The sequence below is a fragment of the Plectrocnemia conspersa genome, unplaced genomic scaffold (assembly GCF_051122295.1).
Source record: "Plectrocnemia conspersa isolate PC_06_02 unplaced genomic scaffold, ASM5112229v1 ptg000010l, whole genome shotgun sequence".
NCBI lineage: Eukaryota > Metazoa > Arthropoda > Insecta > Trichoptera > Polycentropodidae > Plectrocnemia > Plectrocnemia conspersa.
Genome location: NW_028277174.1, coordinates 6,592,071 through 6,664,159, shown reverse-complemented (window position 1 = coordinate 6,664,159; position 72,089 = coordinate 6,592,071). Strand labels below are relative to the sequence as shown.

Below are 72,089 nucleotides of genomic sequence, written 5' to 3'. Positions count from 1 at the left end.
GTGGCAATTAAATCGGTCCAGTCTCGCTGGCACACCCTCGCCATAAAACAACCATAACGCTCCGGGGCACAAATTAAATATTTTATTGAATATATTCAAATTTATAATCTTAAAAAGTCCGGACGAGTCCTTATGGCCGGACGTGTGTGTGAAACGCTCGCGTGTGTGAGTGCCTTTACTTTCGACCAACAAAGATGCTGATAAGGCCGAGACGCATGTCGTAAATGTTTATGTTTATTAAAAATATATTTTTTAGGCGCGTTTATTGTTATTTTTGTGTTATCGTAAAGTGTGTATACACACGTATTTCAATGTAATTATTTGTCGAAAATGAGTACGTGTTTATCTGAAGAAATCTTGCGTTTAGAATCAAGCACGTGTAGGTGACTTACAGACACTAAAAAATGGATTAAAACGGAACGGTTTTATTTTATCTACTGCGTTGATTGGAACGAAGTCTATGGAAATTACGGATAGTAAAATCTAAAGTGAAATATTTCAATGCGTTTACTAATACAATATTTACTATATTGATACAGGTCTTGTGGCAACCGTTTGCCAAGAAAAACAACGTTTCTCGGAAGCACTTCAAAAATGCTTTTTAAGAGATACCAGAAAAGGTAATAAAACCTTTCTTAAAAATATAAATCGTTGGATTATCACAAATTTCTAAGTGCTTCTGAAATGCCAGAGACATCGGATTTTAGGTCGTCTAGCAGAATCATACTAAACGCCATGATAAACAATAACAATGAAAAATCGGATTATTAATTTAAATGGTAATAATATTATATAAATTATATTAACATCTTTACTGAGAAAACGAGAGATTACACGTCTTCTCGTTTAAAGTTGATACATCAAAATTATTCGCAAACCTTCTAAATCATCAATCTTTCAAATTTAAAAAGCAAAGATTTATATTTTTAGGCATATTGAAAAAAAATGTTCTGTGCGCTGTATATATAATATTACATAATACACGTTAAAGTTTTTAATCATATTTAATTAAAAATTACATTATTGTTACTCAAACTCAAATGAACATCATCCCATATAGTCCTATAATATTTTTTTTCTAAATTAAATTAATACATTCCAAAGAATAAGGTAATTGAATCAATTCAACTTAGGATTAGATCATTCATTTTTATTGTAGACATCTGCTGGCGGCGTTTGTAATTATTATTATAGTTTATAATTTATTTTTTATGGTTGCTCTCAATTATCTTAAGCACCGACCACACTCATTGATTTTCGAATGAGAAAATCTGGAAGAATCCAATTCAAAACAATCGGCTTTAACTATAATTAATATATGCAAGACTTTCGAGCTGCACTATATTAGAAAATGAATATTGAATCGCATCGAAATCTCAGAATGTCGCTGTAAAAGTCAACGAGGAGATTTGCCATTTTGAAAAATATATGTATATAAGACTTTTGGGGGTGGTTGCGTTTGTATCATACAAAAAAGGGCTTTTACGATCGAATATATATATCAGCTTTACACCTCTCGGCCGCAACAACAATTTTAGGCGAAATGGACCACACGACCCGCGGATGCGGGACACTAAAACTTTTAACCCCGAAACCGCACATTAAATTATATCTGAACCGTTGAAAGTAATCAATTACACCAACGTCCAATAGAAATTAGTCACAAACGATGATCTAAGATACTCATTAAGTGGATTTGCATAAATGAGATCATTGTTTCATGCATATGCGAACGATCCTTTGCTATATAAAAAATGTATATTTATATAAAAAGCGGATTGAACTAATTATAGACATTTTATAGCGTTAATATAATTCGATAAAATAAAAATAGCGTTTATACATAAATATTATTTATCAATGAGTTTTAGTATACAAATAAATGCTTTACAATTGTGTATGTATTAATTATGTTCATATATAGTTTATTTTAAGATCAAGAAAATCCGAGTCTGTTGGGTTGTTCGTATTATATCACGGCATAAAGCTCTAAATCCGACATAAATCTGATCTAAAATCAAAATATTATTGTCGTCTGACACAATCGATGAAATTTATAATTTAATGTACGGATAGGATCGCTAGTTAAGCATTTCAATATTACTATATATTAGTAGATATTTTAACCCGCATTAAATGCTTAATAAAAAAATAATCGTCGTCGTAAATTATCGGCCATAAATCTCCACTATAACGGCCGTAGTTATTCTGAATTTGCATTTTTTATGTCTAATAATTGCCATAAATTTGATATACACACCATCGAAAGAGTTACACGTAAACTGTACCGATTTGACACTTATAAGTCCGATTTATGGTCACCTTTTCGATTTTCGCAATTGCGTCAATCACTGCGACTAAATCAAACAGTTTCATAAATTTTCACAGCGACTTTTATTTTTCAATTTACGGCTCCTAATTGCTGTTATTTATTGAATTATTTGGGTGGAAAAATTAATAAAATTTATTTTCGATCCAATAAAAATCCAATGCGGGGTTTGATTGGTTGGGAAATTGGTGATGCGCGACAGCGGTGCCATCTACCGAACGCTTTTTTAATCGCACAATTAATTATTTAATTATAGTAAAGCACAAGAGAACACTGCGCGGCTTGAAAGAAAATAATTATTTAATTATTATTTAAGACTATCATTTTTGTAACTGTAAATACAATAGTAAAATTTATAATAAAAACGGTATTAGGTCCTTTAACCTTTATTTTATTTGCATAATTAAAAAATTTTGAGAGATTTTTTTTACATAAAATATATTAATTGTCTTAATATCAACTTGTTAACAACACTTTTTTTTTTTAATAAGCTTTCATCATTCCAAAACATACGCTATCGAAATTTGACATTTTAAAAATACAAAGTAGAGAAATATGTTGTTACTCAAAGCAACACTGCAAAATGTCTAAGAGCCTGGGTGAAGGGAGGACATATTCCATGTATTTTGCCATATATTTTAAATTATTAATATTATTTAATTCACATTTTATGTAATCATGTGCTCAAAGGTTGCGCGTATGTTGCTAGAATTTTGGTTGATCATAACCAAAGATAATGATTTAAAATATTTATATGTGTTGCAATGCATCTTTATACATTTTTTGTGTATAATACAAAAAAAGTATAGCATAAAACCTTTTAGTCCGTTCACACATATGGTACAAAAGATCAGTATCCTGATTTTATCTAATGAGTGCAAACGAAACAGCTATCTTGAACAAGGTTTGTCTAACCTTAATTAAACTTAAAGTTGATACATTGTGTTATTTTATCGTCAAAATTATATTTTTTGATCTGTAGTGATATTTCGGTATGTCTATATTTGTTAATATATATTTAGTTTTTTTGACAGTATAAATTATAATGAAAATGTTTCATAAATATTTAGAAAATTTGTTGAAAGATAATCATAATAATGATTAAAAGTATTGCAACAGTGATATTGATTTCAATGTATTTAATTTGTATTTGATATAAGACATAACCAAAAGCTTGGACGAAGACAACATTGCAAGTGATAGAAATATGACATTAATTTAGATCTGGATTTATATGGAATTTAAACTCTCCACCTGTTTATAAAATTAATGTTTGCAATCTAGCTTCGTCTTATACGAATATTAGTAAAGAAGCTAGAGATATATTTTTATATGATTTGTCTTCCACTTATTTATTACTTCATATATAAAAATATAAATCTAATACTTCACTGTTAACAGAATGATTTTAGTACAGAAGAAAGCAAAATACAAATATTATATGTAATTTTACATTAAAATTTGACCAAGGGAAGCGTTGATACGATAAAATTCTCAATCCTATACTTGTGTAAGAGCAACAATAAGATTGGCATTTTTAATGTTCATAAATATGATAGCAATTGTAATAAAAAATAAATAATTAAAAGATAAATGACCGTAGATGAATATAAATACTTATAAAAGAATTTGCATCAAAAACTGCAATAAAATACCAAAATTTTCTATATAGATATATGTATTATAAATATAAAAATGCGCATGCAAGGTTTTGTCATGTAATTTTTAAAAAAAAGGGTGTTAATTTGCCATTAAACAGTCCTGAAACGACTGTAATGGTGTCAGCTAAGGGTTAAGCACAAAATTAATATTCTGCGTATAACATATATCTATCTATAGACAACAATTAAATAATAGGCTATAGATTTACAACAAATATATGATACATATTTAAATCTAAATTAAAATAGTTTATGAATAATTTTCATACATTTAGGGATTTGCTATAAAAAATATATATAAAAAAGCTTTATGTATTTTCAGCATTTAAAATATTTATATTAAAAAAATAAGGTTATATAGAATTAAAGGTTTTTAACCACATATTAATTTTGTTAATAAAATTCATTGCTTATATATCACATATTTGGTGTTTTTTTTAAGATTTTTTTTAAGAAGTTTCTTATTAGAATCTTAATACAAAACTTGTACTGGTAATAATTTAACCGCATTTCATTTTATAAAAATATTTTTTTTTTTACATTTTTAACCAATCACTAGATGATCTTTACTACTAATTTTATTGCAAAATTGAGTAAGAATAATAATAAGATTCTTATATGAATCTTGGAAAATTTTTCATTATTAATTTTTTTATGCTAAAACACAATATTAAAAAAATAAAAATATTTTTGCTAACTATTTAATTATATTTTCAAGTTTTATCGAGATATAAAGTGCGATTTTACTATCCATAACAACGCCATCACTCAGCTTGTGTCGTTATAATAGACATATATACGTTTTACCGCAAAATCATAATAAATACTAATAAATCTGAATGATCGATACCATCGTCAAGGCTAATTATATGGGCGCATTCATATTAAAATCACAACGTGGCAAGCGATCCGGTGGGCGCCCAGAGCAGATTCGATTCTTATTACGAGGGCCGATCTCGCACCTTCCGAAGGCATGCAATATATTACGGTTTAAGGGCCGTAAAAAGTTGGAAACGGGGCCCCGGCGTTGCGCTGGGCCGCGCGAGTGGGCGGCCGCAGCGAGCGTGGGCCCGAACTTGTCGGAATTCACATTAAAATATTATTATTGCATTGGAATACGGGCGTAAAATACGACACATTGAACAATTTTGTGGAAGATGAAAAAATACGGGAGGTAGATGTATAAAAAAATTAAGTAGTCTTTATTTGGGCCTAATGTGGCTGTTCAAGCGACAAAGTAAGCAGTGATCTCTATACGGGCGCGCCGTAAATAATTATGTATATGTAACATAAATTACATAAACTAAGTATTTATATAAAACTGCCAATAAAAAAATATATATTATAGTAATTCAAACGTAAATATTTCATTAGCTTAATTAATATAATCTATCATGCCTTAATTCTTAAATTAGTGATACATTTATAATCGTGATCGAATTGAACACCTTCAATAAAATATATTGTAACATTATGTAAAAAAATAATTGAGCACTTTAAAAAATAGCGAAGCTTTTGCGAATCATTATAATTGAATAAGTCGATTGAATCAAATTTTTATTCAAGAGATAGTGTGAGCTACAGCGTATTAATTTTTATTTAATTGCATATGCAAACGATCCTTTAAAATTATATAAATGAGCTGGTTTTAAAAAAATATATATAAATTGTATATAATATTGAAGCAAGATTGAAATAATTATAAATAATGTGTCTTTTAATATCGTATATTGCCTGATAAAATTACAGTAACGTTTATATTTAACAATGAGCAATGAATAAATAAAAAACTACTATTTAACTAAATAATATATTTGAGCATTGATCCATAAATAAATATGTATTATTTGTAGACACGTTTTTTTAGCAACTTTCGGTGCAAAAATTTGCTATTGATGTAAATTTATATGCGAATCGATGCCAAAGTTTAAATTTGTAGGGAAAAATCTAGTATTTCGTTTTTATTCTCTTTTCCAGATTTCGTCTAAAAAATATCAAAAATTTCGGACAAAATATATTTTTGTTTTAAAGCACACTAAAATTTTTTTATGTACAATAATGCATTTCTTTTAAAAATACTAAAAAATGTGAGATAAAAAATATTTTCATATACGTATCTCTGATAATTATTAATCATATATAAAATAACTTTTGGAAATGACAGATATAATTATATACGCTATAAAAATAATAACTTTAAAATTACTATATAGAATATATATCATATTTTTAATTAAGTTAAATAAAAGGTAATTATGTATCTATTTTATTTTAAAATTTCAGTATTTAAAAAAATATTTGTTAGAAAAATAGATGCTTAAAATACATTTTAAAAACAATTTTTAAATAAATTAATGTTACAGAAACTATTTTTTTAAATACTTCAATCTTAAAATAAAATATATAATTTCACTTTATTAAAAATAAATATAATAATAATTTAATTTACATTTTTTTATAGTGATTCTAACGTAAATATTTTGATAGCTCCAATTCGTTATTTTTATATGATTTGTAATTATAACAGATACGTGTTTCAAGCATCTATTTTTATCTCACATTTTAGCATTTTTGAAAAAATATCATAATTTGTACATACAAAATAAAAATATGGTACAAAAAAATATATTTATTTCGAAATTTTTAATATTTTTAAACAAAATCTCGAAATGAGAAAAACTTGATTTTTTAAAATTAATTTTAACATCGGTTTGCATATTATATCTATCGTTATATTTCATGAAAAATCGAATTAATTTATTAAAAAAGTCATTTTCACAAATAAAATTTAGGACAAATTTTCGAAATAAATAAAAATTCATTGTCATTTACAAAAAAAAATTTCGTGTCTATTCGTTTCTAAATATATATATTTTTAAATATACAATAATTTAGATTTCAGTCTAAAATAAAATCATCTATGAATTTAAAACAATAGTTACATAGTTTACAACTTTATATGCGAGGAACATTATACTACCTGTGTCTATTTAATGAATTATTTAATTACAATAAGCAAACAGTTAATAAAAATCTACAAAATAAATAGTATTAAGAATGGAAAAATGACACGCTGTAATTTTTAGTTAAATAAATCTACAATAAATATATTTTCAATATTTAATATAGATTAAAATAAAAAATGCCAGCTATAAAAAAATGCATATTTCAGGATAAATTTATATGAAAGTTGCGTAGAGAAGAGAAAAAAAAGGGGAGGGGGACAATGAATAAGTGAAGCGAATTAGTATATATTTTCAGCCATAAAAAATAAGTTTGTTTTTATTCAAAATCGAATAAAAACTTAATATATATCATTTTTAATTTAAATCTATTTAGTTATATATATATATATATTATTTTCTCATTAAAAAATCTGAAAAAGCTGACTTTTGCCATAAATGAGAAGCTTTAATATAAAATTCATACTTGACCTTACACATTCCATTTTTTTCTAATTTACATATAAATAATATCAAATACACATGATCACGCACAAAATACACAACACTATTGTTTCGCATAAATCTACACCGTCAACACTTGATTTAAAAATTAAAAATAAACGGCGCAGTGGTATTAATTCACGCGACATTTTTAATCGGCGCGTATAGTGCGTTCGGATGCAACGTATTGTATTATTATTTGTATTTTATTATGCGGCGAATACGCAGCATTGCCGTCGTGTATGTGGTATTGAAAATAAAAACACTGATTATTAAAAATGGGCGTCTTAGATAGTGCGTTCGGATGCAATGTACAATATTTTTATTTTATTTTAAATTTGTCGTGAGTGTGTGATGTGTGTGTGGTTTTAAAAAGCGACCGTTTCGAGAGGCGATCGTCCCTCTTCTGTCGGAGGGCGCACCTCCCCGCCGTCAGATATCCGCGCATTTGCATACCCCTCGTGTCCCACCCCCGTTCAGGGGCGTCCGCGACGCCTCCTAGAAAGAGACGCCACTGGAATCCGACGGCGCAAACGTGAACGCGGAGCGAAAGAAGAGTATGCTTCGTTCGATCTTCTTCTCCTCCCCGGCGCGACAATCCCAAACAAATGGTATACGAGGAGAGCTTTCGCCCGAGCTTTCGGAGCTTTTTTGCGCGGCGCGCGAAATTAGAATTTAAAAGGTTGTGCGGGAGCGCAGAGAGAGGAGAGCGAGAGGCGAGACAGGGATAGAGCTAGTATGCAAATTAGGCGCGACGCTCGGCGCCCGAGAGGGACGGACATGAATTTGGAGGGCCGTCGTCGTTTGCGCCGCGGAGGTAAATAAGGATGCGAGCGCGACAGCCTCCAGGTGCCGGGTAGGGGGATATCGTATATAATCATAACTCAAACGCGAAGGTCGTCGCAAAATGACGGCCGAGCTCTGCGCGTCGGATGGATGTATCTGAGAGGAAATCTGATGCGTCAAAATACAATCTTATTAATCCATTCAAATTATTATTAATCGTTAATAATGAATATATATTTGTATTTATGGTGATTAAATATAATTATGATAAAATCAAGTAATTACTTAACAGTTGTCTTGACCTACAGTTAGTACGTAAGTCTTGTATTTTGCTCGTTATGTAGTACCGCAGGGATATAATTTGGACCCATTGCTATTATAAAGAAAAGACTACTTATCAATAACGCAATCAAATGAGAATATATATATTTCATGCAAATTGATAATAATCTAAAATTGTTGGAGTATTTGCACAAATGCGGATTCGATGTCTTTACAAAAATACATATAATCGCTGTGTTAAATCAACAACCAGCATGTTTTTGTCCAGAAAAATATCTTTATAGTTTGGGTGCTGAAAATGTTTTTTCTCCAGAAATATTTCAAATACCTGGGAGTCTGCGATAAAGCGTCAAAGACCTTAGCTTATTATCAAATGTAATCTTATTTTTTTTATCAAATTTAACAATTCGATAACTCAATATTTTTTATGTATTGTTTTATTTTATAAATATATTATATTTCATATGAACTGAAATAGCCCATTATTATATGTACAACCCAGCTTGATTTGAATCAATCATCACAATACTTATGCGTAAGATTAGGAAAATCTAAGAAACCCAATTTATGATGATCGATCGGAATTAGAATTATATAATACAGTTTGCTAAAATGTTTATTTTAGAAAGCGGACAATTGGAAACGTTATTTTTCAGCTTATTTCGAGATATTGTATTGAAAAATATAAAAAAATTCAGACGATTATGATCAGGAAACCCAAATTGGTATCACAAGATATTGTCTTAAATATAATAAATAAATTGTTTAGAAAACTGACGCTTTTTAGCTCATTTCCAGATATTATCTTAAATAAATGATTTTGTAAAATCTGTGATGATCGATTAGAATTTTAATTATACAATAGTAATTTCGATCTTCAAGAAAAAACTCACAAAGGCTCGTATACGATAAAGTATTAGTCCTTAGACTTTACCATTGGTCTATTTTGCTGGTTGATTAATTATTATTATATTATAATTAAATCAAAGCGGAGAGTAGCCCGCAGAAAAAGAGAAGTGTGATAAATTTTAGCATTAAAAAAAGTCCTATTTAATTATAAATATGTTATTTTTCAGCCTAATACCTTACAACATGATATAAATATTTGCGTGAATCAATGAGTCAATTATTTTATTCAAAAGATTATGTCAATTGCACCTTGTTTATTTTATGCAATAAAGAAATTACCAGTTAGCTTACCGTGTACATAAGTTTTTAGATTACCACAGCATATATTAAATTAAAAATTTATTAACCCGATCACACTGCTAAATAATTATATTACATCAAAACTTTACAATAAAACGCGGTTGGTTATGACGAATAGTGAATAATAAAGCACTCGAATATTTTTTTATATTCGTAAAGTCATGTAAAATTAAAAAAATATTTTAAATAATTAATATATATTCATGTACAAAAATTATAAATTAAACTAATAAAATTTATTTAAAATTAATAATACAATTTATTTTAATTTAAAAAAATAATAGAGCATTAAGTTATTGTAGACTTACTAAATCAAAAACAAGTTTAATTTTAATAACACCTACTCCCAAATAGGTATGCCAACAAAAATAATATCATAATAAATTACTTTAGACAGACTTATTAATAATATTAATATTGATTCACAAAAAAAATAAAAAAATCAATATCAATCGTTGAAAGAGTCCATAGCTGCACAATATTAACTTGTAAATATGGGTAATATCAGCAATTACAATTTTTTTATTTTGCTTTTCGACTATCAGCTGTTGTGGGAATAAGTGTTACAAATAACATAAAGATTAGAACATAAATTTTGCAAAAAAAAATGGGCATTATGAAATAAAGTATTGTATGCGCAATGCACAAAAAAAGTTAACAAAAAAGTCGACAGTTTTTGATGTTATTACAAATTAAAATTTTAAAGTATTTCACTACGAATATTAAAAAATGAAATTATCTTGGAATCCCGGACGATTTACGATACATATGAATTAAAACACATAAATTGATTTTCAGTATTTTTCATTTTAATTCCAAGTAATCCTTAATTTACAATGTAAGTCACAAGAACAGAACTTTACTAGATTGATTATTTATTCACGGTCATCTATATGTTTGATGAAAAAATAGCAACGAAAAGCATTTTCTATGTTTTCAAAAATAAGATATATATATATGAAAATCTGTTTGTTAGTATTAATTAAAGTTGGTTATGCTGTCAAAATTGATACCATGATCATATAGCACCTTACACATATTTCATCACTCGAAAGCCTAATAATATTTTTTAAAGATATATAAACGTGTAGATGAAATACCATTGCTCTGCATATTTTGTCACATGCTTCTAATAAAGCAACTATAAGAAACATTTTTTTTTTTTTTATTGCTGATTTATTTTAAGCGTATATGATATTCTCTATGAACTAAATAAAGTAGTTCATTACTAGACACCTAAGCACGATTGGTATTATAAGCTAAACTATCAATATTTTAAATTTATATTCATACATTGCTTTTTAACGTCATTCTCGGTTTTAAATTATAACAATTAAATATAGTTATATAAAGATTTATAGAAAATAAAATTATTGGGAATTTTAACTCTTGCCATACATATGTATATATATATATACCTTAAATTGTTATGGTATAGAAATCATAGTAAACATTTATTATATAGAAAATCATTATTTTATATAATAAAAAAATAATAATAATATTTATTATATTTAATTATATGAAAATCATATCTCCATTATGAAGATTGAAAAAATAATCATAATTACATATTAAAGCAATGACATGAACATATGTATTATTTTGATAATAAATTATATATTTTTATTAACAACATCTTAAGATTTGATCCATAATATATGTACATTTAAAACACCACCATAAAATATTTTTTTTAATTTATAGATGAAAAATTTAATTAGAACTATAATAAATAAACATTATTATATACTTGTTGATATCATAAATATATAAAATATCTTAAGCACAGCTCCATAATCGCTTGTTGCTCAAACCCTTCAGCGTCCAGTAACCAATGATCTTTCACACCCCAGTCGACCACCTTGCGTCATTTTTTTTAATATACTAAGAAAAAACAACAAAAGTTTAATCACGCTAAGTGTTACCAGCACTCCGCACACATTAACATACACGGATGCAATTACCCAAGACGCGAGGAGAGAAACTGAGAAAAGTCTAAATTATAAAAACATACAACACTCTCCATGAAAAGGTGTCTCATCTGAAATGTTCTTTGAAGCATATATAGCCCTTTGGGTTCGGATGATTTAGAGTCGAATTTGGCTTGTAGACTGTGCGACGCTTGCTTCGTTCCAGAGGAGGTCTGGGGCAACAACATTCTCTTAGTGGAAAATACCCATCCCGATAATAGGTGCGGTATGTATAAACGCGCTTAATTTTTGCGCAAAGCTCGTGGGAGCGGGACGCCGACGCTCATTTAGCTATTTCCGGACGGCGTTCGAGCGGGACGCCAACAGGCGAGCTTAATTAATGAACGTGGAAGCTTGCGCGCTTTATTGTGAAAACCGGGCGGTTCAGAAAATAAGGACGCCTCTGAAAAGTGCTTTAAAAGCTCTGTGTAATGCAATGTATCTTATCAATGAAATATTATAAATATTGTGTTCAAAATGAATACTAAAACATATGACCAAAACATTGTTCTGTGCATCTATGATGTCACTGTGTTTCCATTCCTTTAAATATGAAACTTACTTAAATATAAACGAATAATACACAGTTTTTATTTTACAATATATATTTTGCAATCTTTTATGAAAAATTTAAGCCCAATGTGCTACAACAAGATAAGCACAATAAACAACTACTGAGTTAGTAGTGAGATACCAGACTGAAATCGAGACTTTAAATTAGTGATGTATATTTTATTCATTAAAAAATATTTTTACAGCTCATAATATATTATATTTCGCTTTGATTTTATTTTAATTATTTATTACGATATTTATACATGAGATAAGAAAAATTTAAGAAAACCTAATTTGTGATGATCGATTGGAATTTATAATTAAATAAAATTCAATAATTCCGATCTACCTGATATTATACAAAGATGGGATTTCCAGCCAGGTCTTTCAGGTATTTGTCATCAACCTACTACTAATCTATTGTGCTGATCAAATAAATGTATGTTAATTAGATGTATATTTTTGTATAATGTCATAATTGGCTTTCCTTAATGACTTTAAAGCGCTCAAACTCAATCTGTTTATTTAATGATTGATTTAGTTGATTGCAAAAATAAAATAAAATTGAACGGCTATTAAAAAGATTTTAACAAATATTCGTACCCGAAACGTTATTTTGTGCATTAATGATGGCATTATGTGTTTACGTTCGTTTGAATTCAAAAGGTAATGAACTCACTCAAGTATGAATGATTAATGCATTGTTTTTTTCTATTTTATATATTGTGCATAATAAAAAAATATCAAACATAAATTTTTCGTTGAAACATGACAGGCGTTAGACTTATGCGTTCTAACGGGATAAACAAAATCAACAATTACTGAGTAAGAATTAATATATCAGACTGAAATCAAGTCTGTAAATCAGTTTATTTTTTAATTATAAACTAATATTACAGACTATATTATATGTAGCTATAATTTTATTTTAATTATTTATCTCATATTTATCCGTGAGATACCGAAAATCTAGGAAAACATAATCTGTAATTATTGATTAGAACTATAAATTATTTAATATTCACTAATTCCGATCTCTTGGAAACGATAAAAATTGCAAAACAAAATAATGCCACATTTAACTTTTATCGATGACTTTAAAAAGAGCAAAGCGATCATCTGCTTAGAGAAACCGTTTTATAATGTCTCTCAAAATCTTGAAGCTTTTATTCAAATGTTTTATTTTGAAATAAAGCTTTATAAATCATTGCATATTTATATATACATAAAAAAAAATCATGTTTCCATAAGAAATATGTATAACAATGCCAAAAAATAAAGAGAGTAAAAAACAAATCTCACTTTTTTTAAATAAAAAATTCACGTTAAAAACAATACAATAGTTGTATGAACGACAAGTTATATACACCTAAAACGATTAAAGTTTTAATAAAAAAAATAAGTTCTACACATAAATAAAAACAAAAAAAAATATTAGTTGTTTTTTTGTTGTATTTGGGTATAGCTTAATTTTAATATATATTTTTAATAAAAATCTAATGGAGGTTTGAAAAAATTATTAAATTAATTAATTTAATTTTAATAAAATTAAAGTCATGCCAAGAATATTAAATATTACACATTTGTCGAAATTGTGCGTTAGCACATGTATATCAAAAAATGCATTTATCTACACAGCTTCCTATTTATTTGTTTTTGTGAGCGTCTTAAAATAAGATGAACCACGTTGAACTTAACAAAAACCTCTATTAGCGCAAATATATAAGATTATTAAAAAATGGAAATTTTTTAATGTAATCATATATATAATATTAAAAATATCTATATATGTATTTATACACAATTTTTGAGGTAATATTAAAATTCTAAAATATTTTAATATTTTTTAAAATTACATAGACATATCACATAACCGCGAGATATTCTTCATAGCATACAGCTGCAAACTTCTCCAGCTATGTACGTATGCATATGATATGTAATCTTATCTCCGTTTTGCATGACACACGGTGCATCCGCTCGGCTCCGACCTCTTTTCCTTACCAGGAGGTGGTTAGTTAGCATCGATTTTCTAATGAGGCAGACAAGGATGGCCGCATGCTAGACACCTAAGGGGTGGCAAAAAAATACACGGACCGTGTGGGGGAGTTAAGGTATCCCGCCCGCCGGCTGCTGGATGTGAGTATTGAAAGAAGCACATCTACATTAGGCGAGAAGGGAGATGTGTCTTGGCTCTTTGGGAGGCAAACTTCGTCTTTTCCCTTTGAGCATGTAAATTTTTCCGCGGCTGTGAAAATTATCGCAGGCTAACGAGCCGGAAGTCGGATTTGAATATTTTCATATGATGTTAAATCATTTTCACAATAATGAGAGTATTTTTATTTATTTTTTAAAAATAAATTTTAAATTTCATTTTACATTAATTGTTTAATAAAAAGTATTGCAAATAGTTGACTTAATTATGTAAAACGGCTTAATATAAAAAAAAAACAATATTTTAACAATAACAATGGTCAAAAATTCATTACAAATATAAAAAATTACCCTGTGGATTTAAATGAAGATGTATCTATACTTTTGGGTACAAATTCATAAATATTTTTTTCCATTTTGCTCACACAATTCCAATACAAATTCCATTAAAATCTAGCGTTAAAATGTGTAAAAATAACGCGCATAGATAATTTATATTAAGCTGTGGCACTTAATAAATAATTAAGTATTAATTATTACATTAAAATAAATATTATACATCCACATCGTATACAATATATCTTTTTTAATTGCAAACGATTTTCTTTACATTAAGCATAATCCCGCAGTATTCTTGCGCTTAGGCATTAAGGCCGGCTGGAAAGCGCCAAGGAGGGAAAAGCGGGTGGTTGTGGGAGTTAAGAAATTAAGAAAATACCAAAGGAGGTGGGCGAGGTGTAGAAGGAAGATTTTAACACACACATACTACACAATCCCGTGTGTGTCTAGGGTTTGGGTATAGAAGACGCTGTTCGCTCTTCGACGCCCTAAAGAAGCTTAAAGTTACCAGCGTTAAACACTGCTTTCCACGAGATGTTAATTTGGGAAATGATCCACGTAAAAAAAAGAATTACAATAAAAAATATGTACGGTCTTTGTTGGCATTTTAGCAATTATATTCAGTAGTTTTCGTATTGTTTATTGATGTGTTTTAAATTAGTCTCGGCCGAGTTTTTCTTTGTATTTTTTTCAAGCCTCGATAACGTCACGTACGGGAACGCGACCGGGAACAGAATGGTAAAAAACAAATAAATACACAGAATAGAGAACTTGATCGACCCTAATGGCATTTTAATGCCGTCATTTTCCCCCAGATATAGTCAAATGTTCCCCGGCCGATAGCGCCCTTGTCGCTATAGTGGTGCCACTTGTGGAGGAAAACTTCTTGTGCTATCCCGCGTTATTAGACTGAGGCCAGGCTTGAGCTTTATTAATATAACATATGATAAATATGTACATATAGAAACGAATACAGATAAGAGAAAATTGGTTATGGAAATATCGTAACTAAGATAAAAAACCGTAGTCTTACAAATAAAATTTAATTGTGTTTGTATATTTTTTTAGATTTAAAAAATTATACTTCTAAATAGTAAGTTCTAGTACAAAAAATATTAAATTAAATTTTAAGCATTTGGTAAAAAATATAGTATAGTTGAAGAATTCTATTTAGCAGTTGGATATGAATCACAGCAATTTGAATATATCCCTTACTGTATTAAATTAAATTCAAAATAGCTTACTTAATTAAGTGGATCTCAAGATTAATTTAATCGATTGCAAAAAATTAAGTAAAATATAATTACTACAGTGTATCACAAAATACAAAATAAAATCGGTCCAATATTTTTTAATAAATTTTCCTACATCGAGACGAGTTACATATTTTGTAAAAAAAAAATTTGAATTTCAGTTAGGTCCACATTTCAGATGTATATTAATTTGTTGAATTTCAAAAGCGAATTTTTTGTGCTTTACTTATATCCGTTACTGTAAAAACACACAATTAGGAACGTCAAGAACAAATGTTACTAACAAGAAAGTATTTTTTAAGTAACTGTTTAACACTAAATAGTTTATGTAGAAGTGAGTAATCATTTCTGCTAAGATAATATAATAAGCGTGTACTTATGTATACTGGTGTACATCCAATCTATACCCTACATTTAAAAAAAAATCTTTTTGATTCTTTGGCGATATTAATATAAAAATAAGAAGATTTATTTTTGCTGTTTCTGGTGCACAATACGTGCATGACAGAGATATCAACTGACTTAAGACTGTAAACATACTAAAAATATGTTTATATATTTTTAGGTAGTCAAAAAAAATGCTGAAAATATATTTAATATAACATTGTTATTTTGTCTACATAAAATATATGTAAGTAATAAAAATAAAGTGACGTGCAAAATTTTTACTTGAATTATTTCATGTAAGTATTAAAAACACATAAAAGAGACATTTTGAGTTATATTTTTATGATAAAAATATTTCTTTGCATGTTTTTATTACGTTTTAATATTTTAATTATTATTTGGTTATAAAAATTTAACATTTAAACTACTATCACAGCTATACTATCACTAGTATGATAAATATCAGTTAATAATTATGAAAGTCAGTAGGTTTACAATTATTACCAATTCTATTTGATTATTTTTATTACATATGTATGTATATATAATACATACATGCATAATACTATCGTAATTTTTATATAAAGATTTGACATTCAGTCAAAATATATAAATATTTACTTTAAAAACCTTAACCTGTTCAACGCCAAGCAAATTTCTATGAATTTGCTCTGTAGGCCACCATTTTCAACCCTTTAAATTATTATGAAAGAGAAACATTATTTACCTGGAAAATCACTGTTTACTTTCCTTTTTATTAATTTTAACATAAAAGTGAAAAAAAAGCACAGAAATAACAAGTTTTAAAAACCACTGTCAGGGCTGCCACACACAAATATTATATGTAATTTATATTGTATGTTATTTATATTATATGTTTTTGGTAGTTTTTAATATTTGTATGGGACACGATAATTTCCGTTGTTTTAATCAAAATCTTTTATCAAAATGGCAGCTACTTCATATATTTAAAAATTTTCAACTATGTCAAAAAATTTTTAAAAATAGTAAATATGGCAATAATGTTATAATATAAACAAAAACAAAATTCAAATTCAAAAAATGTTATTTTTTTACAAAACATTGTGTTTTTTTTATCATTTAAAAAAAATATTGTAGCAGCCCTAACAACGTCTGTATGCTCGATCGTAAATAATAAAAGAATGGTTCAAAAATTGCACATTTTAACGATCACATTCCATTTAATAGATGTCTCTGTATTAAATTAACGAAAAAAAAATCGAATTTATTAATAAATGTGTCCGTAATAACATTTGCGTGCCTGCACGCGCTGGCACTTGACGGTCCGACCGCTTTGGCGTGCGGGCACGTCACTGGCGTCTAAAGGGTTAAATTTATTATTAAAAACCGATTTTTATAAATTACTGTTGTGTCAAAAAATATAAACAAATTATTCCAAATAATAAAAGATAATATTTTACCATAATTATTGCCCAAATAAGTTACTAACCATTAATAAAACTATTGACCGTATAATTAAATTACTTAAATAAAAAAATATCGAATATATTACAGTATGTATAAATTAATTTAATTTTTTATTTTACCTTTTATAAATTTTATTTAACTTTACAACTTTCAAAAATGCTAAAAAATAAAGTTTTAGACGTTTAATGATTTTCTACATTATAACAATTAAAACTAATTATTACTATATTTTTAGAAATCTATTTTTTTTAAATAGTGTCCTATATTGGAACACAAACTGTACAACCTACTTAAAATAGCTATACAAAAAATATAATAAAACATTTTTTTAGACATGATACTCTTTTAAATATAGTTTTCTACATTCCTAAAAGATAAATAAGAGCTGTAACTGCTATTTATTAAGTTTTTTATACACTAAAACAGAAACACATACAATTCGAATATGTTCGTAAATATTTTAATGTGTTTGTGTGTAAAACTACATACTTGCAATAGCTATACATAAAAAAAAAATTGTTTTAGACATGATAGATTTTTTAAATTTATTTTTCTTAATTCTAAAATAAAATTAAATTAGGCAATAGTTAAAACTGGTACATATTATATATATTTTTTAGAAATAGTATCACATATTGGAACAGAAACTTATTTTCGTATATATTTTAATGTGGAACTCTACAACAGACTCACTCTTTGACCTACCACAACATCATTTTAAATGAGTTTGCTAGATATAACACATGAATTTAACTAAGAAACGTTTATGAATACCATGACATACACACACATACAAACATTCGCACGTCACGCCAGCAAGTCAACGTCAGATTGGTCGTCAATGGGCCGAGAAGCGGTCCGTCGCGTTGACAGTGACCGACGGTCACGTGACGGGGCTGTTCGCCCCCACCTGTTTTCCGCCCCTTACTGTCCACCCCCACCCTTTAGCCACCCCGTGGATTACCCCTGTCGCCGGCAGATTACGGCCGACGCCACAAATGAGAAATTACTGGACACATATTGCTAAACGAGTCGCGTACTCATATTAATCACATGCGGTCGTTTCGCGCGAACGCCAACCCACAGTTGGCCACCGCTGTCGCCATTACCATGGATGACTATTAAGAACTTTAGCTAAAGATCGGAGTAGTAGTACAATATAGTATATGCTTACTAATTAACAGGCAATGAGCATAATTTCAACACGAGAGACTAAAATGTACACATTGTATTTTACTGTTTTGAACTAATATTAAATAGCCCTAAAGAAATAAATCACATAAAGAATATGATTTATAAAATATAATATATTTTTATTTTTAAATCAGTACACTCAGATTGGTTCTCCAATATTTTATTAAGAGGTAGTCGCTAACAAAATCACCACTACATGTCTACCTTAATCCAATGGTACAATAATCCTATGTTCCGATAAAAATAATTACTCTAAGTCAGTGTTCATTTTTCCCCGCAAAGAAGACCAAGCTGAGATAGAAGACAAAAATCGACAATATCCCAAGAAAGTGTCTGGCGCGAATGTCGACCCACAGTTGGCCACCTCTGTCGCCATTACTACAGTTGACTATTAAGAACTTTTGCAACCGATTCGATCTTGGCCTTAGGCCGATTAATGTATCGCTGCTATTAGCCCAGGCGCGCTTTTTAATTGCGGCAATACGTTTTTGATATTAAAATTAATTATGATAATAAATGTTTAGGAGGTATTGTTTTTTTTGTTGTTTTGTTAAGTGCCCGGGGTTCTATCGCAAGGCAATAAAAACATCTGTGTGTCTATGAATGTTTGTTTTAAAATGTCATATCGATAAAACGGTCTTTAATAGTGTTATTAACGAAAGAATGCGGCCGTAAATTATAAGCGAGGCCCACGTACACGTGAACTAATAATTCGATTTTAGAAATGTGATCTATGCTATGAGCTATAAGTTATAAAATAAACATGGAGATTTTTACGATAAGGCACTTACCATATAAACGCATTTTTATTAGTATTGTTTACTTTGCCTACGATATAATCATTTAATACGTGCTAGATTTGAAATCATTAATAATATTAGAACTATATAGTTAGATAATATTTATTTCATACAAAAAAATCGCAAATCGGCTTTTATTTTGTTTTACTAATGTTTCCCATAGAGTAAGGCACTTGTGAAAATATAGAAACATTATCATACCTTAAAATAAAAATCTCTATATCTCTATATTATACAAATCGATTTGTTTTATTGAATAGTCAGTTTTTAACTGTTACTTATTTATTTTTCGCCTGAATAATTACCAAAACAAGCATTTATTAATTAATGTAAAAAATTGGGCTATTATTTATTTTACTATTGGGAATGCTATCTAACTCGTTCCTATGTTTTTTTATGGCTGTGTAGAGCAAAAATCCACTTTCACAGAAGTAAGTAATACAAAAAGGCAGCAAATCACATATTTGGATATATTATTTTATTGCACTAATATTGCTTTAATGAAACTTATTTATAATATATGTAACTATTATTTACAGTAATGAGATTTGCATGTACTAGATCTTCTGTTGTACTACTTTTGAAAGCATTCAATGAGCAATAATTGTTATTATTGTATCGTAAGTTCAGAAAAGCATTATTTTTCACTAGAAAAAATAAATTGTTTAAATATAAAAAGCAAACTGTAGAACTAACAAGAATGTTCAAAATAAATATATTCTAAAAACAAAAATAATATTACTATACTTTCATTTTATATTTAGGAATATTTCTACCAGATAAGCAATTAAAATAATGTTTTCAACACAATGTATGAGTGGTATAAGTCGATGGCTTAAATTTCATACAAATCCTAGTGTTTTTAGGAAATTATTAGAGAAATATGAGTGTGATCCATCATCACATATTAGCATTTTCTAGCTTTTCCTTATCTCACTGATAAATATCGTCATGAATAATTTAAATCAAATTAGTATTAAGTAATCTGTTATTAAGAGCTTCTTCAGCTCATAAATAATATCATGTACGTGTATGTAAAAAATACCCGTAATACAAGCAATCTAATAAGGACTTTGTCATTCGAAAGGCATATTATTAGTGAAACAGCAAGCAGTATGTATAACAGTTTTAAATATTTTTTTAAATGTACAAAAAAAAAACATAGGGTTATGAGAAACCCGTACACATCTGCATAAAACACAGGGATTAAATGCACATTTAATTCGTGTTACTGCTTGCCAAATATATTCGCCTGTACGTTAACTTTTCGTTATTCAAATATTTATCTGACTATTTGTAAAGTTTATATTTATAGTGAAATATTTTTAATATTAAAATATATCAAAAACCGAAAAATTGTAAAATATACAATTGTGTATTATTTCTTACGTTTTTTGTATTACAATAACGCAGTACCCATTATCTCTATGTTATTTATACCAACCATGAATACAATAATAATAGTCAACACATAAACAAGTGGAAGAATCACTTTGTAATTGCAAAAATTGCAGAAATAACTCATATTTTCGAGTTAATATTTTACAGCTGTGTGCTTTTTAATGGCTGGTATTAATTTTTTTATTTCTTTTAAATCATTATTAATAATGGTTAATTCTAAGTAATTAATTACAGAAATATTTTATTGAGCATACTTTTAAGCAGCAGGTATCACATATGACTAGAGTCTCCAATTCGAGTAATCGAGTACTCGATACTCGAGTATACTTGTCTATTTTTCAAGTACTTGATAATCGAGTATTTTGAAAATTACTCGATTAATACTCGAAATTAAAAAAATTTGAAATATTTCAGAAACAAAAATAATTTTAACTCGGTCCGGTAAAGGTTAACGTCTTGCTTTTATTTGGCGTTTATGCCCGAAGTCCCGAGTTAGAGCGGTTACTATCAGGTATAATTTTTTCATAGTTCCATAGTTGCATAGTTCCGGTCGTCGGCTATGTTAGTGGGTACGACGGAGAAATTTCTTTTGTGTTTTCTGTTCGACAGTCCCGACTTATCTAATTTATGGCAATGAACAATATGAAATATCAAAAAAAAATTTTTAGGTTTTATGACTATGCAGTTGTAGCGTAAAGTGTTGTAAATTGTTTATACTGATCCCTCAGCTTAAAATATAAATCAAAACAATTGTGTGTTTTAAAGGCATTTAAAGTAAAGTCAGTTCTTTGCAAACCGTTTAGCTCTAGAGTAAAAGGGATTCACCCAATTACATCTTCGAAGGATATAGATTTAAATTCTTCGCATTAATAAGAAGGAGTAGAATATTGTATATTGTTAAGAAAAAAAATCTATTCAAGAAGAATTACAAAATGCTATTTTGTCAATAGTCGAAGGAAATAAGAGAAAAGCAGAGAAGGGAATGAAAGAAGAGAACATAAAAAGAGAGTTCAAAAAATTTTATATCTATAAAAAGCGAACAGATATAAATTAGAAGCCTTATCCAACGCGTTAATGACAATAAGACCAACATCAACAGCAACGGAAAGGGTTTTTTCCATAACGGGAATAATAAAACCAAAGGTTAGCAGTAATATTAAATTCGAGACACTTTTTGCATTATTGTTTTTAAAAAGTATGTTCGTGAAGTTAAAATAATTGTAAAAATTAACATACCAAGTATTTTATTAATTTATTTATATGTGCACGAATTTGAATAATAGCTATTTCGGTACATTTGGTAAATACTCGAAAGTACTCGAGTACTCGAGTATTTTAAAATTTTAATATTCGATACTCGAGTAGTTGATGGTTCGAGTAATTGGAGACTCTACATATGACACATATGACACATTTTTACCAACTTATTCCACGAATATTTATAAAATTATAAATAAATTTAAATATTTTTTTCTGTTGTACCGGATTATGATAAGTTTAAAGTCTAAAACTAAAGTGAAAACAATGATAAATTTCAAGAAAAATTAAAAGATTTGCTGGAAGATTTCAGTCTTAGATTTGAATATATGAAAAATTTAGATCATACTATATCATTCCTTATAAATTCATTTGAAATGGGCTTGATCAGCTATGGATTTAAAATTTATTAATTAGTGCTTCCTGAAACGGCAGCTGGACAAATAGAATTAGTTGAAATTTAAGTAAATCTCTTAAAAATATATCACAAGTGCAAGTGCATCTACACTTCCAATAGAATTTTTTGAAACTTGATTCAGAATCAATATACCCCATCTTAAGAAAAGCTGCTTGTTGATTTATTATGATTTTTGGTGCAGCCTATGACTGTGAATCCCTGGGTATTTATCTATGAACTTTATCAACACCTTGCAGAGTTGCTACAAGTGAAACTTTAAATGCCTGGCAAAACAAGTCCAAATCCACAAATTCAATAATAAATTCAATATTTATTTAAAAAATAATACATTCTCTTATTTGTTCGTTTGTTATTAATATTAATATGCATCTAAACAAAATATAATTTATAATAAACAATTTGAAAAATAATTGTTTTTGATTCTCTCGGAAAAAAAATATTGCGACCTTGAGATCGTATGTGGCTCGTATTGGCATAAAGTTTGGCAACCCCTGGTTCATAATATTCGCATATTGCACATGACATGCTTGATAATATTATTATCAATATAATACTAAGCAAAAATTCATATTATTAACCTATCAAGTGTGAGATGCTTGATTGAATTATCATTAGATTTAAAATTAAAATTGTTTATATCTCAACGGTAACATACTTGATATAAAAATATTATCTCTATCAAAGATTCAAATTAACTTCACTCACCGCACAAAGTCTTGCCGTCCAGAGGCACTTGGAATCACACACTCGAGCGTCGGCCACTATCTGAACGTATCACTGAATCACTGAATCGGTCAGAGCGTGAGTGAGGTTATGTCCGGTATTTGTTTACGTTGGCAACCGCGACGCACGCGTGTAGCTCCGAGAGTGAAAGCGCCGTGCTACCCCCAGGGAGTGGAGCCGTGCACTGACAGCGACCGGACAGGGGAGGTTTGCCGGACACAGCGGGGGAGGGTGTGAGGGTGGACGCCGGTCACGTGGACCGCCGACGCCGGTGCAATATTGCACCGATGCCCGACGTCACGCGCGCGCGCATGTGTGCGCGTGTGGTGGTGCGCGCGTGTGTGTGTGCGCGTTCGAGTCAAGGTGGATTTTGACGTGTGCGGTTGGGGTGTTGATGTTTGGGTGGATGTTTGGCGCGAACAGGTGTTACGCGGGTGGGTTTTTTAGTTGCGCGCGACTTGCGTAAGTCGGATTTGGTTTACCCCAAGGGGCATTTAAGGGAAAATTCTTAAAACATTTTACTAAGCATCGCTCGTATCATGATATTTTCGTTAAAGAAAAGAGTTTTCTATCTTCAATGGATTTTCGGAATGTAAATATTTCTATAGCATTTAACTTTGGGATAATTTTGGTCTCTAACATATATATGTTACACCGATTCGGTGAAATCGCTTATTGCGTGAAATAGGCAAAATTTTGCAATTAGGCAAATTATCTGCCGAATGTGTAAATGTAGATAATAGCGCTCCGTTGATGTTTTTTGTAATTTGAACAAATGTCAATTCATTATTAAAAAATAAATCAATCATTAATTATGATGTTCATCTTCATTTCGAATAGCAGAAAAGTCTTGAATTATAAATATGACGACGTAAAATTTTTATTAACATGTACAGGTTGATCCAATTCGACTTTCATATGTTGGAAGCACTGTAAATCAGACAGCTGTTAATAATCACGCGTGCTCAAAGTATCAAATGTTAGTTTGCAACAACACATTTACGAAATGTATCGCTTAACTACCGCTTAACGCGTTAAAATTGTTCAATTGTTCTACAGAAACAACGTGAAGCCGACCTACAAATTTTGACACTCCATGATTCATTGCAGAGAGTTATTCACTGGGTGCTCACTATTCTGACCAACGCTCACTCGCTGCCACTCAATAGCACCTTACCTTTCCAACAGTTGCACGAAAAACTTGTTATAGGTAATAATTATTTTATGTCATTAATTATAATATATCTATTAATGATTTTAAAAACATTAAAAACATCTTGTTTTTAATGTTTTTATGTCTTTTTTATTTTTATATTAAAGTTGAAGAATTTCTCTCTTAAACAATTTTGTTTATATTTAATCAATTTATACCATTAAGATATAAGGTGTGAAATATATGTCAAATAAACTAATATATCCATAAAAACGCGAGGTCTAACATTGTCATAGTGCAATTTAATGCCCCATTTTATAGTCAAACTCTGACCTCTTTTAGTTTCGTCACTTGTGAGTAGTGATCAATGAATTAAATAGTTGCAATACTCTTTCTACAACATGACCTATGTTCAATGCAATCCATCTAATGTTTTGATTTGTAATAGCTCATTAGCATTGTTGTGCTGAATTTTATTTTCATGGACTGTATATTAGTTGCTTGAGACTACTAAACTACTTGCGTCATAAGACACAATTTCGATGTTTTCATTATGACCACTTGAACAACAAAAAAGGAAAACTCCCAAAATATATTATCATCAACCTGCTACAAAAATGTATTCCTTACACATCATAAAACGCAAGAGTAAGTTGTAGCACAAAAATAAACATTTTCATGATATGATGCGTGCCAGAGACAATACTATTTACCCGCGTCTATTACCATTTTTCTTCGAACTCCTTAGTTACCGAGACGGTAACCACCTATTATTATCGGCAATAAAAACTACCCTTTGTATATAAAGACGCTTGTCAGACAATAGGTTTGAACTGCGTATATTACCATTGTTATTTGAAGTCCCTGGTTAACGATTGCCGAAGTAGCTATCTTGACCGTATTTTATCATAAGGCGTAAACACATTTTGGATGTGTTTTTAAGAAGCGATGCAATTGGTTTATGAACATTATATAATTTATCAGAGCTATCTCGAATTATCAATGTAAAAATGTAACATCAGGGCAGACTTTAAGAAACATGCACAGATAGAGACTGGTAGACGAATCATCTAGAGAGCATCACTCTGACGGATACAACTCGACATACTAGCAAATACTCTCTGCCTTCCAAGAGTATTCGCAATACGACACAATTTTGCTACCGTCAAATAAACTGTTACCGTCTTTTCCGGGTCTATTTGATTGAAAAGTTACATCACCAAAAATCGATAGAAAATAATTATACAATTATGTGAAAAGAATTATCTCACCAGCGAAGACATACTACTGTAACGACTGTTGCTACGACAAATAAAATAACGATGTTTCTTTGAACCAGATATAAACTGCTTTTAACTATCGTAACACTTCTCTTTTTTTCAGAATTTTCCAGTTATTCCTAAGCTATTTGTTTCACCAGTTTACCCTTAGAGAAGAAAACTTAACTATGGTAGTAAGTATATCGCTTTATTAATAACACAACTTTATCATTGATATTCTTGGAATTCATTGAAACCTATATATGATTTTATTTATAAACATAGGGTTAATTTATTTTATGAAATGAAACTTTTATTTGCATCATATATTTTTTTTAGTATTATTTAACAGAGATTCACAGTCAAACAAAAATACTTTATTGACTATATATGACATTAATAATTAGACTTCCAAATTTTTTAATATGTGAAAGTAGGAAAATAATAAGCTGACAGTACTTGTCTATTTATTGAAATTAAAAATAGACAGGACGTTTTTTTATTAGAATTTATATACTTAAATTAAATAATATCAATATATACTTTATTGGCTACAGTAAAACGTAAGATCCCTAACTACATTACAGCGGCCATTTTTTTTTAAAAAGTGTATCGGTAAACAAATACTAAAAATAATAATTCTTATGAAAAATAATAGCACACTCAACGTCGTCTTCAAGTGTAGCTACTTTCCATTAAAGACCAAACCCTTGTTAATCCATTACCAAGCACCATCAATTAAACAATGTTTAATAACATTCCTTCATTATGATATTATTTAGTGTTTGTATATCCTTGCTTATGGTACGGGGGGCTGGTGGTTGAATTGTGTGAAGTAGTGGGGTGGTTCTTGGGGGGTGGTTGTAGCGCATTATGGTTATAATTAAATTTGTCTGTGCCGGGGGACGACGGCCATTGTCTTGGCAAAAGCTCCTCCATTCATCGGCCGTGCCGCACTCGCCCAGTATATTACGGTAATAATATGAAAACATAAAAGAAAGCAGGAAAATCCATTAGTTCATTTTCTTATATTAAGTCTCGGTGTATTTTTTTCCGTTCTTTCTCCTTTTGTGTATGCAGTGCCCGCTGCCGCGATATTAGCGGGGCCAGGTCGCTCGCTCTCTGTGTTGTATAACCAGACGATTCTTGTGCTATCTACAGTGTAACTGTTGGCTGGCCAACCCTCAATGGCGATGCGATTAACGTAATCTGATTGCGGTATATATCTATATAAATAAACAATAGAAAACATAATCAGATTTATTATTACTGAATTCGTTGTTATTTCTATTGGTTTTACAACAAATTTGAGTGAAAGTGCGATTGTAAGTATTGATTTCAAAATCATAATAAAAACATATTGTTTTCAAGATTGCCAGATTCAGTCCAGGATCACTTTATTACAAAATGTTTTAAGTAAATAAAAATTAAAATTATACTCCAAAATCATGTCACTTTTTATAAAATTTAATATGAATCACAACAGTTTAAAATGTGGCCATACAACTTGTGCAATAACGATACATACACTTATATTATTGTTCTCGCTGTAATTTCAAAATATCAAATTAAACGATTTAGTGTGATTTTTAGTAGCACTTTTAGCTGAAAAGATCAGCCGGTTAAAGTGAAAACAGCTGCTTTCCCTAATAATCGTCTCAGTCGATTTGGCGTAGCTCCGCTTGATACTAATTCAGTAGAACTCTCTTTATTAAACGTAATAGCTATCTGGAAGTCCTGACGCAAATGCCTACATCCGTGTCCTCTTAAATATATTTAAGAAATGGAACGTCTCTTTTAGTCGTCGATCTTTTAACCAATACCGATGCTTTGGGGCGGAACCAGACTCATTGTTTTTGTCTAATTTTGTCTTATCAGATCCTTGGCGTTTGTAACGACGTAAGAGTGGGTTAAAAATTGATAAATTTAGCGACAATGTCGTTCTATAAAATCTAAAATTCAGGAATGCATACCTGCTTGGAAAAAATATTTTTCACTGATTCTTGTTTTTTGTTAAAATAAGATCTAATGATTTTAGGTAAAATTGCTTTGAAACTGCATTATTGTTTTTTTATTACGCAGACAAAAAACTCATATTCTTAGTAGATTTTAGGAGCACAATTCAATTAATTTTATAACTTATAAACTAATTTTACCGCAACGGCTAAGGTGTTCCGGACAAATAATTCAAATTTTATGATTTAATATAATTTAAATTAATTGTATATTATGTATTAATTAATTTAAAGCTGGGTCTTAGGATTTATTTAATATTATTATTATTGTTATATAACAAAAAGTAGATTTTTTGATAATAAAAGCGCTACAAAAACTATTTTTAAATGTTGGTAAATAGTTTCTATATTTTTTTACTATTGCTATTGTCATTGCTTAAAAGTATAATAATGGACATTCTATTTGCGTTAACATAGTCAGTTCGAGAGCTATCCATTTCATAATTGAGAGAGAGATATACTGATATTCGTTCGATATACTTTTAGTTACTCCGATTGACTGATAAATATACAAATATGGTAATGATTTTAATTTATATAAATTTGTTCAAAATATAAACAGGAGTAATGATAAGTATATCAAACGTATATCCGTATCGTGTGCTTTAGAGCTAATAGTAGGCGCAATCTCTTTCTTAATTATGATATCTTCCGAACTGACTGTGTTAACGCAAATAGAGTATAGAGTTGACCCCTCCAATAACACAGTAAATTATGTGGGAGCGAACCAAAGGGAAAATATTTCACCTACACACGCCTGATTCGTATGTACGAATTGCAAAAAATTGTATGAGTATTTTCTAGTCCCCCAACTACATGCACCCAAATAGCACGTCCCCGATTTACCGTGTTATTGGGGGTCTATTGTAATTATTTTCTGATAATTTTCTTTCTTTTGATCTGTAAATTTTCTCATAAAATTATATATTTTTACTATTTAACTAAATAAGTTTTTGTATGTAATTTGAAACTTGCAATTTGTATACAATGTAATTTTTTTTAATAGATGCATAATTCACGTGAAGGCTGAGAACAGGGCCAAATTAGAACACTTAAAAATGAATTACTATTTTTTAAAATAATAAAAGTCACATTGAACTTCAATGTTTTGCATAAAGTTTTACATGAAACAACAGGAGTAGAATACGTAAAACACCTTCATATGATATCAGATGGATGAAAATAATACAACATTAAAACAATGTCTATTATTGATACAAAATAAATGGAAATTATAGCTATAAAAAATATTCATATAATCAGCTTTTACGACAAATAAAATTTTTATAAATCCATTTTAACTAAAAGCACATAAAAAATAATATGCTGTTGAAAGCTTAGTACTTTCTTTTGATACATCTGTATTGGTGCACATCTTGACTCCACATTCATAAATTTAAAAAAAAATTACAATGGCTGATTTCTTAGCAAGTAAAAAATTTATACAAAATTGCATGTTATATGATTTAAAAAGAAATCAGCAACTACGGCTACTAAAAATATTTGTATAGTTCGGAGAGAATTCGAATTCATTACGGTATTACCTAATATAATCATATTTTATTTTTGCAAAGGTTTGTGCATATTATCTTTATTTATTATAAAATATAAACAATATTTAAATAGGCTAAATATTATAAACAAATATTTAAAATATAAAAAAAATGGTTTGTAATTTTTACATGCATAGAAGCCTATAGCCTAAGGTCTCCATTGAAGTATGATATTAAGATCAGTTAAAAATGTAATCGTGATTTATTTTTATGTGCTTTTCTCTTTTAATATATAGTAGGAGGTGCACTATTTTATATGTATTATATATAAATATATTTTTTAAATATTGATAAAAAATATTAGCGCGCGTGTTTTATGTTCACATTCACAAACAGCCCAACTTATGTATGTACATTGCATGTAATCACCGCGGGATGATTTAATAATTTAATTGCTACAATCAGCCCGTCAATTTTACTAACAAGCAACTAACAAGATGTGTGTATTTACAACCGCAACAACAATATAATATTATAATTTATGCGCCGTCACGTGACGTTGCGCATTGTCATTTATTTAAATTAATTGCGTTAAACACACGCTTCACAACAATAAATCGTTCGCTATAACATAATTATGTTTCACTAGCTGTCGGTACCTCACTATCGTGAGGTACCGATAGCTAGCGAGTGTGCGAATACCGGACCCTCAACTTTTTGGGTTTTAAATATAATTTTTGCTTCGTTCTGATTTTTTTAAACATTTTTTAAAATTTAATGGTTCAAATTGGACATTACTATTTAGGATTTTCAATGATAGACAAAATAGTTCAATCTATAAAAAAGTACTTAACATTTTCAATTCATTTGAAAATAGGTTTACAACTTGACTAAATATTTCCAGAAGAAAACATTTTATATTATTTATTAGATTTACAACGTTAGATTTTATCGTTATATTGAAACTTAGATATTTAATGATAAATCTAAATATTGTATATCATTTATGAATAGGTTTAAAACTTGGCTAGATAATAATAAATTAAAAATTGTACTATGAAATTTCAATACAGCGAAGCTCACGGAACCAATGAATAAATTTTGGTATACTGAAAATTCGTTATATTGAACGTAAGGAAGATGATATATTTTATTTTTAATTATCACATTACTACAACATCGAAATAACCTCTTATAAGGTTGACAGATAGTTTTTTGCCCATTTTTAAGGATACCGTATGAAACAATAAAATTTGTGAAAAAAATGTTTTATAAAAAAAGTTTGAGGGTCAGCGAAACACATGTAATGTCGCTTTTGAACACATCTGTCACACACCACGTCAAGAACGAACTGAATTTGGAGAAATATTGTGTAAAGTTGCAACGTCATTCTTAAATTCGGATCAAAATATTTAGTTACACTGAGATCAGTCTTCGTTATAATGAAAACATTTTGTATGCAAGTTTTTCGGGGACAAATTAAAGATTCGTTATACTGGGAATTTTGTTATTTCGGTATTCGTTACAAAGAGATTTCGTTGTAATATTTTTTAAAATAGGTTTGTAACTTTACTAAATATTATTGAAACAAAAAATATCAAAATGTTTTCAACATAAAAAATAATATTAAAACGTAACATTTTGTATCATTTAAAAGTAGGTTTACAGTTTAATAAATAATAATAATAATAAATAGCATCGGTTACACATCCGCTCAAAAATATTACTGATATGAAAAAATATTTTGTTACACCTTACTAACGCTACAACACAATCGATCATATATAGTTAGTGCAATGTGAGTGATTATAAGTCATTGATTGTGTTTTAGGGTATTTTATGTGTTTGAGTGCCAGTTTTAACGCTGCATAACACAATTATATCATAAATTTAAATTTTCGTAATAAAAAAGTTTTTTGGTGACATCATAAGTTACTTTATAATTTAAAAAAAATATTTCTATGTTTTATGTGTAAATATAAAAGTCAGTTTTTAATTACATTTGTGCGTTTTAAAAATATTAATAATTTTGAAACCTTTGTCTTTTTTGATTAAAAAATATTTTGATTTACATCTTTTTTAAAGTAAATGTTTTTCTGCGCAGCATTATATATTTTAATAATTAATGAGTGTAAAAAGTTTTCACTATATTAAAAATTAATAATGAACTAATGATATTTAAAATCTATAATAAATGATTAATATTTAAAATCCATAATAAAATAAAAAATATTTTTAATGTTGAAAAAAATTAAAGTTGAAATTTAATTCTGAAACTTTTAATTTAAAAAATATTTAAATTAGTGTTATACATTTTTGTGTAGTTTAGTTTCAAAGGCGTCAGTAAGATGGATTTTTGCAATACTGTGCGCTTAGTAGTTGGTTGGTAATGAATAGTACTTATTTTGAAACTTTGCCCCTTTTTGTTTAAAATACTTTTTAAAGCAAAGTTTTAAAAATTCTCTAAAAACTAAAACTTTAAATTGCCAACGTTCGCCAAAATTTAGGTACATATTTTTTCTGTATAGAGAAGCTAATACATATCCACATTATTTATATTATATTTTAAATCTATAAACTAAAAAAATATTTTAAAAAACATTTTTTTTTGTATTTGATGATTTTTATACATATTTTAATAAATTTTATACAATTTAAATCGTTAAAATAAATTTCGCTCGTTAAAATCAATTTCGCTCGTTAAAATCAATTTAGTTCGTTCTCAAGCGCGGGACTTCCCAAATTTGCTTTGACAGTTCTTCTGTCAGATCTGGCAAGAAATATGTTATAATCGCGGGATTTTTGTTACAAAGTGACAATTGAAGATGATTCAAGTGATGCAGCATTTGAAATTATAGACAAAACTATAAATTGCGGGTGTGCCAGTAAGTGTTTAGTTATAAATGAATAATATAACACGGTTATTCTAACAAAATTACTATTGACTTTCCAGGATCTAATATTAAAAGACAAACAGCGGTGATTTGGCAATTAAAGGTATACATACCGAAGTTAATTAAACATATTACAATGCTAGTAATAATAAAAAATATATGACATATTGTGACAATTTTGTAGAAGATGAAAAGATGCCAATCTACGTGTTTAATCCTCTACAGTACATCCATCAATTGTGTTCTTTGGTTGTCGTTTAAATTTTATTAATGGATTATATTAGTAGTAATAATGTGTTCAATGTTTACTCTTGATAGGAGTCTTATTGTTTTTTAATTATTTTTCAGAAGCAATGATGGAACAATTTGATGACCTATATGGCTACAACGTAGAATTGGTATATATAAACAAAGAGTTAATCTTCTCGTGTTGAAGTCACTGTCAGCAAGTATTATCTTTTTATAAAGAACATACTACATAAGTTTGATGTAACTGAATATCTTAAATTTGGCTATTCAGAAAGAGGAATGATGGCACAGAACAAAAATTGTACATATTTTGCCACATCGGAATTAAAAATAACCCACTCTTAGATATTTTGGCTATCGATTATTCCAGGTATGCAATCACATATTTATAATCATTGTAAAATGTCGTTTATTAGATAACATCCAAGAAACTACACATTTATAAGCTGTCCGACAGCGCCGATTTGATCGACATTAACTTTCAATCCTCACATACTAAGGATATATTACACGTTCATGTTTAAAACATAACTGGTTAATTTAAAATTCTTAAAATCTAACGTATATGTGTATAAAATCGGAAAGCAATGATAATGTTTATGTGATATTATTATAAAAACTCACTTTTCGGCCTCGGAGCCCGGCGACGGGATTTCAAAATTTGAAGATTTCATTACAAAGATTGTTTTATGATTGTTTATCTAATTTAATCAATGTATTATTCTTATCATTAACACATTATGTATATATTTAATTTTCATAGTTATATAACACACCTAGTTAATTTGCAATCCGATTATTTATAAAAGCAAAAACTCACTTTTAGGCCTCGGAGCCCGTCGCCGGGAATTCAAAATTTGAAAATTTCATTACGAAGATTATTTTATGATTGTTTATCTAGTTTAATCAATGTATTCTTCTAATCCTCAACACATTATGTATATATTTAATTTTTATTCAGTCAAATGACGAATTAATGAAAATTATTGTCGCATAGCAAAATTTTATTATTAAATAATAATTATTTAAAAGTGTTGTCACGGTACTATCTATTTGAATTTGAATGCTTATTTTTCATTGGTCGACGCTATTTGAATATTTGAATGCTTATTTTTGATTGGTCGAAACAACAGAAGGCATTACCGGCGGCTCGAAAATCAATCGGAACAAATTCAATTTTAATTTTTATTATTATTTATTATTATAATTAAATATATTTCCTTTGTTTACGTGTATTGTTACACACTGTTAATACAAAGCGATACGATTTACAGAGTAGATAATTGAACGGAGAATGTTTCGTTTAAAGTTATGCGCGTCCGGAAGCGACGGCGGAAGCGGATTAGAACAATTATATATAAGATTAGCGACGTAGAAAAAAAATACACAGTCATAATAATTGTCTCTTTTTCTGGTACACAATCCACATGAAAGTGGTATAACTCAAGAGTAGAACAAAGTTCCTTCAGACAATGTCTAGTGCACGGCCGGTGGTTTCTTTGCTACAATATCGCGATATAATAAAGCATACTACTTCTGGAGTCTGCAAAAATGCTTCTCATAATAACACAAAGATAATAAGCGAATGGGGCTGGCTAAAAGGAGTCTTATATGATTAGACGACGTCGGAAGTTAAACATGTATGATATTTTCGGTTAGTGCGATTAAGGTTCAAACTATTTTATTTACTATTAAATATTATAATATGTTTTTAAGCGGTGTTCGTAGTTACTGCTCGCCCACAATTTTTTGCTAAAATATATATTTTTAATATGCCAAATATATAATACATCATTTTAAACAAACCATTTAAAAATAACCGTTCTTCTCCTTATTTAAATAAATTATTTTTAATTTCAATGTCGTGATCCTACACATAGTGCTCACGTTGTCAATAGCTCGCCCTTGGGCGCCCACAGAGATTCAGGTTTTGATTGACGTAGGGTGCTCGTAACCGGTAGCTTTCACTGTTAATTTGTACTCGGGGCCCTTTTATTTAATTTTATTCATTACTCGATATTGAAGGCCTCTCGCATAATGAGGACCCGTCCGGTGTCCATTGTTCGCGAGCGTCCATACAGGGCCGCGGTGCTTAATTATGGCCCTGGACAAACAATGACGACAAGGCATGAATCAAAAGCGTACTTTATTTATTCAAAACAAACCGGTCCAATAGGTCTCCTTTGATTCGATCACAAAAGACCATGTTATAATTTCATCGACGACTCGTGTTATATAGAGTCCGAAAGATGACGTAGCCGAATCACATTGATAAATAAGATGTATATATATAATGATATTACAAACTTTTAAATTATTTCTCGCATAATAACGAGGAGGAAGTTTATATACGTCGAGGAAGTAGTTTATTCCACGTGTATGTGTGTAACACTTGTTAACATGTTATAAAAGGGTAACATCTGTTTACGTTTAACAAGCAATAAAACTTCCTGTCGTTAGTGCCAAGAATCGACGTTCAAAATATAAACTAATAACTTTCTCCGAATTATAATTATAGCCCTTCTTTTAACTTAACCGTATTTTTAATCCGCAATCGTTTAACCCCTTTCAATTACACCTCCACGCTGAACATATGCCGTATATTTATTTTATTATTATTAATGGCGTTCAATAGTACATGTTAGCTAAAAAGTTGCTTGTAATTAGTGGTATTGAATTCGCTGAAATTTCATTACATTTGCAGTACTCTGTCGGAAAAGGTGGATAAGTGATGTTTGCTTAGCACTTCTACGGTAGAGCTTTCACCGGAAAAGTTCTGCATTCAACGAATGCAACGTTTGTATAGTTTTATATTATTGTTTTTTATTTAATATAAAAATAATTGTTTTTTAATTATATTATATATTTCATATTATATTAAATTTTTAATGTATTTCTTTTATAAAAAAAAATAAGAACATTAAAAATAATATATATAGCGAACTCTAATATAGTGTTTTAGTTACTATTCATAATTTTTTTATAAAAATAATTAAATACTATACATAGTTCTCGATTAATTTAAATTATTTCTTAAATAAAAATAAAAATATTCTCTGATGTACGAACAACGACGACAATCTCTTTGGATCACATAACGTGTGAGAGGTGATTTAAGATTTAAAAATTGAAAGAATATACTCAGGGAGTTCTCGATTTGTGTAAATTCATACTAACCCAGTTCAACGCTGATCATTTTTTCGGTATGCAGTTGCTGAGTCGTAGCACTTTTCAGCTAGAAAAATATTTGTCAGCTTTTGAAGTATATAAAGATAGACTAACACGCGATTGAAGAAAAAATATATTTTTTTTTAATTTGGAGACGCTTTGTTATATAACGGATTAGTTAATCGCTAACACAGAAATTAGTTAAAGAAAAATTACAGATTGGTAATATATAATCCATATTTGCCAGATTTTATAGTATCTAAAGACAGACTTGCACAGAAATGCTGCTGGATATTGCAAAATATTTTTTTTAATCAATCATAAGGGTCTTAAAAATATTTTTAAAATATTGCTATCTATAATATTGAAATCTAATCGAAGAGTATGGATGATAAAATATTAGGTACCACGTTATTTGCTGGCTTCAATTTACCAGTGTTAATTTTAGGATCTAAACTAGGATGTTATAAAACATCCACCTTATTATACAGACCTTGCTCTTTCTGTTTTTTTCATTGAATTATTTTAATAAAATATATAAAATAAACAAATTAACTTTAAAAATGTTAAAGAAGAATAAACTAGATTTTCTGTACTTTTTAATATTATTATAAATTCATAAAAAATAGTGTTTTATCTCATTTTTCTAAAACAATTATCGGAATATGTGTTTGCCAACGCTCCATACAAAATGTACTCAGTCTTTGAACGTGCGGCCACTTGCGATGCTGCGGCACCAGATATGCACAAGATGAGATTTGCATGCGCCGATGGGGATGCAGGTGCGGGGGGAGGTGGGGGGCGGTGGGCGTGGTCGAACCATAAACTGGCGGGGGGTGCGACAGGGACGAGGCATATGACCGGTCATTAAAATGCTGAAATCATAAAAGCCTTCTCTCGTCGATGCGATTGTGCAATCGTTTTCATTATTCACAAAGAATGACATTTCAGATTTATTTTTAAATATACGCAAATGCAAATGAGATAAATTAGAATTGAGCAGCTTTTTTCTCTTATGATATATAGGTTGTTAGGATGCGGTGTTACGTGGTGTAACGTGTTACGTTATGTGTTAGGTGGCTGGGCGTTACACACGACTAGACTTGTTAGACGGGGTCAGTAACCAAAAGCTTTTACCGGCTTTATTTTCGCAGTCCATTATTATATTGTGTCTAATGAAATGATACACGATTCCATATATCATATATAATATATTTTCTGGAACTCAACTTAAGTAATGAATCATAAATTTAAGTGGATTGTCTTACTTGAAACTGTTTGATTGAATGGTTGTTTTATACTATTAGATAATCAAGTATTCACTAATTATTTAGAAGTACGCTCAGCTTAAAATAAAAATAAAATTGTATCTTTCTTTAATATTTTTTTTATGGATCTCTTATTATATTACTAGCAAAACATTTACCAACATTTTTTCTGCGATTAATGATAATTTAATAAAATGCATTTTTCATAAACATATAAGTTACATATAAGACTTATTCATATCAAATTATTCGTTAAATTAATTAGGTGGTGCATTTAAAAGTAGCTCAAGACCACCATATAGTCTAAAATTCATGTAATTAAAAGAATGATTAAAAAATATTTTTTGATGTGCATTTAAAAATATTATGCAGTGTAATTTGGATATTACAATAAAGTAATATTAAATATTTGGTTTTTAAAGGCACTTTAAAATAATTTTATGATTTTATTAACTATAGAAATAAACATATAGCTGCAAATAAAATTGTAAAGATCAATTTAGAAAATAGTCAAAGTAAGAAAAAGAAAACAATAGATTTTTTTATTTCTTAAAACAATATTTTTCTTAAACTTTTTTGAAGAAAAAATTAAAGAAAAATATTAGGAAGAAAGAAGATGACTTGGTTGTGAAATATACGCAAATATACGGGGATGACAATAAGATCTTGAGTTTACATCAATGATTCTAAAATATAAAACTTTGTAAAAATTTTATATAGATAGAAATGGTATTATTGATATAAATATTACTCTTTATTAGTTAAAGTATTTATAGAAAATCATCAAATTAATCTGCTTTCTAATATCACGCTAATTATTAAATACTTTTAATAAAAAGTAATAGTTAATATGCACTTAATTTTCATGTTATGATTATATGACATCCTAAAACCATAAACAGATCTGTTTCTCTTTTTTTAAATCTATATAGTGTTAAAATGGAAATTTGAGACCGATTCGGTTAGGCCGGCGCGTAAATCACTTTTTAACCTGACCACACGCGGTCCTGTCGAACTATGAACTGGAATTCAATATGCCTACGCAGAGGTCTGGGTTCATTGACTATCCGGCACATGCCATACAGCCAGCCGGCCATAACACCACCATCGATGGTATCTTTCGCCAGCAATCGTCATTAATCAAACATATTAACGTGTCCGATCGCGGCCACATTCCAGCCGCGGGAAGATCCGTGCCAGCCAATCGATTCATTTCGATTCGATAATTAATTTTTCATCCGAGCACACTATCAATAATTCAAATACCACCATTGTGTGATGTGAGCTTCGTTTTTTATGAGTGCTTTTGCTTATTGTGTTGTTAGCTGCTCGCTTTTTGCAATGTTGTTAAGTTAATAAGATGTTCATAGTTTGGCGACTCTTGTGAGGTGCCTGTGATTTCTGACGGTTGTATTAAATTCTTAACATGGCTCTTTTCATGTAGTGTGTAACCAGACGTTCCAGATTACGTGAGACAACGCTGACCTGCATTAATAATTGTCCAGCAAAATCTTGGATTTGTCACGGATTCCGAGAGACGGCAATATTTTGTTCCCACTTACACATGTACATGTTGTTCACAATGAAATTGATTTTAAATAATTAAATACTTATAAATATATAAATATCATAATATTACATTTACGTACTAGAAATTAAATAGGTAGATTTCTCAAAAATCTGTTTAAATCACCTTTCCACTAGTTAGTAACTCGCAGTGCTTTTTTGTCATAGAACGCACCCTGTTAAACCCATGAATTGAACGACGTCTATTGATATTCTTGAATCTGATTTTGAGAAGCAAAGTAAAACTACAAATAATTGGCTGAACTGTTGGACATATTTTTATATGTACATTATTTTTTTGCTTGAAAAATAAATAGCTCTGTGGTTGCAAAATAAAACTTGACTTAGAGCGAAAAAATTACTATTGAAAATGTTTTTTAACGTCATTTTTCTACAAATAAATAAATACTGCAAATTTTTTTAGAACTGAATATAAGGTAGTAAAAGAAAATCAACCATTCCATTATTTTGAGCTTGAACGTAGTTGAAAGAGATCATATTCAATATTCTACAAATGTGTGTTACGTTTTTAATCATACATGTCAATAAATGCAAGAAACTGTTATTAAAAAAAATGTTTAATCCAATAATAATATTTTATTGATAATAATTGATGAATCAACCATAATAAGAAAAAAAATACACTAAAAAAATGTTTTTGAATCAGATGGCATTTGAAGAAATGAAAATTATCAATCAGACTGCAACTAAATTACAAAGAAATGATTCATGGATTACGGTTAAAACAGCATTTACCATGAAAAATATATGTCTTGAAATTAATATGGTAAATCATAAGCTTTTTTGAAAAAAAACTGAGATTTTGAACTATGGAATGTTAGTATTGTGGAGTAATTAAAATACTTGACTCAACAGTTAATTTAAATTTCTAACGTAGCTCCTCCGTTTATTAAGTAAAGCGATCACTGATTAAAATTACATATTTGTAAGACAGTTATATAATAATTTGTTCAATCAAATATGGTCACCTCAATATATTTATTTGCAGACGATACATTATTGTGAAATGTGAGTAATGATATAATAGTATTGTGAATTTATTACACAAAAACTTGAATAACTTTGAATAGTGGTTAAAGTTGAACGCACAAAAGGCAAAAGGAATGACGGTAAACTATACATCCATAGGTGAATTTAAATATAGTTGATAATTATTAATAACTAGCTGTCGGTCCCTCACTATCGTGAGGTACCGCAGCTTGATAATATATACCCCTATGGTTTTATACAATAGTTAAGAAGTAAATTTAAAAAGATGAGGTTTCATAGAAATATTGTATGGCGTTACCAAAATCATATATTATATATTTATATTCTATTATATAATTATATTTATAAAAAACATAATTATATTCATAAAAAAATTGTAACAGTACATATTTTAAAAAAATGAAAATGTTGTAAGAAATTTGTTATATTATAATTATAAATAAATTGGTACAAAATTATATAGTGTTGACTCACAATTTTTAATATTCAAGCTTTATTATTAATGGGATTTAATTAATTATTATATTTATTTAAATAAAAAAATATTTCTATTCAGCAGCAAATTAGAAACAATCGCTTCGAAAGGCAAAGTCATGGCAACACCGGCCAGCCACCAATTAAACCACCCCACCCAGCCGAGACTTCTCCCTCGTCTTGCCTTCCACACATTAGCTCCATTATGTATCTTCACCGTCACACGAGGTTTATTAAAAGATACGTTTCGGTCCAATTGTGGCGTAATTTCGAAGACAGCTAATTGGATTTCATCCCCGGCGAGGATATTGGAAAAAAACACACACCAACACAACAAACAACAACAACGCAAACAAACACACACGCGATTAATATTAAGTACCCCTTTTCTTTGCCTTTGACAAATGCGCTTTTCGCCAGAATAACAAAAGGGTGAAAATATTGTGTGAACTTAGTCTACTTCAAGGCCTTCGCAATATGAAATAGAGCGAGTATAAATTCAATAAAGCAATATTGCTTTTTTATAGTTTTGTGCTAATATTTAATTATTAAGTATAGTAAAATACCCGAGCGTGCTTTATGTCACTCTCGCACAGCAACAAATGGCATTTGAAATGTGAACGATCCAAATCCTGTGAACAATGGATGGCTCAGAAATAATGGGGATCAGGATTCGGCGTTTCTGGCACACCTGGTCCTTGCTTCGGCTATATTTAATAACATGTTTACAGTCGGCCATTGTTAGCACCCCGGGTCGACATATTCACACTCGCAGAGGTGACCAAGCGGCAACGATTAAGTGAAACAATAATTCATCCGAAAAATAATAATAATATCCAGATGAATACACATGTGACAATGATTCAAATATTTTATTTATTTGTGTAGAAATTGCCAATAAAATATTCAGGCAATTAAATAATATATTTTTTAATGATGGAAGGATACAACAAGTAGTTCAAATTAAAAACTCAATAAATAAAAAAGTACTTTGGGTGACTTAAGTAAAATGTTATTAAATGGTTCTGTACGAATCTTGTCCTTCAGTTATCAAGCTTCAGTTATCAATGTTTGACGTTCCAACTAATTTTTAAAGTGCAATATACAAAAACTTAATAACGAAAATATTTTCAAATGTAATAAAATAAACAATCAAGGTTTAAATGGTAAATTCTAAAAACGCACAAAGAGAACGTTACGCTACAGAAGGTTCATTTATTAACGTGGATAAAAAAAAATTAAATGTTCGGGTAGTTTTTACAGAAATATTCATACATGTATCCGATGGAACAGTAAAACTCATAAATGGTCAAATTACCAGCACCTTTTCGTTTTCACGTTGAATGCATCATCACCGTTGTCATTATCATCATCACAATTGGTATAATTCATCACAGTCGTTGTGCGAAATTTTACAAAATAAAAAAACCGCAAAAGTCCAAAACGCGCGCACCGCCCGTGAATTCGTAAAAAGCCGATGCGGAAAATTCCGCACCGTAATTATACGCGCAGCCGGAAAATCCGACAATATAATTGGCCAGTAGGTGGCATAAATTAAACGGTTTTCCGGCGGTGTATGCGCTTTTTGAATACTTTCATCCCCTGTATAGGCGCAGATGGCAAAAAGCACATTTCGCGCGGCCAATTGGTCGCGTTTGTCATTGCAGCGGAAAAAAGGGTTGTTAATAAGCGCACGTGTGAGTATTGCTAAATATATTAATCGAAAATAGGTTAATTTTTAAATATTTATTAATTGTCAAATATTTATAAAGCGTGATAAAAATGTTCTTGTATTTTATAAAATCAGAGAGTTAAACTATCAATATAAAATTTTAATATTTTTTGATATATGAATATAAAATATTTAACTAATTTGCTTTACTCTTATTTATGAAGACAATCAATATTACAGAAGGTCTAAAAGAGATTCTAAGATAATTTTTTTTGCTCGTGTCGTTTTGTCATAATCAACTTATTCGCTGAGTTAACCATACTGTGCTATGTAATGGGCGAACCTAAAGTTATTTCTTACGCTCTATTTACGATTCATTAATCAGGAAAAATATTTTTCTATTTATATTTTTATTCTCTCATTATAAATAGTATGCTGTATTTAAACACTGAATTGTATGAAAAAATCTCATTTTCACTGTTTTATTATTATTTTTAATACTCCTCGTATTCCTAACATGTAACATTATGTTACATTTTAATGAATGTATTTTTAAGTATCTCAATTCTCACAAATCTATACACTTAATCATTTTAAATACTGAACTTGCTTAAAGTATGTAAGTAAACTAGCCAATATGGATCTTGGTCCCTTAGTCCTCAGTATATTTAATGACGGACCCTAATTCCTAAAAGTTTCGGCACTTATCCTTGTAGCAAATATATTTATGTAATTATTTTTTCTTTATAATAATGAAAAGATCTGTAATAAATGGCAGTAGCGACCATTAAAATTTTCGTCTATTATTGTATAATCATTAAAATTCTGATGTAAATATTTACAATACTATAACACGGTTTAGAAATTAGTATAATCATTTAGCAGACATCAAAAGATTAAATCCTCTATTGTTTGACGATAAGTCGTATAAATTTCTCCGATCCCGAATGTACGCCGCGTATCGTTAATGTGTTTACGCAATTTATACGTGCCAATTGGTTGCTCGATCTTCCAGCATCTAGAAGAGGGACCGACCAATTTCGCCACCTTTGTTTTCCTCCCTCTTTCATAAGTTTTCACCCTCTTCTTCCACAGCCGATGACCACCGCTTACAAAAATTTTATATTTATTCAACAACAACAACCACCAAAAAGACGATTAATTACCTCTCAGTTTAATACTTGATTAGAAACCCAACAACGACTATTTAGTCGGTTGTACGTGCGATGTTTTTAAGACAAAGTTTTAGATCAATAGTGGCCGGCCGTTGGCCACTAAAGGGTGGTAATTAAAGAGTGCCTGCCTTTATAGTCGCTAGGACTTTATTTACCAGATGTGTCGGTGTATGTGTGTGTTTGTATTGGGGCTGTTGGAGGAAAACAGGCGTTTAATTGGAAAACGTTTTTAATCAGCCGGGAAAACGTGTCGCCTTTTCTTTGGCGGAGTTAGTCGTGCAAACAAGTGTTCCTCATCTGGTCTCCAGCTATTTACTCACACGTTTCTTATACATGCCAAATGACCGTCAGATATGTGTGTGTGTATGTGCACGGTCACTAGTGTAGATGGTTATTATTGTCACTTAATTGAAGCATTGGGTTCTAATTGTGGATGAGGTTATACTTATCGTTTTTATTGCTGTGCAAATATACACGTATATATCTGATTATTTGCTTTTTTATTATTATATAAATAACATATAGTCATGTACTATTCATATAAAATACATTAAAACGATTAAAATTTATAGTTAGCAATAGTAACAATGCGGCCAAAGATTCTGATTAAACTTCTGATGTATCGTAACTTATTATGTCACATACGAGAGATACAAGGCTACTAATTTTTTTTTGTAATTAATATTAAAACTTAATATTTATTTTTATTTTAATTCCTCATATCCCAATGTTTCAATAGGATTTTTTTTGTCCGTTCCTTTGCGGTGAAATGAGCAATTACAATTTATTAAAAGATGGCGAGTTTTATCAGAACAAATTTAAATTTGAGGGTGACCTCGAATTTACGCGTTATCTATTTTTAAGGTAACATATATTTTAATATTTTCTAATTTATGGCGCGTACTTTTTAAGTTGAGCTGTTAAAATGTTTCTCATGGTGGTGTCCCATTTTACCAAAGAAACCCATTTTTTTTTGCTGGGAAAAATGTTTTATCACAATCCGAACTGATCTTTATAATGATGAAATGCATAGTTCCTTAAATTGTAATTAGAAGATACATCCGACATTATATTCTTGCAATTAAATATAATTTATTAAAAATACGCATTCACTGTAACATTCATAAATACACAGCAATTACATTTACACACAATATTTTAAGTACACAACATATTGATAAAGGCTTAAAAATTGAAGTATAAAAAGTACGTAATGTTGAAAAAAATATTAACAATTTAAAACCTTAAATTGCTTAAAGAAAAAATTAAATTAAAAATATTACTGTAGTAATACACATAAAAACCTGAGCAACTGTGCGTGCGCCAACATTGTACTTAACCGGCGATTGTTTCAGGGGTTTGTCGATTGCTGTTATTCACAAGAGGTGTTTTTGTTCCACCAATAAACAGCAATAAAGGGCTAATCGGAGCGTGGCTGCGAAAGGGGGCCAGAAGGTTCTAATTCAACTCGCCCTTTGGCCAGCATCCGCAAGATAAGGATCTCCAAAGGCGACCGTTCGCACATGAAAAGCTCTCGAGCGCTTTGTGCTTTCTAATTGCAGCTTTCATTAACTTCCAAAGGTATTTCTTGCGGACACGGACAAATGACCATCTCGCTTTAATTGGCCGCCCTTTTGTTTGGACCGTCAGCTTCCACTTGCGCCACTATGAAATCTCAAGATGGGTACGTGTGTACATACATATATGTACTATATACATACATATGTACATATAGACAATATATATTGTATTAAAGTAAATTCTTGCTATCTTAGCCGCTTAATCAGACAACAAATGAGAGCCCGTATGAAATGAATTTTCTCATTTTCCCCGACGACGAGTAATTATTTTCCCATTGGGGTTAATAACCGGGGCGGCAGTTGTCTGGAGACATTAATTAACCAACTTCATATTGGAAAAGTTGGTTATCAAAGATGCTTCCACACATCTGTGCTCGCGGGTAAATACTTCGCCAAGGAGCCATTCACCATACAGGTCTCCGACATTACTTATACACATAAACAAAACATATTTAGGCGAATAATAGAAAACTATATAATAAAGCAGTAGTTCTCCATTTTTAAAATAATAAAATCTTGTTTTTATTATATTTTTGTTATTAGAAAATTTATGATTATATCTCAAAATTTGCATAATTCAATTTGCTGACCAACTTTTTGTATTCAAGATTCAAAGTTGAAGTTATTGTGACCATTTAAAAGTTTATTAAAAATATGAGTTAATGTTCATTGCCCCTACTGTAACTCTGATATGAATTATAAATATTTTAATTAGCATAACACCGCACACTTTTTGGCACAGCGCAATCTTCGAATTGTCGTAAAACCTTTCATTTTATCTCGGCAATAAAATATACATGCATTTCTCCCAATATACTTTTGTAAAATTAACGACGAGCTTCGGCAAAGTTTCAAGATCCAAATTTTTGCAGCGGCACGATTCAGTTGTTACCCTTCCCCCGTGTGTGTGTGCGCGAGGGAAGATCGAACGGCGCATTAGTTTGGTAATAAAGGAGAGAAATAAGTTTCCAGGGTGGTTCTCGGGATGGAAGATCGCGCAAATGGGGCGGGCCTGGTGTGAGGAGGTCAGAAAACACCACCGAGGCAGACCGAGGGTCGTGGGGGCAACCTCAAGGGGTGGGGGTAAATATTAATTAAGACAGAAGACGATATCGTCATGTCGCCGCCGTGGCGCATCTAAGAAGATGCCATGAACTCATACATTCTATACCAACATACACAGATTCGGGTGTGAGTGTGTTTTGTATTTTTAAACATAAACATATTTAATTAAAGAAATAAATTAATTAATAAAAACAATCTACACAAAAAGTAGGATATGTGTATTTTTATTGCTCTATAAAATAATAATTTAATTTATATTTATGCCTAAAGAATAATAAGCATATATATAGTTCAGTACATTATTTAATTATTATAGAAATAAAATTTAATCTAGGTTAGTTACTGGAAAGAGGAGTATAAAATAAACATCACATCAATGATCTTAAGTATAATTTAGTTTACTACACTTTTAAGAAAAATAACTAAATAATACCTATCTGAAAATATAAAGTAAGCACGATAAAATGAAAAATATAGTGTTTACTTAAGAACGTACATTTTTTACATAAAAAAACTAAATATAAAAATATACAAATAAATCTACTGATAACTATAAATTATATTGTAAGCTTATTATTATGTAAAACAATTTATACTTAATGTCATGTAAATTAATGTAGGAAACCGGCAAAGATAGACAAGCATATTATGGCTGCAGAAATGAAAGCAAATCCTACTCAGAAATTGAAGCAAATCAAACACTACTTGACTTTTTGATAACCGGGTTCACTGTAAAAAAAAATATTTTATGTGTATGGTGAGATTGCGAAGGGATTGTATATTATGAAATTCTTAAGCTTGGACATACAATAACAGAAAGTTTTATTTTTTCAGCTGGATTGCTTACACGAGAAAGTAAAAAAAAATTATCTCATCCAGCTTATTCTCCAGACCTTGCTCTCTCCGATTATCATTTATTTCAACCGATTCAACACTTCCAATACGGAAAAAAAATCAGTGCAAAAGATGTTTAAAGGAGCTGTCAAAATATTTTGAATGAAAGTCTTAATAACATTACCGAGAGGTGTAAAAATGTTATAGTTTTAGAAAAAAAATACAGTTAAAATAAAAATAAGTATTAAAAAGTCCGAAAGATTTTATTGCTGTATTAAAAAAAAGGTTACTTAGTGTTTCAAAAAACGTTTTCTATACAATATATACAAATAAATAATAATATTTTATTGCATTTATTTTGAAACACAATAAAAGTTTTATTGTCTGAATGCTTCTATCGAGCTTTCAACGTTATATACTTAACAAAAATTAGATTACATTAACTGTTCGGCACGCAAACATCTTAATTCCCCAGACACTCTATTATAATTAATTAACTAAATTTATTAATTGACACACCCAATAAAATCTATAGTTTTATGCTCAGAGTATGGCGAATACGCAAACACACTTTATGTATAGGGCAGTAAAAAAAGTTGGCAAAAGAGCGTAATTTCACCGGTTAATTATAAGTCGCCGAAAGTCTGTTGTTTTTACGACACACGTGAGATACACACGCATGAGACCGAAGCGATAGTTTCGCAAAAACACATAATACAAGTAGAAAGAAAGAAGAAAAAACACATCGACACGAAGGAGTTTAGCGTTAATTGAATTTCACGGTAATTAGCGAAAATAACCAAAGGAGATCGAATCTTATAGTTTGGTCGGCTGCGAACGCCAACTGTCGGCAAATTTACCCGTAGCGTGGCGTAAAGTTGTGCAAGTGGAAATAAAATAGTAAAAAAAGTGTCCCGCAAAATGTAATTAAGCAAGAGATTAAGAAGATGGCCCCAGTTGCGATGGTCGGGACCGGATTGGGAGCAAAAAATCGTTAGTGTATTTATTTTAAATTAAAACTTTCAACTATTATTACACGTAACTTGACAATTGTGTCATATTATTTATTTAATTATGAATATTCTATTATATATTTTTCATAATTTTTCGTAATAAGAAAACCATGATTTTATGATGAAAATTTTTAAAAATCAGATTTCGTAATATATAAAATAAGTTAAATTTAAATTTAAGAAATTTTTAATATAACCTTACCTGACAATTACCACTAAACAGAAAACAAAACATAAAGATTCAGTTGTCGTTTTAAAATTAACTACTTATTATAAAAATATATATCTCGATACTACATTTATGTCAGTGCTAATAAGTTTTGGCCATGGTTTTATATGTATAATAATTAATAGTGGCTTAAATTATTTAATTAATTTAAAAAATGCTACAGAATTAATATTAAGGAACGTTGTTAAAGTATGCTTGCTATAAATAATAATACTAATATTTAATATTTTTCTAATTTTTATTATCATTTGCAATTAAGTCTTATCTAGGAAAGCGTCCAATCAGCATTTTAATTAACTCCGCACACAACCGAACAATTATACCGTACTCGGCAGTCGAGATAATTTTTCCGATTTCCCGCTCCCAGTTCGGAACTTGTGGAAACTTATATGATCCCCGAACCACCTAGACCACCTCCACACCCACTATCGCCCCCACCCCGAGCCATCTCATCTGGCGAGTTCTTAATTAAGTTAGGTTATATAACGAAAGATGTCTCATTTAGATAACGCCGTAACTTTTGGTTTAACCGCATAATGGCGAAGTGCAGCGTTCGTTAGCGGACGAAGCGCATTATGCGCTACATTTTATTCTATATATTATATGGAAATTAAAAAAGTTGAAAAAAACACAAAATAATGGGGGTAATGATGACATTTTAATTACGCTCGTTCAACGACCATTGATTCGGTTTTGCGTTGCGTGTCGGAGGTACAAACATCGGACAAGGCTTTTTGGGAACGGGTGATTTGCTTTTGAATTTTTATTGTTATCATTAGGTTTGTTATTATAACGTACATTTTTAATTTTACATTTGATATACACAATGTTTGATGTAATGACTTAATTATTTAATTTGATTTTCTTTTATGTTGTAGGTATATGTATTATTCTAAAGTTTTTATCATTAAATAATAACTCCATTTTTACTATATAATATATAAAAAAAACATTATATACAAACTGAAGTTGTTTTCATTTGTTTTGTATTTATTTTATATTATTTCAAAGCTTGTTTAACTTGTTTTAATTTTTTTAATTAAATTCATTATTAGTAATGCGTTTACAAAAATTCAGTCACAAAAATACAATAATTTAAATATTAAATATAAATTACCTAACAGAAAGACCAAAAGCTTGAATGAAATAATATTTCATATCTATTCTTTACACAGACAAAAATTTTGTCTGTTTATTCTTATGTTCAGTGACAATGTTTATTCGTTTGATTTTCCTAGAACTTATTTTATGATTACTTGCTGTTTTATAAATATAATATTTTCATAGCATATATATGTATCAGAATAATAGGAGAAAAACTGTTTTAATAAACCATTTTCACCAAATTTACACGATATGTATTGTTTATTTTTCAAGCAAATTTAAATATAAAATAAACGTGGGAATTTACTACATTTTATTATATCAAAAGTTTTAATGGGATCTTACATTTTAAAATACTATGTCGTGCATATTTTTTTAAAAGTAAATTTAAATAATTTTATAAGTACCTAAAGCGAAGACAAGTTAAATTTGAGGCAATAAATGTAAAAATCAATTAAATTGTGATACTAATTGCAGCAAAACACAGACTCTTTCGGTGTATTATTTTATTATTTTACCAATAAGTTTGGATTCAGTAAAAATAAATCTGATATAAAAAAATGGTAAGCGATTATAAAATCGATCCTAGAACTTTTATTTATTGTTAATCTTTAGCCTCAATCTAACAGTTGTCATCCTAATGTGTTACAATAGGGTAAACACAGTTATCCAGATTGAAATCTAAGGACTTAAATCAGTGACATATATTTTATTAATTATATTATCTATATTACCATTATTACAGCTTACAATTAATATATATTACTATGCATGACCTAGCACAATACAATATTCATCCATTCGAATGGGAAAATCTAGGAAAACTTAATCTATGATGATCAATTAATAAATTATAATTATATAATTATCACTTTGTATCATATCTACGATACAATATGTGCATTTCACTTTAAAAAGTAACCTGAGATGGCAAAGTCAACATAAAAAGCAGTAAATATATAATAAATCTGTACAAATCTTCGCCTATACAGATGACAGATTTTGTAACAATGTGAAAATAGCACCAATAGAAGCCTTTAACTCTCTTAACCCTTTAAGCGCAAGACGCATATACGTATGAAACCTAAACGGCCTCAATATCTATCATCATTATCCTACTGGCCGGTATTCCGGCCTGCAAATAAAAATTCGAGAGAATACTTTTGACTCATCAAATGACGTGAATCCAATAGTAAATTATGCTAGGTGTCCCAATTATCATTTTGAATTGAGCTTAGATCTGAAAAGTGTTATGATGTGTACCATTCTAAGATTGAATTCTATCAATTAATTGATTTTTATTGTTTTAACATTTTAATATATGTATATGCAATATTTTTTTGTATAAAATACATATTTTTGTATTAATAAATTTATTTTTGAGTTGCATAAGGTGTGTGCAATTATCAAAAAATAGAAACTAAGTTATCAAAAAAAAAAGTTGAAATAGTGGAAATTGCTTTTTAGTCAAATACTCTTACTTTGTCGAAAATTTTTATACTTAGGAGCTCAGGGTTCAAATGGTTAAGTCTTCAGCTAATGAAATAAGCCCGAAGAGATAAGAAAATACATGTTGATTATTGCTTGACAGGAACAGCATCCTGCAAATATTTAAATAAATTAGTATTATAATATAGTATAAATTAATATTATTAGTCTGGTAACAGCCAAAAATTATATTAGCCAGGAGTATCAACAAAAAATAAATCATTTACTAGGGCCGATGAAAGACTGTTTGACACATTCAAAAGAAAAGTGCTACGAAGGATATACGGCTCGGTGAGAGAGGGTAATGAGTGGCACATCAGGTCTAATAACAAACTCTTCAGTCTCTTTCAAGGAAATACGGTCTTTACCTTAATTAAAATAGAGCCTTCAGTGCACAAATAACCTTGCACAAAAAGTCTCTAAAGACCAAATTGACAAAGCAGTTTCTGGATAACAAGCCTGATGACTAAAGATCAAATAGGGGACCAAAACTTTAATGGACGGATGATGTGACAAAATATGCTGGAATACAACGCTGGCGCTGAACTGGAGAATATAGATTATCGGGGCAATTATAATGATAATGATCTACAATATGTGGTAGTAAAAATGCAAACATTTTATAAATCGATCTTTTCACTACATAGTATATAATTATTAATAATAGCCTCACGCGAATATAATAATAAAAAAAAACATAATTATCTTATGCACATAATAACGACACACGATGGCGCATTGCATCGCATCGGTCGGTTTGTACTGTACAAAAAATTGTTTATTTTTTCCTCCCCGTCACGAGCCGCCTATGAAGGGTCTGACTAATCACCGCTTCAGTTCCACGGTTTGTAACTTCACAAAATGCATGTAACCGGCGTAAATTAAACGCGTGTAACTAAACCGACAACGGAGCTGTCCGTGTGCCACGGGACGACGCCATACCACGCAAAGCTACCTCATCGCACTAATTATCGGCACACATCAATCATTTCATATGTATGTATGTGAATTATTGAACATGTATATTATTCGCAACGGAACCGCATCAATTTATCACTTATCGATACGTATTATCATAATGACTGCGTTCGCGTGAACCATTGTTTTCTAATCAATTATTGTAGATAAGCATATTATTTTGTTACATTTTAGGGTTGTTCGATGTGAAGGTACATTCAGGAATACGTTTTAATGATATTTAAAACTTGTATTGGAAATTTGTATAAGAGATGTTTAGGATTAACATAAAAGTAAAAAATATGTTTTTTAACATATATGGCTTGATACAAGAACAGAAATATAAAACAATAAATTGTTTAATACTTTGATGTTTAAATTTAATACATAATTTAGCTGCAAATTTCATTAAACATTAGTTATTAAATAGTTAATGTCTAGTGTTTAACGAACGAATGGAATAAAACTTTTACGATGTATTGATTGTGAAAGTTTTGTGTTTAATTATATGTGTGAATTATTTATTGTTATTTTATTTCAGTCTACCGCAATTTATAAGCACATAAAAACAAACATTGTTCATAAAATAAAATACTTGTAAAGAAATAATTCAAAAAATATTTTCTCCAGTTCATGTAAACTGTATAGCCACTAGTATTTATTTATTTATTTTATTAATTTATTTAGCTAATTTTTTATACACTAAGCACATATAATCAAAACATATGTTCATAAAAAATATAAATATAAGCAGAATATGAAAAACTTTATATAATTTATTTCTTAATACTCGAAGGTATCTTTATTCCAGGGGTGAGGGACCTTTTTTATGCCAAGGGTCGTTTGCATATTAAAAAAAATTCCGCGGGCTATTCAAAATTCTCAATTACAAAGTTATCATTTGTTTGTAATGCATGAACACCAAAATTCTCCGAAACCATCATAAATCTTTGGCGGTCAACTGAGCGTAACGCGTAATTTTTTAATGTAAGGGGGATATTAAAAACATCATTCAACAATTAAATTTCTATTTTTAACATATAGAAAATTTTATTTAAAATCAGTAGATTTATTTAATTTTGAGTCCTATCTACAGCGGGCCAGTCCAAATGAGCTCACGGGCCGTATACGGCTCGTGTGCCAGAGGTTCTTTACCCGTGCTTCATTCCATTGAAACCCGCTACATTTTTATTTTTTCGGGTCGTTCTAGGAATATAATTATACAAATTCACACTTTCGTACAATTTTCTTACAGCTATCTATCCTTTAATTACCCTTATTTCTAGTAATAAATCTATATTTATTATTAAATACTTATTACAATACTCTCATAACATACTATTTTCTAACTTAAATATAAATACTGAAACATTGATCCAACCATATTTATTTATTATATGTATGTATTACAAGAAAGTTACAGCTCATTTTTCTGTGACTGAACTGTTCAATAAAATGATAATAAGGAATGGAAAATTGCTACATATACAAAGGGTTTTTTTATTTATATAAATGCGTATTTATGAGTGATTTATATCGAGATTAATCGCGATTAAATATGAATATACAACTCGATATCTTGACAGTGATGTACACAAATTTTCAGAATAGGAAGTGTAACTGTTTGTTTTTTCAGAATAAGAAAAATGAAAAAAAATCTAACTTAACTAGGCAAAATTTAAAGGAAAAAGGTAAAGAGGTAAAAACTAATTTAATACAGATTTTGATGTTTTTTTGAGAACAATATAACTGTCGTAGTGTTGATTATATCATCACTTAACTTCTTTTTAAAATTAAACCTTTTAAAATTTTTGGTTTTTAGCCAGTTTGATCTGCCATTATATTTAATTCAAAATGGTGGATATTTAAACTATAAAAAAATCATGGCTCCGTTAGAAAAAAATCTAAAATGTATAAAAAAAGAAATAATTAAAATTGTTCTACAGATATAACAGTTCTATACAAACTGTGTATCTAAATTCACGGGAAGATTATGGTCAATTTCATCGTCCTACTATGCGTATAATTTGCAACGCAGTAAAAAAAGAGGTTGGAAGCGTTGGAGATAGGGCAAGGCCTGTTCATCATCGTGGCGCCCGTTCAGCCGAGAATATTGCTGCTGTAAGTGAAAGTGTGGCCGAAGATTCTGAATTGTCTATTCGTCGGCGTTCGCTGCTTTTGGGCTTTTCTAATGGTTCCCTTAGGCGCATTCTGCGTCTGGACTTGCACCTACACCCGTATAAAATTCATATAACACAAAAACGGAAGCCCAGAGACCATGGACAGCGAAGAATTTACGCAGATTGGGTGTTAAAAAAATATCAGAAACCTTTATATATTATTGAAAATAAAAAATTGTAACCATGATGAACATTAGTAAATGTATTATCGCGATCAATTGTAAAAGAAGAGAGAGGAAAATCTTTGAAAGGTGAGACTGAAATGAAAGTCGACCATGAAGGGTGAGAACCGAAAGATTCTTATCACTTTCCGTGAGAATTTCTTGTTGCGGAATTGCAATTTGATGCGCCTAGTGGTGGCAACGTTCCCTAATTTCAGCGAAGGTAAACAGGTGTGTGCTCTGGCAAATGTGTATTTGATTCGGTACTTTAACGATTTTTTTAATTACATAGTGTATTTCTTTAATTATTGATTTAGATGCTATGGTAGATTTTAGAAGCACAATTTCTACAAATATAATATGAATCAAGAAGAAGGAATTAAAAATATATTTTTAGCTTAAGCTAGACTTTTATATACGTAAAATAGTAGATCAATTTTTAACATGTATATAGTAGATAATACACACAATTTTATTTCAGTTCACATCTATATACTTATCTCGCGAAAATGGATGGGAGAAATTTTACCAAAAATCTCGACTAATGCAACAATAATTGCGGTGCATATTTAAAAGAGGGAAAAAATAAAACAAAGCGCTTATCGCACTATCATCTGAATAATTTATCTGATAAAGACGCACAATGGATACAAAACAAATAGTGACCATAGTGATGGCGGAAGATAGATGGCGTATTTATCGCGGGTAAAAGTTGTAAGTCACGGTCGCTCCGTGTGCTAATGCCCTTACAATGGCCCCCCGCGGTACATCATCGCACGATGAAGGAAGGCATTTAATTACCAATTCCGGCCAGATCGGTAATTATTCGAGCTATGGCTCTCAAACATTTTGATACTACTAAAAAAAAAATAGCGCATCTGAAATCCTTGGCACATGGTCATGCGTGGTGGGGGGTATGTATTACTTTATTGAATTTTTTTCTTATTCAGGTACCATCCCCTGCATCTAGATTTTTAGGACTATCTGCAGCCTGTTATATATGCTATTTATCTTTTTATGTATGATATAATATTAAATTGGACAAATGATTAATTTCAGGTAAATGATCCTGTATTTAATTTTTAGCAATACATAGATTTTTACCTCGTTGTTGTTTATTTTTTCTATTCATAAATCGTCAATTGAAATTTTAATAACAACAACATCTGTTTCTGCCCGGAAATTTTGCATTGGGCAAAAAGGACGTAAGTAGGAAAGAGCTAAGCACCTCCCTTATTTTTAAAAGAGTGTATATGCTCAAGAAAGCGTACTCACTATACTCCTATTCAGAATATACATATATAGAACTTCAGACTTAAGACACACAAAAGTTCAACAGAACTCTTATTAAGCCGAGCTACGTTGACTATCGACCAAGACTAAAAAAGCGACTTAAGAGACTACGATAATAACGTTTCAACAATCAAAATCATACTCACCGTAAAGTCGAAATAATGCGATTCCAATAAACTTTGTCACATAATATAAATAAATATTTAATTAGATATGTTTTTGTAGAAATATCAGATTGCGATTGTCATCTGCTAGATATTTATTTTTTGTATTACACTAAATATTTTTTAAATATATATGCCGATGGTAAAAAAAATCGCTAATACAGGCAAACGTTTTTAACCTTAGCCGTCTTGATTAATTGCATTTTAACCGAGTTATTATACACAATTTCACGCCGCTTTGTTCGTGTCGAATTAAATATGCAAATAAAAAGCGGTTATCCGAGCGGGGAATCTCCGTCTGCTGTAAGTACTCGACGACTACATAGGAAGATATCATTAATTCTTTTAGTATGGGCGGCACCCACAATGTGCATGTACTGTGAAAACGGAACAATTAAATCAACATTAAAAGCACTTAAAAAGCCGACAATTAAATCATTTGTACGTTGCATTGTGTGTGCGAGAAGCGCATAATTATGACAAACAAAAACGCGCATAATTGCATATCATGCTCTTCCCCTTATGCTCGTGTAACTCGACAGCTATTAGTATGACGTGGAAATATGTGATTTTGCATGTCTTTGTTTGATTGGCGATGGCTAGATGATCATGAAAATGAGATGTTTTTATTAATTTATAATTAATCAGTTATATAATTAAAGTAAGCTGTACATCGAGATAACATCAATTTGGCAAATGGGATAAAATATTCATATTTTTTTTAAATATTATATATTTTTTAACAACGTATTTTTAATTATTAAATATAAACAGTTCCATTTAATTTTACCTGGTAATTATTGCAGCAATGTATATGTATAAAAAAAATTGCACTATTTTTATGCATAGATTTAGTTGCCACACGCAAAAGTGAAAAAGGAGAACATTTATCTTTGACAGAAAGACAAAATGAACTAAAGATAAAATATAAACTTTTATTGAAAGATAAACTAATAAATTAAACTTTAAAATATTTTTTATAACATACTGCTAATTCTAATCTTGCATTTAAACATATTTTTCTGAACTACCAATTTTTGACAAAAGTTCTTCGTTTCATAATATATAACTAAAAAAATATGAGTATGCCATACTGTATGTGTGAATAATATCGTCTTCACTGACTCCACATTAAGTCTATTCCGTTCCTTCGTACATTGATAGATGTCAAATCATCAGTGAAAAAACCCTCTCAACATTTTGAGGAATGACAGCTGCATAATTGGTCGTACAGTTTCACGTCATCAATGATAATTAATACTTATTTTTGCTGGAGCTCGATACAAGGAACATATTTGTACTTATTGTATTTTTTTGTAGAATCCATTTTAAACACTCGCTCAGTAGTCGGGTCCATTTTGTCAAGTGAGTATTATAAACAAATTAAAATTCGTAATAGATGTTTCTGCTCTTCCTCCTTCAAACCATTTACTTCAAGAACAAGCTGCTTCATTTTCAAGGGCATGAATTTGTCTTCAATTCTATTTGGCAGCATCCGCAATATTAATTCTATGATGTTCACACATTAATTCTAAGATGTTATGCCACGTTTGCTTAAAGAATGTGTGAATCACAAATATACTTCCGAATATGGATTTTCAAAAATTAATCAGTATATAAGGTATTGTTACTTTTATACTGCACAATTTTTTTTAAATGAGGAATATGATACCCTATGCATAAATAACTAAGCACAGCTAAAATACTCTTACTTACTTATATATAAAATAAATTAAAATATAACTACATTTAAACCAATTTATTTAATTTTCCATCTTTATGATATATTTTTAAGACAATTCTTTCAACGTTACAATGGATTTAGTTGGTAGTTAAATATACTTATTCAGCTTTCATTTCTCTTTAACACCGCGTGCACATTCGCATATAATTTTGATATTTCACTCTGCTTTCATAAATTATTATGAAACATGAATACATAAATATATAATACACATGATAAATTAGCGACACACAGTTGGCAATATTACTCGTGCGTTGTTATATACTTGCGCCTAATTACCATGAATTAAAGAACCACTCGGACGGAAGTCGTCTCTTGATTCGTGTAATTTATAACATATTTTTTCTTTATTCGTTCGTACGCCTCATTATACGCAGTCAGGACACTGTCATGATATGCCTTGTCTTCAATTCTCGTTAAAAAAACAACAGTGCATTTCCTATTATCCTGCATAATAGCGCGTGTCAAAATTTTTTGCTGTTTTAAAATTTTAAATTTACTAATTAAACCATATTCATGAACTTTTTATACTATAAAATTGATTTAAAATAATATTTAAAAAATAAAAATACTTTAACTTATATTATATAGTTTTAACTGCAAGCTTATGTTAATTTTAAAATCAAAATCTTGTGCTTTATTAAAATTCATGAATATGATTACATATCATTGAAGATAATTATTCACTTTTAATTTATTAAATATAAATTTTCGATGCATTTTCAATAACACAGTTCTAGAAAAAAAGATGATTAAGCAAATAAAAACCTTAAATATTTTGTATCTCATTGTTTATTTTTTAGAGTACGCTCGGGATTCCGGTTTGTTATTGTGTGCGTGAACTGTGTGGCTCAAAACAATTTCGCAAAGAAAATTTATGTTTATTTAACATACATAGATCTGAGCTAAGTTGGAAATTTCAACGGACAATTAAAAATATATTATATAATCAAAGAAACCAGACATTGATGTCATTAATTAAATATTTGCAAAATTTAAAATCTTTCACTAGTCAAAAAAATAATGAAGTCTTTAGCTATTCTTCAAAAGCAAAAAGATATAAAATGGGGAAATAAATTATTCGCAGATTGTTTAATGGCCCGACGACTCTAATAAATCATTGGAATCCATTGAATAAATTAAAAAATTATCATTGGCGCAACGATAAGAATAATAACTTTTTTAAGCCTTGCAGAGAATAGTGTAAAAAAACCAACAACGTGCGGATTAATGGAAAAATAATTAAAATATTTTAATTTACGGGTAAGAGAACGAATAACTTACAGTGTATATTTGAAGCCTTGATATCAATTAATCCAGATATGCCCAAAAAATTTTGTTCTCTTAAAATTTAATTTATAAATAAAAAACAGTGGCACCAGCTTAGTGACCTACCCATGGGACAGTGGGCATATCTGGGTCTTAAACCAATATCAACACAAAATTATTTAAAATAAATCACTAGAGAAGATCGAACTTCTGTGCCACACTGCACTTTAATGACGAATACCAGCGTTGACGAATCAGCGACTGTCCTTAAGAAAGCGAGACAACGAAGTACACGCTACATCGCTTCTCCCTCTCATATACATGTACACACACACAATAACAAACCGGCATTCTTATCCCGAGCGTACTCTAAAAGAATATAAAAATTTCACATTTTAAAAGTGCTTTTTTACCTCTTATGAAGTTCATGAATAATTATAGAAAAAAATATTTTTGCAGACCCCACAAACTTTTGTTTGTGCACCGCATTGTTGGACCTGAACCTCTTTCTTCACACCGTTTCTTTGAGTGGTCAAAAGATGTGAAAATCACTAGAGAAAAATTAAAGTGCACGTCTTGAATCATTGCATCGAGTTAAAACCCAATACACATAGCTAGGAAGTCAGTGCACTACCTGGGCACGTAGTGCTTCTAAATGATTATTATTTATTAAAAAAAAATATTTAATAATAAAGTAATATATTGACTTGCCAAACAAGTGAATTCGTTACGCCAATATTCGTGACGAGAGGAGATTAGGGCGGACTAGGTAAATGCATTCCTAAACAGACAATTAACAGAAGCTATTATATGCTCTTTTAAATACAAAATAATTATATTTAATTGACAGGTGCTTACAAGCCGGTGGAATGCGCTACCCGGAACAAGTGCCCCATTACAGCGACGCCGATTCTTCAGCTGTTTAAACTGCAACGGTTACGCAAAATGGGTAATATAATAAAAATCTATTTCCTTATCCAAATTATCTAAATCATGACAATTGTTCCGAACGTTGAGAGCAGACAGATCAAAATAATTTTCCACATCTCTACTAGTGTATATAAGCGTTAAGAACTTTAATCAAGAACTTCCACTAGATACCATAAACTTCCGAATAACAATATTTAACTACCAACTAAATTCATTGTGACGATGAAATAATTGTTTTAAAAATATATCATAAAGATGGAAAATTAAATGAATTACTTTAAATGTAATTATATTTTGTACTAAAGTAAGTAAGTCTTTTTAGCTATGTTTAGTTATTTATGCATAGGGATATCATATTCCTCCTTTTTTGATTTACCACATTTTTATACCATAGTACGGCATTTATTGAAAAGAATATATTTATTTTTGTAAAATTATGTTGTGTATTTTAAACAGTAATTAAAAAATAAACCTGGTCAATTTTATTATTTTATTGTTAAAGCATAAAAAATGTATGTGTTTTAAATGTTGTATGTCAATTATGAACATATGCTTTTTTTGGTTTACATACAGTATACTATTTAAAACTTTTGTATGTTTGTATGATACGTAGGATATTAACTGACAATATAAATATCGTTAGATTTTAAACATACAACACAATGAGCAGTCACGCGTAAATGTATACTTTCAACTAGCAATTTCTTTATATTTTTTCGCATATACGACTATAAACTGCATTTGCATACGAGTAAGGTGACTCGCAACAAATCACGTTATAACCTCGTTAAAATTATAATAGATTTCTACGGAAAATCAACTTTGAATTATAGTGTAAACACACACGATTGCTTCGAATAATTAAGGTTCTACTCTTTTTTCCATACCGTATCGAGCTTATAATCATACAAAGTAAATATGCAAAAAATGTGCATAGTTTATTGCATGTCGTACATAATTACGAAGTTCACCGAAGACGAACCGCCGTCATTATTTTAAGTTAATAACAATCACTGCGAACAATCGTGGAAAAAATAAACAATCACACGCACGTACTATGTGAAATTCTAATTTTTCCTATGCACACTCGACGAATATGTCATTTATTGAATTACAAAAGCGTAAAATGCACTCTCGTGTGTTATTTTATTTTTACTGTAATTGCTGTCATTATGCGACATGTGCAACAAAACGGGATTGGCTCATTTCCTTATTATTTGTAAATTTTATGTTATAAATGTGTTATATGTAATCTAAACAGATTTACATGAATTTATAAAACGTTTTATTATTTTAATAATAATAAAATTCACAATATAAATTATGCTTGATTTGCAACATGAAATCAGATCGCATTTTCCATAATGTGCCATTTCATGTAGAATTATCTGATTCATTATATCGTTCCGTATGAATAAATTAATGACGAAAGTAACCCTTCAACGACCGGCTGTGTTCTTCAACATTCAACGGTCACAATTAAAACCTGTTTCCATTCATTGTTACAATATTGGACACTCGTAAAATCAAGCGCTGTGAATCGTGTCCCTTTGCGAAGTAATCGTTCGCTCCACTCGGGATACTTGTTTGTGCAAATTACTATAGTAGAAAAGGGGACGAGAGTATCCTTTTTCGTTGCTTTTCATGCGTTAAGTGTGTGTGTATGTAAATGAAAGGATCTTGTGATTAACGATGACTAGTGAAGAATTTATTAATATATACAAACAAAGATTTTTAATACTAATATAATATGATGTCATGTTTATAGACATTTAAAAATGTCATGTCATAATAATGTCAACATATAAAATCGAGATAAATTATACAATAGATACAATCAAAAAGGATTTTTTTATATATGTATATATATATATATATATATATATATATATATATATATATATATATATATATATATATATATATATATATATATATATATATATATATATATATATATATATATATATATATATATATATATATATATATATATATATATATATATATATATATATATATATATATATATATATATATATATATATATATATATATATATATATATATATATATATATATATATATATATATATATATATATATATATATATATATATATATATATATATATATATATATATATATATATATATATATATATATATATATATATATATATATATATATATATATATATATATATATATATATATATATATATATATATATATATATATATATATATATATATATATATATATATATATATATATATATATATATATATATATATATATATATATATATATATATATATATATATATATATATATATATATATATATATATATATATATATATATATATATATATATATATATATATATATATATATATATATATATATATATATATATATATATATATATATATATATATATATATATATATATATATATATATATATATATATATATATATATATATATATATATATATATATATATATATATATATATATATATATATATATATATAAAGAAAGTAAACTTCCATAAAATAAATCTGAATAAATACAATAAATACATACAGTTATCGTTAAGTAAAACACTAGCAATTCTAATCGCATTTTAAAAAATAAAAAGTTTAGTCTTAAACATTACATGATTTATACGTAAAACTTGAAAAAAGTATATTTTTTATAAATTAGTTTAATATTGCAAATTAAATATGAGAGCTTTTTAAGCACTGTTTGCACGTCGAATCTGCTCTCACACCACAAAGCGTCCCTGGCGATATGTTAATTTAGCACCCTCAAAGTGTGTCAGGGGTGTAATTAGAGAAGGCCCAATCCATCATAGAGGGAGCGAACACAAAAGAGCCGGACTGGTGGTAATTACAATAATAAAGTGTCTTGCAGGCAACGGTCAATGGTGTGACGTGTACAACAAACAAAAGCGCCGATTGACCAAATAGGTTCGCCGAAGAAAAATTACCGGTACTTTGTATACACAAGTATACGTAGGGGATTGATAAAGGGACTAAAGTAATACATAATATATTGAAAATGCGTATATTCAGATATTATTATGTACATATGTATACACAGTAACGTAAAAAAATGAATCACTTTTTAATGATACGTTATATTTTTTGTCGATGAAGTTGATACCTTCCATTTCGGAATATAACAAAACACCAAATCCAAATTTATTTAATTATTATCAGAACGTATCACTTTTTCTTAATTCAAAGCAGTACAATTTTTGTGTCGATTGCTCCATTTCATAATTATTAGACGGATTTCTTCAGTCAATATCGGTTTTTTGGCTGATATACGTATATATACCCCCTTTTACTTACGACATATTGCCCACGTTTATTTATTAATCAAATGTTTTACAAATACTCACAGTTTTATGCATATCATATAAGTCAAAAGTAGATATTTTTTCCTTAGCCTGATTTATTGCACATTGTCATAATGTAGTATTTGTATTGAAAATATACTAATTGACGAATACTCAGTAATAATAAATATATTACTCAAGAAAAACTATAGAAAATTTGGCATTATAATATTTATAAATATTTTTACCATGAAACCGGACGACTAATAACATTATAGACATATCCCTTAATGAGTGAAGAATATTCCTAGAAAAATAACCATTACGGATAAATCCTTAATTCTTATGATTTTGAGAAATGATGCGTTTTGTATACGGTAGAGTATATGACTTTAACTATAAATTTTCTAATAGAAAGAGCAAATTCAGAGCAGTTTAATAAATCAGTTAATTTTTATAATGCAGTGTTGTTTTCAGTGAAAACGTTTATCAGATTTTCTTGAAACGTTTTTTAATAATTACTTGCTATTTTGTAAATGTGATATTTTTAAAGCATGTGTATCAAAATAATGGAGAGGGAGTAAAGATTAATATAAAAACATCTTCACCGAATTTACACCATATTTATAGTTTATCATTCCAGCAAATTAAAATAAAAATTGTAAGTCGATATTTACTACATTTAATTACATCTAAAGTATTAAATGTGATTATGCCTTGTTATCCATATTTTTTTAAGTTAATCTAAATATCTGCAACAAAAACTAGTTATATTTGCGGAAATAAATGTAAAAATTGATTAAAATTTTAACCAATTTTAGCATACTAATTTTAATCAATTAACAAATTATTGATGAATAAGAAGTCATTTAGTTCAATTTTTAAATTATCTTAAACCGTGTTAGTACAGCGTAAATTATTTTTTTAAGTAAGTTTATTTAATTTGCTGCTATTTTTGGCAATAAAATAAGGTTTTTGTGAAGGTATTAAATACGTATGCGATTCAAATAACAATTGTGGAATATTGATTTTTTGTAAATCTTTTACTGAAACATGACAACAAGCTTAACACAATGAACAACCACTAAGTAAGTAGTGACACACCAGACTGAAATCAGCGTCTATAAATCAGTGACATCTATTTTAATAATAATAAATTATTACTACAGCTAACAATCAATAGATATATGCATGAACCAGTTAGATTATTTATCGGTGAGATTAAAGAAAATATAGGAAAACCTAATATGTGACGATTGATCAGAATTATAATTAGTTTTTAATCGTTTTTCTAAATACGATAAAAATTAAAAAACATTAGGATAAATATATAATTTTAACCAGATATTTTGAATGTTAGTCAGCTGGTCATTAAAAGGCAATAATGTGTTTTTACTATAATCCCATTGATTTTTAGTGATTTGATTAAAATAGCTTTATTGGTTTCATTGCAAAAGATCCAGCCAACTAAAGCTTCATTTTATCATTGATCCACGCGACATTATGGTCACAAAAAAATATGTGTCGAGTTCTTTAAATTAAAAAATAACAATAAAATTAAATAAAAATATTATATATCTGTTTAGCTTAATATAATTATAAAGAAATGGTACACTACACACATAAAGTTAATTTCTTCAACTCTGAACCCAAAACTAATTAAGCTTAATTAAAAATGGTAATTTAACGCGAGCGCTCGCGTTCTTGGCTCTAGACGAGTCCTTAATTCGCGTCGGCGTGTGTAATCAGAACAAAAGCTTTTGTCCATAATAAGTTTTGAACTAATCGATATCCACACATATTATACCTAAAAGCTTCGGGGGCCTTCAACCCTCCAAAAGCGGCGGTCGCTTTCGACCCCTATATGACTTCAGTTTTATAACCGGACTCCGCCGAAACATAATTAGCTGTGATTATAAGTAGCCGATAGATATAGTTGCGCGGCGCCATTATTTTTTCCCTCATAACCTCTTTGTTGGTGCGACTCACAAAGGAAACTTTTGTGTTGAAAGAAACAATAGGAGCCCGTTACGGCTGGGGCAACGGCTCTAAACCTCCCCACCACCACCGACTTAATATCGGATTAAATTCTATGTAAATTAAAAAGGTAATGTGATATTTTGAACTATGAAGGTGTTGTTATTGATACTGATATGTTTTGATTATGAATTTAGCCAACTCTGATCTTCAACTAAAGTATTGACATCTTAGTACATAAATACTGTATTTATTTGGTGAGTCATAATTTTTTTGTGAGTTGTGTAATAAAATATATTTGCAGAAAATATGTCGCAACGGTGGCTAATTTTTATATTGATTTGTAGCATAGAAAGGTTTAACTCGTACCTATTATTTTGTATTCAATAAATTATACTACGATTTAAAAGCATCAAAAATAACCAAAAAAATTAAAAGCATACATCGTAAATGCCTTGAAAAAAGATAACACGTGCATTAAGGATTGTCATATCCAAAGAGCCGTTCGTAATCTAGCCAACGGCAATATGTTTCAAAACTCGCCATCCTTTTATAATTGGCCATTCCACCGAAAGGGATGGAAAACAAAATATCTTACGTATAAATACAGAAACACATCTAATCACCGATCACTTCTTCAGAAAATCAATGCACATAATCTCTCAAATATTTGAAAAATATGTATTGGTACGATTTTTCTACACTGAAGTGGTTTTAATGCTTTATATAGCATATCTACTCATATTTGTCTATAAAATTTACATAAGTACACACATGTATATTTAAATCAACTTTCTAGCATTAAAAAAACGTTTAGTTCAACCTCGACTACAATCAACGTACCAGACAATTATTAACGCCTTCCCAGTCATTTTTCAACACAACACCTGAAATTACCCTTCCAAATAACCCCCGTTTTGTTTGGTCGCCAACAAATCATTTGTTTCACGTCGTTAACCTAAAATTACTAAAATACAGTGTGGCATGTCGCTAATTGTGACGTGACGTCAAGGGACGCATTTTTTCGTGTGCGTTGAAATTAAATTAGACGCTTTTAAAGATTGATTGACCGCAGCGATCCTTTGTGGCCCTTTCTTGGTGACCTCACCCTAGCAGATTGCGTGTCATCTACAAAAACCTCATTATTCCACATTAGACACAGGAAACTTAAACAATAAAATCTAAGTATAATTCAAAGTTTTGATAGACCTATAACATTTATATCGCACTCTATACTTTAAAGCTGGTTTAATTCAAATATGTTCAAACATATTTTGCAACTTCGTTCTAAAGTGCTTGCCGCCATTGTGGCTCTGAGACCGATATTTAATAGAAAGAATGCGCTAACCATATTTTTTTTAATCTATAATCATTAAATTAAACCCATTTTAAAATACGCCTGCCCGGAGTAAATAAAATTATAAAATAATATATATTACACCCTTTTATACTAATCATAAAAAATGCATACTAGTATATAAATATTAAAAATTAAAGCACTTTTATTTTGACATGTTTATATTTTTATATTTATTTATTTTAATGACTGTCTATTACATATTTTTCTAAAAAAAATTGACAGTTAAATAAGATTTAAAGTAAATTTATTTGCTTTAAATGCTCGATTTTAATATTGGTTTTTAGAACCGCTGCTCTAGCATCAGCATCTACGAGCATATAATTTATTACACTATCCTATTAATAACATTTTTAATTAAACGAAGTGACATTAATGTCAGTCTAACATAAAATTTCTTAAATCTTCTTTTTATTCAGTACACAAATATTTTCTTTGATGAAAAAAAATAAACTAACGAACCCAACACACCACTGTTGACAACATTGAATCCACGGCATAAACACATTAATTAACAAGCCCCTGTCATATCCGAGTAATAAACGACACGATCGTTACAAAGCTAACACGAAAATCTGTATACGAATGCAGTCAGTCGGTGAGAGCCTTCTGTCGTTTCTTCTCTCGTTAAAAAACCCTCGTTTCCCTTTTCAAAATAACAATACACCTATTTAATATCGCAAAACACCGTTTATTGTTGCGCAAATTACTATACAATTATATATCGGCAAATGGAAAAATGTCTGTTTATTAATATGGCATGTGCTTATAACAGATCGGACACAAAAATAATTACACACGTTCCGACACATACAACTTTTTGTAAGTGTCAAATTTGTATCTAGATCAAAAGCACAACAAATGGGAATGTTTATTAATACGATCAATATGCTATAGGTACTTAAACGGTTTAATAAGCGTTTTTAAACATGTTAACGACAATTATAAAGTTTCATGCGTTGCTAAATTATATAGGTATATACGGTTCTACCGTCGATAACCATCAGGGTAATTTCTGAAATTTTCCAAAGCTCACGAGCCTCTGGGGGTAAAAAAGCACAGATTAGTCTTAATTGTTGGCAATTTCCGCAGTTCCAGTTGGTCGGTAAAAAAAATTCACAAACGTTCATTCACTCATCGAACGATTTGACGTTGAACTTTGTGTTAATGGTTGTATATTAAGTTCTCATTGTGATTTTATGTTTGGCGATCACGCCATTGGGGTGTTTTAAAGAGATTTTTTCAGCTGAAATTGGTATGTGTGTGGGTGTGGAGAATTGTGGGCAGAATCATGGAGGAGATTTGCGAACAATGGTGTGGCAGTTTAATTGAAACGAAAAAGATTCGCTGTATTGTTCGTGGGTATAATTGAACTTTTTGAGAATAATGCATTCTCATGAGTAGCATATTTATTTTAATTATGCCAAATATATTATGTGCAAAAAAGACTATACCTTATTTTAGATATACATATACACTATATATATATACATATGTATATTCTTAAAGTTAAGATACAATACTAGTATTGATGGAGGATTTTTTACTTGGTTAGCATTTAGCAACACTGAATTTTCTTCGCCGAAACATACTTTTGTTTGCCAAGCCCATGAAGATAGATTGACATACTGGCTGCAACGAGGAAGAATGAAGGACGCGATCTCGACTCTCTAGGGCACTCTAAAGCTTGCAGCCAAAAGTTGCGAAACATTGCTGGATTGCCGACATCACTCTTTAATGACTTTAAAAGTGTTTCATTGAGTAGAAGCTACGCTAAAATATCAACGCAAAAAAAATTGAATTCTCTCCAGCAACAAGGAATACTTCCCTACATTCGGATTCCAGACAATGAGGCATATATCGAGAACGCTACGAACTAGTGTATCGCACAGAAAGCAAAACGGCAATAAATTATTGAAGTGACACGCGCTCCGCATAACAAAGCCGAGTATCCTAGACGCTTTATCGAAAATTTTGGCATGTGAATATAAAATCACCACCCTTTTTCGAACGTTACTATCAAGTCATCAACGAAACTATTTCTGCTTAACTCTGTGAACAGTATCGCCTTACATGTACGGTGATCGATCTATCACTGTTTTTAGGAAACCCAGCTAGTTATATATTTACCAGTGGCGGACAATGAAATACTTTCCTTCTCGATCGCTCGCGTGTTAGGTAACGAGAATGAGTGAGACATAAGGACATGCTGACAACATGCTCTGATCTCTCGCTCACTCTCGTCACTTAGCCCGCGAGCGATCGAGAGGGAAATTATCTCACCGCCCGCCACTGATATATACATATATAACTGTATAAATAATAAATAAAAAACATTACATTTTCAAAATATATTTTAAAATTTGATTTAATTTAAATAATTTATATAAAAAATTATTGCAATAAATTAAAGAACGAAATAAATTAACATAACAAAAATATTTTCTAAACAATTTTGAGGGCCACTGAATTGATATAAAAAATATATGAAAAATGTATAAAATAAATTTATATATATATTTAAAATAAATTCCTAAAAAAATACAGAGAAAAAATTAACGAAATTTAATATTAGAAATTTTATATAAGAAACTATTAAACCATACTAATACAAAAAAGTAGTAAAATAAATCAAAGCAATAGAACTTTGAGAATCCCTATTTTTTTAAATTTACTAATAATGCAATGTAAAATAATAATAAATAAATAACCACAAAAATAATTATGGAAAAATTCTTAAAATTTACTCACTCACATTGTATACTAACAAATTTGTATAAATTAATTTACTACTCAAAGGGTTAAAACACCTCCGCCAAAGCTGTAAGAGAATTCAACCGGGCAAGGGGATATTTTTTGTTAATTTTTATGAAAATCTTTTTTGATACAATTTTATCAACAATTTACAAATTTGCATGTATCATAAATAACGCTAATGCCTAAAGATTCGATTATAGCAAACTTAAAAGATAAAGTAAAATTAAATCTTATATGTTAAGCAAAATAATATGACACTAAATTGTAAATTATTATTAAATGCATATTTAAAATTAAATAATTTAATAATCAATAAATACTACAAGCATGTCGTTTAATCTAACTTATTTAGCTCACTAACGAACAATAAATTAATTTTAGACAAATAAATAAAGACTAAATTATCTTCAATTAAATGAATTAATGAACATTTTATTTAATTTAATTAATTAAATTAACTATTAATAAATGGATATTTGGAGATAAATAATTTAATAATCATAAAATAGACGTAGTTTATATATATATATATTTATTAGGTACATTCATCATGCAGGTATATTTGTTCCATGCATCGCCCTTGATTGTTTAATTTGACACCATTTATAATGGCACTAAAATGAGATTTAGGTCTATTCATATAAAGTCTATGAACTAAAAATGCTTTAATGGCACTTAATGTATATAATGTATATATATATTTATATATAATATAATTAAATAAAATTATATAGTCTACTTCTAAATCTTTATTTCTCCTAATTAATTTAAATTGCCCTAATAGATTTTAGTAATTTAATTAAATATATTTTTTGTCAATTCACCATCATCACCATAGCTTTTATTTTTTTACTACATAATCAAAGTTCAACTTTAGCATATCGCCGTCTTCCAATCAATTTAAAGGAAGGTGATTATTTTTTTTCACCCTTTGATGTTCACGATCACCACATATCGTATATTATGCCGTTTTCTACCGACTATTTAGCGTTGTCAGCGTGTAATTAACCCCCATGTACAAATATGTCAGCTAAATGTTCCGATTCACATTCGTATGCCGTATAATTATTATGGTCGACATGAAAGGCTGACAACAATACGGCCACCTTAAACGGCGTAAAGGCGAACCATTTCCTACGTGCTATTTTATGTTTTTAAATATTATTCAACTTTTTTTCAGCAACCCTCGATTAGTTTTTTTCTTGAAAAGGAAACCTTTTGTGTTAATAATGCTAGTGGGTATAAAAAAATAAACAATGAGCGCGTGATTAAGTGAAAACCGCAAGTATTCCGCAAATATAGGAATTAATAACGGCAATTTGCTTAAGTACGTTAAAACGTTCAGTAAGCACACGAAAGAGGCGTAACGATACTATCGACGAATTAATATTATTTTTAATATTGTACTCACATTATTGATTTATTGTATAAGATAAATAATATTCAGTATATACCATACCATTTATTTTACAATATAATAATTAATAGGAATATAAACTTATTTTTTTATATAAAAAAAACATATTTTTTAAATTGCCTAAATTTTTTTTATATAAATTCAATTATATACTATTTTATTGTTATTTGTATCATAAATTATAAACGATGGATCTCTATGTACATACAATTACATTTTACAACACATTAAACCCATGAACGATTTTTATTCTTCAAAAAGAGAATTTTTATTGCCACAATTACCGATTTCCAAATAGCCAATCGCAGTGATAATACTCGGCATTAGGCAAGATCGAATCAGGCGATTTACAGTTTTAATGGAAGCGTCCGAAATCACCAAACCATCACAAACTTTGAAACAAGACACGAAATTATTATAATGCGCTTTCCAAACATTGGTGTGCCGCATTCAAATTATTCCGAATGAAGTAGAATGGCAATAATGACATGAGAAAAAAGGCTCCTCGATCAAGATGCGCGTATCTATCTGCGCCGAAGTGATAATTCCGGTAATTGAGGGAAAAAATCCGAAAAGTGGCAACATTAAAATGTGAGCCACGAAGCATTTAAAGTATCGTTAACTATTGTTTTGTGGGATTCGTTTGGTTGTTTTGTCCGATCGCCGCGCCGATAAAGACAGTATGAATCGTGATTCTCCGGATTGTGTGCGAACAATCCGTATCGAAAATTGTTATGGCGAATGCCCGGGGTCCCCTTATTCAAATCTGGGGTCAATATGCCGTTACGGTGCGGATTTTTTGGTGAAAAAATTATCGTATCCAAGGCGGATCGAACAGAATTTAAATTATAACACGCGGGACGGTGTGAAAATATCGTTTCGAAACCGTAAATCAATTTACGGAATCGCTGCGAATGCATAATGTATTAGATTTTTAAGTTTCCGGTTACATCAAATTTATTAGTATCTAAAATAAAAAATTGATATACTTTGATTTAAATATAAATAAATACATATTTTTTTAAATATTACAAAATCAATTTAATGGCAAATCGGAAAACGTATGTCAAATTTTAAGCTTCCAATATTACAAGTTTATTAATTCATAGCCTTAATCAAAAAAGTATATATCATATGCTGATTGTGTTTCCCTAATTACTAGCAGGTTATCTTATTTTCATACTCTTAAACTAGTTTGCCATCAAATTGCCAATTCATGCAAAATCACGCATATTCAATGTGTAGCCCTTCCTTGATGATAAATAAGCGGAGTAGTATTTGAAAAACTTCTTAATATGTTAAAGATGTTGTGTATACTTTAAAATATGTATATATATAGCCATTGCAACATAAAAGTTACCAGGAAGAAAATGCATATTGTTCAAGAATCTGCCTATCAAATCGTCTTTTACTGTAAATCGAATAACTGTTGCTGTGATTTATGTATTGTTATGATGAAGACAAAGCAAATTTAAAATTAAAGCCACATAAAAACAATGCCATCATCTAACCTAAAGGACAAGTGTTCGAATTTATACGAACCCTAATATTTTACAATTCTTCAAGATATGATTCTAGAAAATTAGAATTATTGATTATAATATGACGGCCGACATGTGTCACACAGTCAAAAAAATAACGCAGTACAATGGCCCCGGTAGCAATCTAGTTTCAAACAAATGGCCGAAATTTAAATTTTATCAACTAAAACTGATTATTATTATCCATTTAATAATAATCAGTTTTAGTTGAGTTGCTCTCAAGAATTTAGGTTTGCGCCTGTTTTATAAATCTTGTATTGTTTAATTTTTAATTGTTTGGCTATTATGGCTCATTGAAATGTGGGGGTACAGATTCTGAAACTCACGCTGTAATTACTGTAATCAAGGATGAATTAGACAACAGAATGGAAATTATGAGACTCATTGCTCTTAAAAAAAAGAGTTTCACATAAATAACACGCAATTATTATTCACATAAATAACACGGTCACGGAAAACAATATATTACCGGAAGACAAAAAGCCCCTTTAGGCCATAATAATTCCGTTACACAATTCGACATTGGAAAGATGTCAATCGAGTCACTTTCTAGAGGCGTATATATATTTCGTTGTTCGAAGAAACGAGTGCAACAGTTGGCTAGATCGTCGCTGCATGGTTATGATTCGTCAATTAGTTTTGTAGCCCTTAATACTTAAGACT

At 29.4% G+C, this 72,089-nt stretch overlaps 1 long non-coding RNA gene across 5 annotated transcripts; it reads left to right on the top strand.

The window, feature by feature from the left end:
* The first annotated feature begins 30,173 nt into the window (after window positions 1-30,173).
* Window positions 30,174-33,167, top strand: LOC148230506 (uncharacterized). 5 transcript variants are annotated; one of them, XR_015811135.1, is made up of 3 exons: window positions 30,174-32,421; window positions 32,490-32,533; window positions 32,615-33,167. It is a non-coding gene; the product is annotated as an uncharacterized LOC148230506 (long non-coding RNA). The 5 variants fall into 5 exon arrangements; XR_015811133.1 differs by having other exon boundaries at window positions 30,174-32,533; window positions 32,615-32,679; window positions 32,779-33,167; XR_015811136.1 differs by having other exon boundaries at window positions 30,174-32,679; window positions 32,779-32,879; window positions 32,951-33,167.
* Window positions 33,168-72,089: the final 38,922 nt, after the last annotated feature.